Source organism: Calonectris borealis, chromosome 2, assembly GCF_964195595.1.
Source record: "Calonectris borealis chromosome 2, bCalBor7.hap1.2, whole genome shotgun sequence".
Lineage (NCBI taxonomy): Eukaryota > Metazoa > Chordata > Aves > Procellariiformes > Procellariidae > Calonectris > Calonectris borealis.
This window is the reverse complement of record NC_134313.1, coordinates 169,457,237-169,529,325: the sequence shown is the minus strand read 5'-3', so window position 1 is coordinate 169,529,325 and position 72,089 is coordinate 169,457,237.

The window sequence follows — 72,089 nt, the reverse complement described above, 5'->3', positions numbered from 1 at the left end:
CTTGGTACTGAACACTTCCCACATTTGTCAGGGCACTATGACCCACCATGCTCCTTACTGTCCCACGCCGCTCTGTCAGCATCCCTACTGGTTTTGATTAACAAAGACAATGAGGACTTTGCTTCTCACAACAGGTTGGTAGTGGACATAAGTCATTACAGTTCTGCTGACAAAAAGGCTTTTGCCAGTTTCCACACTAACAAACAATTTTTCCTCACCGCAGAATCAAACAGCACGCATTGCTTGGGGCGCATGTCTTCCCCCTGCCCTTCTCCCCCGGCTGCTGTGTAATTGTTTGTTTTACAGCATTCACCAGATAGATAATCTGACTTCATTAACCTGTGCTTTTTTTTGTCTTTACCCTTCTTAACCTTTTTTCCCCCCGACCATAAAGCTCTGTCTCATCTCTTGGACTTAATGACACTTAATATGGTAAAACAGTTTCACTGTTTCACTGCACAGCTTTTGCCAACGGGTTGAACTGATTCTATTTTATGCTGTGGTCAGTTCATTTTGCCAGGGATTGAGCCATTTTCCGTGTCCACCAGGGACAGAACAAGAGGTCCTGGACTGAAACCGCAGCTAGGGAGATTTAGGTTGGATATTATGATAAACTTCCTAATAGGAAAGATAATAAAGTACTAAAAGTGATTGCTTGGGGATGAAATGGAGCCTCCAGCTTTGGAATTATTTAAGAAAAAGCTAAATACATCTTTTATGTACATCCAGATAGTCCACTTCTCTAGGAAAAAGAAACACAGAGCCATTCTACTTTTTAAAGCCTGAGATAAAGAATGCTGAACTTTGATTTTTTAAAAAAACAAACCACAAACCAAAAACAAACAAAAAACCCCTCCAAAACAAACAAAACCCCCCACCTTAGAGACCATCATCCAGCAATTTTTATACCAAAATTTACATTTCTTTTAAGCTGAGAATTACTCTTGGAAAGACATACGATTAATCTGAATACGGCACCAATAGACACTTGATCGTGAATTTGTGATCGTTGTATTAAAACTGACCATTTCTTTCAAGACACTTTTTATAGTGTAGGTATAGCCTAAGAGTGAGATATTTAAGCCTGAGCTCATCTTCTAGAGATCCCTCACAGCTGATGGAGAAAAGCAGCCCTCTCCTGAGTGTGGCTTATCTTACTCAGCTGCCTCTCTCAAATGAGATGGCTTATTCTCTGAACTTCCAATTTTTCTATATATACTATGAAAGGAAAGTTGGGAGAGCAGCTGAAAGTTGTCAGTGTTAATTGTTGAATATTGATGATTATCACTCTCTCTCCCTTGGTTTTTGGAATATATTTAGCAGCAAATTCAAGTTATTGAAAATTATTTTCTTGAGGCTGAGGACAATCCATACCTTTTTATTCATTGGTCTCAACAAAAAGTCTAAGTGAAGGACAAGTGGAGCATGTCCCGGGACCCAGTCTGTTTTTTATCTGAATGCAGCTGGATTGGATTAGGTACCTAAATTCAGGAGACGGTTTCTAGTTGTAAATCTGATACAGAAAGAGGCTTTTTCCACCAGTCTAAAATGTGTTTTTTCAGACCTTTGGAGGATTCAAATCAGCACTGGCCCTCAATGTTTCTGGTGATCTACCTTAGCTGGAAGCTCAGCGAGCCAGCTCCACTCATCCTCTTTTGGAGCACTTTACTCTCCCTGTAAGAGAAACCTGATGTTCAGACTCACGACATATACAGACTCACTGAACTTCAGAGGTTTTTGCATCATTAGGACCAAGAGGGAATTCAGTAGGTTCTTGCTCTGTGAGGTTTGGACCCTTGTGCCTTCTTTGTAGATCTTTCTGTATAAAAGTCATAGTGCGGCTATGCTCCAGATTCAGCCAAAACTCATTAAAACTAACAGGATAATCTCTGCTTAAACCTGAGCAAGTGCTCAAGTGCTCTGTGGGTTGGGACCTTGCAATACGCAATGTGATGCTGGGAGCTAAACTAGCAGTTACGTAATGGCAACAAATCACTGTATTATACCAACTGTAACAGGAATCACAGCTTACGATACCAAAGCTTTTCAAACATTTTCAGACACACCAGAAACTCCTGAAGGAATAAATCCTTTAAATACATCAGTAGTGTGGCTGAAGATTTGAGTGTTGCTGATCAGACAGCACAAAAGACATGCAGAAAACTTAAATTCTACAAGCTGTTTTTCACTCAAATCCTTTACAAAAATGTGTAAATACTTATATCTATGAAAAATACCCTGATGGAATCAGGAAAAAGGAAGTATTCTCCAGGACTCCTGCTTGGCTGATAGTTGTACTGTAGCTGGTTAACTAACCTAGATTATTCTTGTGGAGCTAGATTTTATTTTTGCTGAAGTCACTATGTCTGTACCAGTAAATTAAATAGAGCCAAGTCATGGATCTGGGCAGTGTCCCACAGCTGCCCACACCACTACATTGTTAGCATAGCCCCTGGCGTAACTTTGACCTGTGTCCAAGAGCAAATGCTCAGACAATGCTTGAGCACAGCTGGGGGATAGCACAAATAAGCTCATTCCCAAAGGGAAGATTGCATGTAGCTGCTTATTTTAGGGTGGGTGAGAGGGGGATAATTTATTTGTATCAGTCAGGGTCCAAGAACAGGCTCTGACTGACATTGTTTACTAGCATAGCCATGGAGTCTTATGAGTTGGCCCAAATGGGGTTAAGATCAAAACTTTTAACCTTTGTCAGAGCAGAATTAGACAACTTGATGTCACCATGGAGAATGACAGAAGAGCTAAGCACACATACATATGCACATGCATGTGCATACACCCCCTGACAAATGGAGAAACCTAAAAAGCCAGTGACAGGGCAAGGACACCCCTGAGATGGGTCCAATGGAGCCCCCCCATGGTGTGTAATAACATCTAAAGGTGCACAATGAAAATGGATGGGGCAGGTTGGTAGGAATAAACACAGGGTCTTGTAAAGGGCAAAGCGGTGGGGAAATTGGAGAAGGAACAAAGTATGCTAAATTTTCTCTCTGCTGCTTATATAATCCGAGTGTCTGCTCACCTTGCCTTCAGCATGCTGACAGTTACAGCTAGGATGTTATATTAATAAGAAAGAGAATAAAAGGAAAAGCGGTGAGGGTGAGAAATGTCAGGTGTGAAAAAGGAGTAAGATACTTTCTATCTGCTAGCAAGCGTAGCTGTGACTGAAAAAAGTAACATCTCTGCAAGCCTTTTGGAGATTAAAATAATTATATTTTATGATAAGATAATGAAGGATAACCCCCAATAAAATAGATTTTTTCTTAGGCAGAATTCCTGTCAAAGAGGAGATTACCATAGGCAATGCAGGGAACATTTCTGGAATGCAGATTCCAACACATAGACAAATTCCTTCCACAAGTGATCTTTAAATTGAAGATTTAGATCTTTCACTTTCTTCAGTCTTCAATCTCCAGTTTGTCAGGTGTAGATTAGTATGTGCCGAACTGCAATTTTAAGACTTAAAAAAACCATTTTAAATAAAGCTCTTTTAAACTACTCATCTTGTGCACATGAACCTATTTCCCAAGGGTGGCCCACCTGAACTGTTTTGGTACCCTGGCAGTGCAGAAACTTGTTTGGGAACATGTTGGATGTCATGTTTTAATACTTTGCCCTGAATAATGGCAAGAGAGATGCTGGATCTTTTCATATAAGACTATCTAGTCATTCGGGTACTTGGTCTAGGGTTAGATTTTCAGTCAGTGCAAATCAGCATCGCACCAGTGATGTCAGCAGAGCAGCATGAGGTTACATCAGGTAAGTATTTAACCACTTATACTTTATTCTCAGTTTCAAAGACAGAGCATCTTAAAGAGGAGACCCTCTGCGGCTGTCAGGGTTTAGCTACTCAGCTACAGAGAAAATAACGCTGTGCAAGTCTCCAAGATATCTGTACCTGATGCATAAGCAGATAATTCAAAGCACGTGCAGAGGAAACGTGGTCCTATCTGCACACATTTGTGTGCACCGGTCTGAAACATTGCTCCTGGTCTCCTTTTGGTATAGGGGTGAAGAAGAGATTTCCTTTACAAGGAAATGAAATAGGTGCAGAGGAAAAGAAATGTGATTTTTCAACTTATCCAACATTTCTGATGGGTTCCAAGGTCTTCTCCAAATTGCAAGGAAAACCGATTTGATTATGGGGGGATACAGAGCTGACAAACTCATGAAAAGTGAACTGTGTAAAACCAGGATCAATCCACCTGCATAGAGAACTCACAGGACAGAGAGTTAAAAACAATTTGGAAGATATTTTCAGTGGGTGTTAGAGATGTCTCAGCTGCACTAGGGCATCTAAGATATCTCTAGTTGCCTTTTTTGGCACTTTACTACCAGGCAACAAGAGTCTTAGCCTTTCAATAGTGTTGACCGATCTTTTGAAATAACTTTCTGATTCCTTCAGTTTCATCAAAACAAAACAAAATCGCTCATCACCTTATTAGATCATTGGAAATAAGTGGAACCCAATATAGAATATTTAATTCTGCAGTAAACTACATTCTTCATGCTTTTGGTGATCTCAATGCAGATAGGGCAATCCAGGTCAACCAAGCATCTGAAATCTGGATTTCTAGGCCCTCATCCACTTAAAGAATAATCCAAGAAATAGAACTGATACGGAAACATCAAGAGCTATTAAGGAACTGTGTAAAATCTGCTATATTCTAGTATGAAACTCTGGATAGAACTAGAGAAAGATCAAACATAGCAAACCATCAAAAAAGAATGAGATTTAATGCAACTGAATTATTTATTTTGATTTAAGGTTAGCTATCCCAGATGGAAACGTGAGAGTCCTCTGCAGAAGCAGGTTTCGGCACAGAGTATGCTGAGCTAAGCCACAACCGACTCCAAAAGAGCTTTTGCAATTAAGCCCATGCTACCCACCTAGGTGCAAGCCAAATCAGAATTAGTGATGACTTCCCAGGGGTTACTGCTGATGTACAGCCAGGTAAATCTGAGCTGTGTATGTGAATAGACCATCTGCTTACTCTTTGACATTCCAGCCTACACAACCCACTTACCAGCAGGACAGTTGGGAGGAGTTAGGCTGGCCTTCAGCATGCATCCAGGACATGAAGTGAATTGATTTCCCTGGGACCATAGCAAAATGGCTGAAGATTTTGGCCAAAACTCCACCTCGTGTTACATAAGCATCACCGGGGGATGGAGCCTGCATTGATCTGGAGGATTCAGACAGGTTTATACCAGGAATCTGGAGAACAAAGATCAGAGCAGTTCTTGGAAATGTTTTTTTTTTTTTCTATTCATTGACAATTTGCAAACAAATTTGTGACAGTAAGAGGACAGGGAAGATAGCCTTTGGCAAAGCAAAGCATTGTAGATTATCTGTGAACTCTTTTGAACTGGTAGATTATCTGTGAACTTTTTTGAACTTGGCTCTTTCATTAAATACCATTAAGTATCATGTCATTTGGAATTTAAAGAAAAACACATACACACAAAAAAAGAAATAATTTTCAGTTTCCAGAATTTTTGCTCAGAAAGCCCTTTCTACCCCCAGGAAACAATTAACTAAGTGAACATTAGTTTGGGAAATGCCAGTCTGCAATCTTCAGGATGCATATTCTGCCTTCTTAGCCTTCTGCTTCCCCACAAAACATTTTTTGGAGTGAAATATTGCTCAGCTGTAGTAATAATTCCCTACTCCTAATCTAAGCATCCAGAGAGACACCAATTTTCCAGCTCTCTTTCTGAAAGGAGGAGCTCTGTACAGAGTGGCTACGATGCAGCCTAATAAATTACAGGCTGGGAAATAACCAGGACTAATTTCTTTAGCTCATCCTGTCCCTCCGAAATACCAAGTGTCAATGGATGACGTCAGGTCTGTGTGCTAGTTTTCAGTTTGGCTCCCTGAGCTGCTGTGGCCCGGTAACACCTTGGCTCCTTCAGGATCTTTCACACCTTTGTGCACTTGACCTTTTCATTACAAGACTTGGCCCTAACTTTTTTTCCTTTTTTTCTTTTTTTTTTTTTTAGCATTGTGCTCATTGAATGAGAATAAATCCTAATGCCACTGAAAGGATTGGGTAAATAAAATTTGTATAAAAAAAGATACTTCTGACAAGCTGTTAGCGTTCTTGGGAGCTTTAGAGGTTCCTTCTGTGTTGGGAAGCAGATGCTTCAGAACATCTGCTGCACACAAATGCAACAAGGCTGTCAACACCCCAGCCTGCTATTGTCCTGCAGAAAAGAGGGTCAGATTGCAGGTAAACAAGAAAAGGGTGGTAGGAAAAGCAATTGTTCATCTGAAAGCTTCCAGCCTGGCTCAGGAATTGTGCTGAAGGTCATGATTGCTCTTCAATGCAGCAGGCTCGGTGGTGACAGGTAGTCACTTGTTACGAGGGATCAGAGGTAGCTGGCTCAGATGCCAGCCACATCCTTGCCTTGCGTGCCGCTGGCACTGCAATTTGGTGTGCCTTAGCCATGCTAGCCCAGCTGGCTGGTTACTTCCTTCAGACATTTGACTCAGCTAAATGTTCTTGCTAGGACCAGCCAAGAAAGAATGCCCTCAAACCGCACATGTATGCCAAGTGAGCATTTTTGGTTTGTCTTCTCTCCCCCCCCCCCTTCAAATTTGACAGCAATGGCTTCTCCAGCCATTTCAATTGTTTTCATTCATTTTCATTTCCTGGATGATCTTAGCTAGATATTCTTGTTTCAGAAAAATAGTAATAATACTCCCTTTCCCCCCCTTCTTCCCCAAACCACACACACTAGCACACAAAATTGACAGATGGTGTTTTGCTTCGGGTTTGCCTTTTTTTTTCAAACTCAAGCCAAAGCTTTGAAAGCAGTTTTACATTATTCCTAGTCATATTAGCATCAAGCAATAAGAGCTGAAATGAAGACCCTGTCGAGAGAAGCTTTGAGCATCGAGAGGAACATATTCCATTCACTTGCTTTGTGTAGCTCTAACAATGTCACCAAGGGTTGTGCTCATTTGTTCGATATGGAAACACCGTGTAAGCAGATCCTGTGATCTGAATTCTAACTTGCTGTGGGTAACATCCCATCTTGTTTTCAATCTACCAAATACTCCCATTGCTGCAGTGACTTTTTGTAACCTTTGGCAGAAATAGGGCTTTAGAGATGACAAAGTGCTCATAAACTGGGTGTCTGGGACCACCAGCTTCCACTATGAATGGAGACCCTTGGTGGACTGGTTAAAAAAGTCACTTTGGGAATGCTGATGTGGAGAGGGATACAGTTTGAAAACTTTCTTCCTGAGCTGAACAAAACAGCCAAGAACTGGTTGCACTTGATCCCTTGCTAATCAGTCCTATCTCATGCACTTGGCTGCATGCTCCAGAGTTAAAGTAGTCTTAAAATTGACTTCCTTCTGAAAGCTCATGAGTGCCATCAAAATGTCAGTCATAAAAACACTAAAGAATTGCACTGAAGTTTTTCTTTGCAATTATTCTTGCAATTGTCACATTTCTCCGCTCTGTAACAGCCTCCTTTTATTTTTCAGCAGAAGAAAATGCATGTGAAAGTGAACTTTCAAGCCTGAAGGCTTGAACACTGGTAGGATGTTCAAAACAGTTCCTAGGATGCATCTCGTGGCTAAAAACACATCGGGAGATGTTTATTTGTATACAAAGAGGAATAAAATGGTCCTGAATATTCCAAAACAGTGACTTTTCCACTTACAGCCACTTTTTCAAACTCAGGTAAAGAACTGATCCAAATTTTGTGGCCAAATAGAAAATTATTGATTGATCTCAACGGGTTCTGGGGTCCCTCTGGGGTCAAATTCTTGGTTCCTACAGAATAAGTGATTTCCCTGCAGTTACGCTTATTTACGTTAGACAGGAATCTGACCCCCCCCCCCCATTTCAGTGGAGTAATACTACCCTGCACAGGTTGAAAAATCTCATTTGTTGTCCTCTCTGCAAAATATTTTAATGAATATAATATAATCAGACAAATTTCCAGCTTTGACCAGATGAATAGTAGACTTGGCCAGCTAGTCAGGCTGATAGATGATTGCTGGGAGGTAGGGAAGAATGCCTTACCTTGGTAAGCGGTGGTGAAGGAAAAGAAGAGAAAAATTCCCAAGGGCTGAGCTACTTTATGTGACCTGTAAACGTGTTCTACTTTGAGAGCAATCAGGAGGCTCCTGTTTTCCCACTGAAGATCTGGAAAGCTTGTTTGCCCAGATACTGGTCATAGCATATCACTGCAAAGCCAGATTGGTGCAGCTACTGCCACATCTCCTGGGTGGGTGGAATTCATTCAAATCTTTGTAATGTAAATGTCTCCACATGAGCAAATTGCTGAGAGCATCTTCTATGGCAATTTAGTCAAGAAGGGATATAAAGGTTTAGGTCTGTATTTCTGCCTCCTGGTTTTTAGCTGCAGCAACAGCAGATGGCCTGATGACTGTGGTTTGAGGATCCACTGTGTGCTTTGGAAACAGCTGAACTTCAAGACATCTAGACACCATGATAGGACTCCAGATAGGAGCACAGCAGCCCCTAATTCAGCTAAAATGGTGGGAATAGCGGACACTGCTGAGGTGGCAACTGGAGATAATGATATGTTTTGGGGAAATAACCCACCGGAGTGTGCCTAGCTACATTCTTGAGACCTTTTTAGCCACTAGTGTGGTTCAGGGAAGGAGGAGTAGATGAGAGCATCTGTCCTAGGGACGTCTGGGCATCTCTTGCTGTGGCACACATTCAGTTGTTTTGATGTGGCACATAATGCTGAAATAATTTTATGTATCTTGGTGTCCAGAAATAATCTCCAATGGGGTTGTCACATGGCAAAGAAGCCTGTGGCTGCAAGGACATCAGTCCAGATGTGAAGAAGCTGTGTTGGTTCCAGCAGCTAACTTTAGCCTAACCTCATGAAAACAAAAATGCTCTTGAGAGGACAAGGTTTTTGTTGGCTCTGTCAAGCCTGAAGACATCCCAGCAGGCAGGTCAGGCTTAGCCATCATTATGGGAACCTTGGGTCTGATCCAGAGCCTACTAAGTCAAAGGGAATCTATCCATTGACTCCAGCAAGGCTTGGATCTGACCCACTGGGTACAGAAGCAAAGACCTTTGTCCATGTGGGAAAACATTGTTTTCTCCGATTCTCCAGCGTATAACAATTTTAGAGCTCCTGCTTTTTAATTTCTCTTTCCCCTCCACCTTCTTTTTTTCTTGTTTTTTTTTTTCTCTCTCTCCTTTGGCAGCAGCTGGTCTGGAAAAGTTAGAGGAGAAACATGATCAGGCTGTTTTCTTCAGTCGTGTGCCGCCCTCAGCATTGTCTCGAGTAACTGGGCTGCTGTTTGTTAACCATCATTACCTATTTCAAGTAGAATTGTTATCTGGAGCTCCAGGTTCATCAGGCAAACCGGTGCAGTGCAGCAGAGATACTGCTTTTTATTTGATTACTGTTTATTATTGCCCTTTTACAGGCAATGTGGGTGAAGTCCAGGCCCGAGTCACTGCAGGTGTTCCACAAAAGTCCATAGCTGGAGGTCAGCTGCAGATTATCACCTCCTGGGGTGAGGAACTAGTGCTTCAGAGCAATGTCACTGACTCCTTGTTCTTCCCATGCTTTCCTCGGCATCTGATGCAGAGAACTGCATTTGAAGCTTTTTGCTGGGGTCCTGATATTCTCTGATTGCCTGGACGGGAGATATCACAGTGTCATAGCTTATATCTGGGAATAGCTCTTAAGTTTCCTTTCTGAACACCACTGAACCTTAACATTTTGCCCCTATATTATCATGACCTGTATCTGGATGAAGGAATAGGGAAGCAGCCAAGAGGTCTCACCTTGAAATCCCTCACATACCTGAATGCCTCAGAGTCACTGCCTTTAACATCTTCGCAACGAACCCTCACCATGTTCCCTCTGCTCCTTACCAACCTGTAGGACAGGTGAAAGATGAGGATTATTGCTGCAAGTAGGGAAATGCAAAAATCAAGGGTTCTACTAAGTTATGTATATATAAGAATCCTGTGTCATTGGAGATGCCTTAGAGACAACTTCAACATGGGATGGAAGATGTGACTGAAGACTTGCAGGAGACCTGCATCGTCCCATGGTAGCACCTGGGGTCTACACAAGATACCCTATGGGTAGGCAGCTGCGTTACCTCAAAGCTGCACAGAGAGCCTCTGCCGATGCAGGAAATTGCATCTGAATCTTATAAGTTACAACCTTTCATCATTATCTTTATGCGATTACACTTAACGCTGCCAACTCAGACCTAGCCAAAGGTCCTCTGTTCAAATCTAGACATCCCGTTTCATTTATGATGACAAGTTCAGTTGCCTTATGGTAACTTATGGTCAACTGACACATGGTAACTGGTTGGTTAACTTTCTTTTGGACCCATTGGTGAAAAAAGAGGCACTTTCAGAGCTCACTGAAGGATTAATTACACTCTGTTGGGATTGTTCTGCTTTCAGGATGAAGCCAAACACTGAAATTACCTTTCTGCCTTTTTCCATTTGAAAGGAAACTTGAACAATTAGTTCTAGTGCAGATGCCTATTTTAGAACAGGTGAGTCCCAGCAAACACGTCAAGACCCCTCAGATTTGTAGTTTTCCTATTGCAGATTACATGACATAGATCTATAGTAAAGTAACCCCCTATCTGAGTGTATGTTAAGAGACCTTATATCACCACCCCCAGGGCTACTTGAAACATTGACTTCTGTCCCCAGGACATGAGAAATTATGGAAGTAGCCCTGCAGCCTGACTCACTTCCTTCTTTAAATGGGCTCCTCAGGAAACAACCCTGGAAATATCTCCATGGAATTTACAGTCCTTCATGCATCCAGGCTCTAGTCCTCCTACTGAGCCATGCTTGAGCTGAATAAAACATGTCCTCAGGCTTTTTTTTTTTCACACTTGATTGCTTGCAGAGCAGCTTTTAGCAGCTGCACATAGTCACCCCTGACCTCTGCTTCACTTGCTACATGAGGTCCTGGGTCTGAACAATGTAAAGCCTAATGAAATCAGTGCATGAAGCCTTTGGTTTGATAAGTGACATAGCTGAGTAACTGCAATGACACAACAAGGTCTTTTTACTGAGCCACCATGTAATAGATGGCTTGGTCATGTGGACGTTTCCCTGACATCCAGGCTTGCGGACATCCTAGAAATTTCAAGGGTTTTGGCCTACAGATGCTGCAAATCCACTGGATAGAGAATAATAGAGACTGTAGGACCCCGATTCCCATCCCTATCTTGCTACCTATTTTTTGCAGGTTTGCCACTGTATAATGTCTCTCCACTGACTGCTGTGCCTAAAACAACTTTGTCAGTGGTCTCCTGACTCAGTCAGAGGACCTGAAACCCCAACGCAAATCCCTCATATATTAGCAGAGATAAAACAGGGATTTGAACATTTTCTGCAAGTTGAGTGCTGAGCCCAATATGTAACAGGAGTCTCCAAGCCGTCTTTCTCCACCTATCTGGAATGGGCATTACCTATGGACGTGAAGGAGATGCTCGGTGGAGCAGAGAGGAGAAGCCAGGTTGAGCTAACCAACAAATCTTTTTTACCTCTCGACTAACTAATATTTATTATTTGATGGATTTTTCTCAGAAAAGCTACTTGGGAAATCAAATGTGTACACACAGGCAGCATTAATTAGCTGTCAACTGACAGTCTAATCAGTGTGCCTGATCACACATACTCATTAACTCTGCTGGGGACCTGCTCTGGGCTGGTGACATTCCCCCTTTTGCAGAGCACTATGGCAATGCCAGTGCTTTCGGCTTCAGTTCCTCCTGGATGCTTCTCACTCCTCTGGGTTACACTAGGCTCAAGCCTGAATCATGGAGCTGGCTATGAAAGACGATTATTTGCCTGATCTGTTTTAATGCAAAATCAATCCTACCTATTCCCTCAGATGCTGAAGCAGATTGCATCATGCTTCTGATTTAGAAACAGAATTTGGCTTGAAAATTTCCTGATATACTTGAAGGATCTGTGGGACAGAGTAGCCTCTGAGAAGGGAGAAGTCCAGCAGAATAATCACTGGAAAGAGCCTGGGATTTCTGAGTTTATTTGTTATAACTGGATTTCTGAGTTTAAATGTGATAACATGTCATGACAAAAGCAGGACAAGCAGTTGAGACTGGTTATGTTACAATGAGAACTGCAAGGAGAGAGATTTCACGTTAGCTGTGACTCCAGAGCAGACTTTTTGGATAAATTATGAAAGTCAGCATGGCCTGGAAACTAAGGCAACAAACTGGTACTCAGGAGGCTAGAGCGTGCATCTAGTTTATAAGAGTTTTAAGACCAGAAAAGTCTTAAATCTGATGTGGAAAGCATGGGCTAGAAATAAAAATTATTTCCCTTCTCCTGAATCCAATACCAGGTGTTTGCCTTCGGCACTTCTTCCAGAAAGTCATTCAGTCCTGAAAAAGGGGAGTTGCTTTTTCCCTTAACAGATCCTTCCAGTAGTAAATCACCATCATTTCTTAAAGGTGCTCCATTTCACAGCTGAATTAATTTAGCTTCCCATTCCAAACACGGGGATTTATTAGAACTTTTTCTGCTAGATTGAAGAGGCCTTTAAAACCCAGCGCACTTTTTTAGGGTACTGATGGATAAGCTTAGTAGGGTATGATTTTGAACAATAAATGTCAATTTTGCACTCTTTCTTGTGCTACAGTGGGATACCTCTCTCTCCCTTTCTCTATCTGCCTATGGAAAGGCACCTTGTGATGATGCAACATGTAGAATATATGAGATGTCTGCATGGATCTGCAATATAGGACACAGGTCCTACAGAAGACCTCAGGTCTTTTGGGCTGGCAGCTGCAGTCCAGGTAGGGTACCCTGGGTCATTTCAAATGGTACCAGGCATCTCTCTTTAAGTAACCAAACCCTTCTCTTAACTCACATGGAGACATGGACATGTTGGGTACTTTTTTTTTTTTTGGTTAATTGAATTTAATTCAAATGTCAGAATTCTGACCTTGTTTCTCCAGCCATCTGTCTATTCCTAGAAGAGACACCGGGCAGCAAACAAATATACTAAAATAATATTCCTAGCTACAACAAATAACCTAAGTTGTCATTGTTAAATGATGAGGGATTCTTGAAATGAAGAAAATAATATCTTCTTGATAAAATCAACAACTAGAACAACTTTGTCACAGGGTGCCCATGAGTGAAGGATTCTTTAATTTCATTTTTTAAAGACTGTAAATTTCTGCTTGTAAAGACTGTAAAATAAAAAAGTTATTAAAGACTGTAAATTTTCTGCTTAACTTTGTAATTTGTCATTACAAAGGAATTAAAAAAAGTTACATTTATTCTGGCCCAGTGAAGCATCATACCATGTCATAAAATCACAATTTGCTGATGTCCTGGAATCTCTAAAATTGCTTACAGTTCCCAGATAACATTCCCTGTAAAGGTAGGAGTTTTCGTTGTTTTGTTTTGTTTTGTTGTTTTGAGGTTCTAGATGGCAGTAAGCTTGCTTTTTAAAATGAAAAAATGTATTATTTTCTCAAATGAAAAAATGTATTATTTTCTCAAATTCAGAAGGAACCTTGAGTTTAGTAAGTACCCTTACATCACATTGGAAGTGTCAAGTAATTCTGGAGAAAATCACACAAGACTGAGACCGGATGTGTCCAAGTTGGAATCAGTTAGGGTTAATGATAGTTTGGGTTCATTAGCAGGCAGAAGAGTAACCCATGGGACAATTCTGCTTTTCAAGTACTGTTGTCATCATCAGGTGCTATATCATGGACATACGAAAAACCAGGGAGTACACATTATAAGCGTGAAAGATCTGTTGAGTATAAAAAACAATACATCCTCCCACATGCAGAAGTGTGGAAGTTAAGTAGATCAATTATTTTGTGTATCTCCTGAGAAAAGATCGAGAGACTTGGTTTGTGGTTAAAAAAGGCTTTCATTAGGTATGATATTACAAATGCTAAGTTCAATTATGTCCTGGAATCTCCTTCTCTGGTAGTGTTTAAAGGCAGGTCAGAGACACATTTGTTAGAAGTAATTATCCTGCCTCAGAGAACAGAGCTGGACGAGATGATTTTAGAAGGTCCCTTCCAGCCGTAAATTTCTGTGATTATTTTATTCCTGTCTTCCTGAGATTTGGTTTGGAGTCTGTTGTTAGAGAATGACTTAACCTACTATTTAAGGACCATATAAGTTGTATCTTGACCAACATCATGATATTATAGTTCTTGAACTTCCTTGGATGTACCAGAAAGTTATGTGCACTGTTGCCTGGATAGTCTAATCCTAGATGTCTTACTATTTATAGCTATCTCTTCTACACCTCCTCCCATTTCCTGTCAGCCGATTATTGGCCAAGTGGTTATCATTTAAGGCTAGAACAGGCTTTTACCCTCCTCTAAAACTACATTCCCACTCATTAGACATTAATCTGCAATTTTGGCTCACTTAGTCTATAAGATTAGCCAGGAAAAGTCACAATTCTCTTATGATCTCCCAGGTTTTTCTCCTGGATGAATTTTTATAGGAAATCATGGGAGAAGAAATATAAGATTATAATCATACCAGGGGATCTCAAAAAGATGTGTAGTATTGACTTAAGATTCTGCATTTAATGGTTAGCAGCAGAACTCAACAATAGTACATGTGTTTTTTTTCCTCCCTGCTTTCATCTGGAGTAAATTTATTGATTTGAACGTATAGATTTTTGCTCCTTTGAGTAGGGTAAGAGTCAGAGTTCTGAAATATGATACGCTTTGCAATATTGCTTTCAGGAGCTCATTGATGGTTTCAGCCCAAATGTCTGCATCACAAAAATGTCTAAATGAATATTTAGCAGGTCAACTGTCTCCTCTTTTGTCACCTAGGACTGAGAAGGAGAAGTTAAGCAAGCAAATAAGTAAAACCAAGGGAGAATTTCATTGGCTAAAGACTAGGCTAGTGGTTAGGTTGAGCCGGGTTTTTTTGGGAACTGCGATGGCCCGTATCTTGTGACCAAGTGAAGGTCCCACCTCTTCAGTCTAGAAGCCTGTATCAGAGCTGGTAATGTCATTTACCTCTGTGTATAATCATATCTAGCTCTAGATATGTCTGGCTATTACAGAAATATTTCTATGACACAACCTGTACCAGAAGCTCATTTTTGTGGTTGTCTTCTAATTTCAGCCTGTAGATATGAAATGCCAGGTTAGACCTACTTCTCTCTGTGGCAATGGTATCTCTCAGTTTACAAAACCCTCCTCCTAGTCTAGTGTTTGGTTTTTTCTTTGATAAATATACAGGGAGCAGTTACATCCTGCCTCAGTCTTCCTCTGCTGAACTAAACAGAAGGATTTTTTTCCATTCTCCTAAGAAATATAACCTTTTCCCCAGTTACTACATGTGTGAGGCTAACAGAATTAACTTAGATAATAGTTCCTAATCTATTTGCTTCAGATGATCTTTGTAGAAAACTTTGAGATTTATCTCACTCGGACAACCAGCCATATAGTTTTTAAAAAGTGATTATCTGTATAATTCTTTTCTCTGAGTGATTCATCTTTGTGCACAGATATATTTGCATGTAAGCATTTCCATATCCATGTATCATTGCAGAGGGCTTGGTATGGATATGGATATACAGTACAAGCTGATCTTTTCCATTTGCCTGCTGGAGGCCAGAGGGCTGATGTCACGCCAGGATGCACATTCCTTTCAAGCTGAGCTTTCTAGAAAACATGAAAAACCCTGCGAGGTAAAGCCAGCTACAGTTCTCAAGATAACTACATGGCACTTTTCGTTACAAAAGGATCTTGGCAGTTGTAGCATATCCATTACTTATTACTTGCAGGCACTATCTGTACCCCGACACTTCTAATTGCAACCTTTGCTTTCATGAACCCATATACCAGAGTTAATTCAGCAGGTGTCACGAGAAAACTACTTGTCTATCATGGTGAAGGGTGTGAAAAGTTTTTTCAAGGTCAAACCCAGAACTCGTGCAACATCTTGAAGTTTTCAGATGCAGGTTCCTCTTCTACTGAGTTAAAATCTTTAAATATGACTCAGGTAGGTTTTAGTTGCCGTAGTTTACACATACACTCCAGCCTCCCCTTCCTCAGCCATGCCTGATCTCAACTCAGTTCTGCTATTTGTAGCCTGAATGTTTTCTCGGTCCTTTCTATTTTCCTTGACTGGGGTGTCTAAAAGCTTAGTTCCTGCTTACATCCCATCAACAGCCAGAAACTAAAAGAGGTGCCTATGTTCCTGAGGATCTGGTGTAGTTGGTGGACTTGGAGCAACCTCAAGATAACCCATCAGTGATAACTCCAGCACAAAAGCTATTGCTACCTTCGGTAATCAGCTAATGGAGTGGTTTTCAAGAGTCTCCTGGACATCTGCAGTGAACTCTGATCTACCTCTTAGGAATCAGTGTAAGCAAATCCTGTTCTTAATGGATTTGGATTATCCGTTTAGGTTTCATTCTTCTCATGGAAAATGCTAGGAAGTTTTAAAATTGGAAAGACTGAAACCTGCTGGTGGTGTTTAGAGCTCCCACACAGAAAATGGGACTCTGAGGTACAAGCCCACCTGCCGGTCAAAGGGATTCAAGCCTCTCAATTTTTGTGGAATTTAACTTCCAGGCTCTAGACTCTCCTACACAGCAGTGCCTTCTTCCCTACATGCCAAACCTGGAAGGGACTGCAGGAAAGAACAGAGAGCTCACGAAGTCTGAAGGGGTACAAGTATGAGTAAGCAGGGTTTTGATGTAGTTGGTAGGACACTCGTTGGGGTAACATGTCTCCTGGGTGGAAGTGCTCGCTGTGATGACATGGTACACCATCCTGTGCTCCTAACACAAGTAAGCAGAAAGTCCTTCGCATTCCTGGAAATACAAGTTTTAGATGCCTTCTCTTAAGAGAGATCTTCAAGCTTTAGTTTCTATCTAAAGACACCTGTCAACATAACTCTGGCTCAAGCCTTTAGGACCCAGAGAGTGATGGGATTTAGGTAAGTCCTTTGCATATAATTTCCTTCTATCTCTACCCCTTTGGCACAGGGGTCTTTTAGACTGGCCATTTAATTCATCGAGCTTTGCACAAGAAACCCAGACACTCAGCTTGGAGCAGGTTCATAAACCCACACAGTAAAGCATCTCAGATATGGCACCAGAGGTTATGTGAACATTACGTTGGTATCTCAGATTGATTTGGGGCAAATTCCCCCATCCGAGTGGCGATGGTCACTTATACCCTTATTGCACGGAGGGGCAAACCAGCTTGAGGGCAAACCAAGTTGCAGCCTGGAAAGTCAGCTTCCTTCCCCAGACCAGAGTGGGGGGGTGAGTCAACAGACAGGCAGCGCGGATGACCAGAGATTTTGGGTTGCAATGTGGGCTGCGTCGTCGATCGAATGTGTTTCATCCCCCTCCAAAAAAGAATCTGGGGGAAACTTTACAAAAAGACACAACTTTTCCGTTGTTATTTAAAGAATCAAGAGTTGCTTGCCTCTCTCTTGTGAAATCGGCTGAGGGAGAGCCAATCTTGTACAGATGTGTGACTGTTTTGAATACTCACATACGGCCTTGAGAACTGCATCTTGCTCTGGTCTCCTGGGTCAGGAGAGGGCCAGATTGAAGGGTGGAGTGAGGCAGTTTGATGTCTTGGTTCTATAACTGGTAATTAAATAAAGCTTGTCCTCAGATATATTCCTGGAGCCACCCAGAATTTGATCTCTGCCTCTACACAAACAGCAAGTTCTGAGCGTGTTGGATGGGGACACAGACTACATGGTCCTCTTCCCCCCTTTCCCTCTGGCCTTCTGAGCAGTAACTTCTAATCCCTGTATTTCAAAATCCCCATTTATAAAGGCAGGATAATGACACCGAACTCCCTTGTAAAGTATTTTGGATTCTGCTGATGAAAAGCCAGGTATTAATAACAAGTGCTAACATTATTACTGCACAAAGGAGTTTTCCAAAAAAGTATCCAAAGATTTATGTCTACTTAGGCTTCATCAACTTTTTTAGCCAGCAAATAGTTTGGCTTCACTTACACTGTAATTCAGACCCTCTTGCCCTTTTAAGCTAGTCAGCTGTTTAAAACTTTTTCAAACCTCTACCATAAACCCATACCTGGAAAGCCTCCATGCCAGCATCTTTTTTAGAAGAATCATTGCCACTTCATCAGCTGCTATTGATCTCAACCTGGTGACGTCTTTGTTTTTCTCTTCCCTGAGGATGTTATTTATGCCATCCAGTTCATTAAATAAATTGAATAGCCAGTACTGGGAGACCATTGCCCTGTCAGTTCTGAGAATGTGTTCCTTGTTGCGTCTCTGTCCCAGAAACCACTGACCAGAGGGCAGAATCCCAGAACATGTGTATTAAATTATCTGCCTGCTTCGCATAATCCCAATAAGCATTGTTCTCCTTTGTTTAGCATACTTCATCCCTGCCAAAGCCCAACAGACCTAATTTAGATTTACTATTGCTACTATTATTATTATTATCATCATCATTATCATTATTATTATCATCGTTATTCTCTCGGATAAGTCTTACTGAACAATTTATGAAGTCAATTCTGTGCTGTGTGCATCAGGACATCCTCACACTACAGGGTGAGAGGACTGTGATCCATCTGTAGCTGATCTTTGTGGATCCTGGAGCCAAAACACCACTGAGCAACCAGGAAGGGTTCGAAGAGTAGCAACATCATTAAGGAGAACCTGGATGCTGGGAATGACTGAAAGAGCTGTGTATCTCAGTATCTCAGTCTGGATTTGGGGATACAAAAGACTCATTAGTGGCTGGATAGCAAGAGGTTTCTAGTTTAGTTGACCCAGTCTTGTAGATACACAGACACACAGAGTATTTGGTTACAAAGGTTATTTGCAAGCTGCAGTGGTCCCCAAAATAGTAAGAATATCCTTGTCACATTCCCAACCAGGATACCTAATAGTTGTACCTTAGAAGTTAGCAAATCTATCATCAATTAGCAGTTGTATATTGATATACATTGCAAAGTGTTTTAGATATAAAAGAAATCATGTCTGAAATGAAGCAGATTCTGGCTACAGGACTATGAAGCCACTGACGGTTGTTTTCTGAGAATAGGACAGTACTACACTCTTTTCTTGCCATCTGCAGGTAAGTTCAAGCCTGCTGGAGAAGTGAAGCTTGGAGGACCATCCAGTAGCCTCTGTGGTTCACCCAAATGGACTGGCCATCCAAATGTTGTTCCCTGTAGAAAAAAACAAAAGGGTTCCTTGGGGCAGGCAGTGCTTGTTTCATGATACTAGAAAGTGATGCTCATAATCTTATGCAAATCTGAACTTCTGAAAGGAGTAGCCCCAAAGTACTCCCCACCCGCTGCAACCTCAACTTTCAGCACCTCTTTTCAGCTAGCCTTACAACACTATTAGATCATGATCTGCAGGAGGAAGCAGATCCAGCTGAAAATTTGTCCCAGAAAAGAAAAAAAAAAAGGTCCCGATTCACCATGCAGGCACAAAATGACTCGTGCTGACAGGAACAAGATGGCCCCTTTCACGAGACAGGTCTTGAGACAGACTGAATTTCTGTTTAACTGTGACCTTCATTCTGACTTCTATTTGGGTCCCAGCAAGGTTTTGAGAGGACCCCCTTAGGGTCATGTAAGTGGTGGTTACCTTAGTTCAACAGCCAGTTCTCCCACCCTGGCAATCAAGTATTTCTCAAGTATATACAAGCCTGGGATTTTTTGGCTTTTGGGGTATTTTCATATTCACCCTCTTGTTTTACTTTAGGATTTTTTTAAGCAAGTATTGTCTGAAAATAAGCTGCAATGGTTCTGGCACTTTGATTCACAAGAATTAATTTGACAAGCTTAAGTTTTGTTTTTAATTTTTGCTTGTGTAATGATGATGGCTTGTTTTTCTGCTTGGCAAAGTCCATTTTGCTTGCAAGAGGCCATGTACCATCCACCGATGAGAAAAGCCCAAGTGCTGAAACCACAAGTCCAGTTGCTGCAGCAGCTGCTTACATGGAAATGAGTCCTGTGCCCAAGTGAGATCCTGTGTTGTATGGGCAGAAAATCAGAGTACTGTTAAAATAGAGCATGACTTAATTTAGAAAAGGGATGGATGCTGCAGTGCCTGTCAGCACAGGGTCTAGACTGAGCATCAGCTCTTCTCGTCCAGAGCTGCTGTCACACATGCTTACATGGCAACCTCATGTGGATGAGCTTGATGGGACTTCGGTATACAATGCTTCATCTTGGAAACAGGTGGAAAAAGGAGAAAAAATCATTCAGGATTCATCTCTAGACTAAATGTATGTACATATCAGCATCATCACATGAGCTTGGCGTCTAAGGTCCCATGACAAAAAGCAGAGAGTAGCACAGCTCTTCAGTGACTAAATAAACTGAGTTCCATCCCTCAAATTTAGAGATTGGAGAAAAAAACCCCAACATTGTGAGTGGAAGATGAGAGATCTCTGCACATGACAGCTGATCTGAAAGAGAACATCCAGATTTAGCAAATTGCTACACAATAAAATCCTCCCCAGTTCTTTTTGGTAATTCAAACCTAGAATGAGTAGCAGGATCCAAAAAACTCTTCTCTTTCCTCTTATTTTCTTTACCCTCTTACTTCCCAACTGCATCCAGGGCATCTAACTGAAATTCATCTTGATTCAGCTCTGTTTAGAAAGCACTGCTCCACCCCAAGCAGATTAGCATGAAGGCCATCCATTCCCTTGCAGAAAGGTACCTTCACCTTTGCAATGACAGTCACGACCTCTCTCCCGTGGTTGAGGCTAAGTGCTGTGGGACACACACCGGTTCGATCCTGACAAGTAAAGAAGGGCAAACTGTCTCACTTTCCTCCTCGTCAACCACTCAATAAAAATCTACCCACGACCGTACAAGCTGGAGCAGGGTGTGTGCACGGCTCTTTCCATGTATAATTAATCAGTGTTGGTTCTCACCTGAGCACCTGAAATTGCCCAAAAATGTGTGATCACGGCCCCCTGATGGTGCCAGAAGCAATGACCCCTTTAGTGCTTGTTCAGCAGAGCATGTGGTTCTCCATCAGGTTCATGCCACCCCCAAACAGGCAGTGTGGGACGTGACAATTTGCCCAGGTGCCTGGCTGTCTAGAAAAAAAAGTGAATATTGATGAAGGGACTTTCTTTCTGCATCAGGATTCAGCTCCACGTCAGATCATTGAGTTTCGTTTTTAAAACACTCGTGATTCCCGGATGAAACGATGGCATTGGACCCATTAACACCCTGGTGTTAAGCCATCAGGCAGGGTATATGGAAGGAACAGACTTGGCTGTGAACAAGCTGAGACTGGAAATTAGGTTTCCAGCCATTAGTGGTGTGAAGTTCTGAGGATTTATAGGGACAATGTGTCTACATGTTTTAACTGAATTAATTTGGTATTTGATATCTGTGAAATAAGTGTTTAAGCATCTGATTGGGTGAAGACTTTGAAGAGCAATATCATCGCTGCTTGTTAATTACCTTTGCTTATCACATAGATTATCATATTAAACGCATTCCCCTGAGCTTCCACTGGTTCCCTTCAGGAGACAGAAAAGGACTTGCATCCTCTTCATGGGTATCTTGGTTTGAAAGGAGAAGAACCTCTTTTTTTCTTCCCCTGAAGCATCCAAGAACTGCTACAGATAAACACAGGGTGCACTTAGTGATATTAACATCTTGCAGGTGCCTGATGAATGCTCCTTGCTTACACGTTCCTCATCATGCCAATAAGCAATCCGAATTCAAGCAGGCATTTTCTGCCCACATCAGATTGGCAGTAAAAATCAATTGGGTTTTTTTTGTTGTTTTTTTGTTTGTTTGTTTTTATTCCTTTGCCTTCCTTTTACCTGCCTCTGAGATGTAGTCTGGATCTTTGGAATACCTTTCATGTTCCAGAGGTTCTACACCTTGTAGAGAGCCATCATCAAGACCTGCAGCTTTCTAGGTCTCTTCCTGCATCAAATGGGACTTTATTTAAAAAAAAAAAAAAAAAGAAGAAAAAAGGATTTTATGAGAGGTCTAAGGTTTGTCCTATGACAATATGAGACATGCTGCGGCTGATGGTGTAGGAGTGTCTAGAAATTAACTATCTGTGATCTGCTTTAAACATCTACTCATATTTGCTGCAGCTCCCTATAAACACTCGTAAACACCTTTTAGAGACCCACTCCCCTGTGAATTAAAGGAGGTTGGGAGGGACATCCAACTGCATTTTGGATGTTGGTCTTCGACCCGTTATTTGTGAAGTAGGTCTCTGTTGTTTGTAAAGCAAGTCTGGTGGGAAGGTGGCCTCACATCTGCACAGAGCTGTGGGAATCCTGTGGCACTTCCGGATGGATTTAGGAGCTGGGCTGGAAAATAAGAGATCTAAATAAAGCTTGCAAGCTGCATTGCACCTGTTGTTCAATCTGTGAGGCCAAGTCCACTTCTCAGGCTCTATCAGATTTCTAGGAAATGATTAGGCTGCCTTGTCTTACAGCCCCTGATACTTAATGGAACAAGGAAATTAGTTTATGGCAATTAGACAACATCCACAACCTAATCTCCCTGAAATGGTCTATAAATGTTTTTTAGATAGGCAGAGCCTGTTCTTTACCAAGTAATTTCTTATCACACTGGATGAATATCTCTGAACAGGATCATACTTTTACCTCCCTTTCAAAATATACAATAAATAGGTTGTTCTCATTCATCTCGGAGAGGATCCTAAACTCTCAGCTCTTCAAAGAGGAAACCTGACAATTTTCAGGATTCATTTCTTCTTTGCTAACTTTTTTTTAGAAATGTAATTGCAACACATTTCAAGGTGGAAGAACATCTTTAAAAAGGGCAAGTACATTTTTCTACACATTTTTCTAAGCTCCGGACTGGTTTGTTTATTAGAGATTTACCTGTGTCTAAAACTCTGCACAGCAGTAGGGACTCCAACTTGATGTAGGTAATCAATGAACACTAAAAGCATAAGGGAGCAAAAAAAGATTAGGTTTCATTTTTAGTTTTAGTGTGCTTCCTTTTTTATGTCCCTTATGTTTAAAACCAAAAAAACCAATAATAAAAAAGAATAACTATGTTTGGACTACAAACTTTTATGGGGAAAAAAATATCCAATGCAATTCCCAGTTTTAACAGCATGGTTTACAATCATTTCATAAGCTGTTTGATGGTCATCATCTTTTCACAGGGACACAGCATCCTTTCTGTTGAAATAGGCAGCAAAAATGGTAGTTCCATTGTTCGGTGGTAATGGTGTGAATCCCTAGTGATGAAGCCATTCAAATACATGAATCATTTTGCATGAAAGTATTATTCTCATTTAGTGAATTCTCAAATAGAGATTTGGAAATTTCCATCCACTATTTGCTTGAGCCATTATTAGCACAAGAAATGGAGCTTTTGTCATTTTTTTGTGGGACAGAAACTGTGAGAAATTTCAATGAAAAATATCACACTGTTTTGTCTCAATAATTCAGTTGAAAAGAAACATTTTAACCTTCCTGAAATTGAAATACTCTAGTTTGACTTGTTGAAATGAAACTTTGTTTGGGGCTTTTTCATCATTAAACTGTGTTTCTCTGATGTGGTGTGTTAGAGCTAGCGTCTCCAAAGCGGTTTGAATCTTTTCCCTTTTGTAGGAGGAAGGCTTTATGGTCAGATTACATCTCTTGTCATGCACCAAGTAAAACTTTGTCAAAAGAATGCATGCCTTATAGTAAGCACATGGTGAGAAAAGTCTTCCAGGCAATTTGTTCCACAAGAGTGAATGAGATTTTGAACTACAATTCCCATAAAGCAATGCATTAATAGGACAATACTATTGAACTGCTTGAAATGAGGTACCTCACACCAGATCAGCGAAACAAAAACATTCTGATATGATTTACCTAATAGACATTGATAGTACCTTTACCATCTTCTTCAGGACATTTCAATTTCACAGGACTGCATTTTCTGTCCAGAAATCATTTAGCTAGAAAAAATGTAACCCTCCTTATCCACTTCAGCCTGTTTAGGGTTAAGCTCCTAGGAAAGACTATCAGCGTAGGAACTATATCTAACAGTCTATAGACGCTATGGTTCTATATATGTTAGTTTTATGCACGTACATACATATGTATATATTAAGTGCAGTACTATAGGAATTATATCTATACATTTGTATTGCATCTGGCATGAGGGGTTCACAATTCTGAATGGAAGCCATAAACATCTCAGTAAAACAATAATTAAATACTTAAAAAGTCAAATTCCTTCCTCTTTACAGCTAACAAGTTGCTCCTTATTCAATGAACTTGCTTTTGCACCGGGAACGGGGTTACTTAGGCAAGAAAAGGGATTGAAATTAGCCCCATATTCTGGGCCTTGGTCCCTTGAGTCTGAGGCTTGCAGCAGCTTTGAAAGCTTTGGAAGCAGATGCCTTTTGATGATGGGAAAAGATTCATGTCCTGATACACCGGGCAGCTACTGGAATACAGTGTCCACCTACGGCCGCGTGTGCAGGAGAGCAGCAGGGCTGGGAACGTTTGCCAGACACCATGTCCCAGTCTAACTCGAGCCACTGTCAATCTGCCACGAGCTCAGGGAGGGGGAAAATAGCATCACCACGCAAGTTCTTTTCAGGTCACTTCATGCAAAAAAAAAAGGGAGGCTGGGAAGGTGGACAAGGGGATCCTAGTTACAGCAGAGTGTCTGAAGTGTTTCTCCTCAAGGCCTGCCAGGAGCAGGAGAAAGTGCTGTGTTTTGTTCCTATGCACAGAAGTGAGAGCGTATTGAGGCTTGGATTCCCCTCTTAAAACGTATGAAAGTTCTTGAAGAAAAAAACATACGCACACACAGAGCTGGCTGGCCTTTTTTTTCTAGGTACTGGAAGTCAGACTGTCATCTGTGTCAGATTTCCTCTTGGCAGCGGAGCTGGCTGGCTCTCCCATCCAAAACTGCTAGCCAATGGCAACAGAATATTTATCATGACTCGACTTCTAAATTGAGTTTGCCTCTTCTTTCTGCTGCAGCCACAGCAGGCTTCGTCTGCTGGTTGTGAGCGGATTTGCAAACGACACCCAAAATGTTCCAGGACAGCAAATCTACACAAATAGGGCATACTTTCTTCTGTTTTTTCAACCCCAGAAATAATAATAATAATAATATCCTGGCTGATTTATAAATAGAAACTGGACAACCCTTCGGAATTGACTCCATATCCGCTTCGACTGGATGGATGCAGGGTTAATTTTTGCTGGAAGATAAAAATCTAGGAACATACCAGGAGTTGCAGCAAAGGAGAGGAAGAGGGGAGGAAGAGGGGGTCCTGGGTGGGGGGAGATATTTTTCTGCTCTGCCAGCTGCTGCTGCTGCCATGGCTGCTAGTGCCTGGAGAGAAGGAATGGAGATTTGCCAGCCAAAGAGAAGGGAGGAGAGGAGCAGGGGAGAATGGGAGGTGCCCTGAGGAAACGTTCAAGGTGATGGAGCCCAGAAGAAGGTGGGAAGAAGTAATTCCCAAATGTCTTCCTCCAAGGCTACGTGTGCATGGCATATTCCCCAATATCAGGATTTCTTCTCTTTCTAGGGGAGGGCATGAGAGATGCAAGTGTGGAGAAAGGGAAGGAGGATGTTTGCATCCAAAGGAAGGGGCAACATACTTGGTAAATAAGTTCTTGGGATGTGTGGGGAGCAGGATGATGTCTTACAGCGTGGGAGAGGTGTCATGCAAGGGGTGAGAGGAGAAGGAGAATTTTGCAAGTTCAAGCAGGGGACTGGGTAACAACATGCAGGGCCAGAGTGTCCTCCCTTCCTCTGCACCTCTGCAAGTCATCCAGGTAAAAACAGGGAGCAGAGGTGTTACTGAGATGGCTGCAGAGACAGGAGGCTCTTGGAGTCAGGTGCTGAGCTCCAGGACCTTCTCCGAGGCAGCTGAGAGGCAGGACGGACAAAGTGAAGAAAGAGAGGTACAAGGTGCTGCCCAAGGTCATAGGAAAAGTCAGTGAAACCGAGCGGTATGCAATCACACAGACATTTAAACGCGAGGCCATGGTATATAGTTCCCACGCATGACCCCCTCTCCTTCCCTTTCCCACTTAATTATGTGGTAAATAAAACATGTCAGGCCCTGCTTTCTGGCCCTGAGGGCCAAGTTACACATCATGACTCACATCCACACACAGAAACTCTTTCCCTCCCCTCCCTCCAGGTAAGAAAATGGCCACATCCAAACTGCCCTTTGGGAATTGTCCCTGGCTGGTGCTACCTCTTGAGCAAAGGGTCTTCACAAGTTCACAAAATCATGGCCGTGCCTATGTCCAGGCTATGCCTGTTTTATTTGCTAGTGGCTGTGTAAGCACTATGTCTTTCTTTCCGAGACAGAAGGAGACAGTTGCACATGTGGTCTCCCTAAGACAGTAACCCAATTATTTCAGCTCAAAGGTCTTCCAATGTTTCACAACAATGAATATCATTGTCCTTATTTTATGGGTGAAAGCCGTCAAGGGTAAAGGGATTAAGAGACTCACTCAAACTATATAAACTGTAATTGATGGAGCAATAACTAGGACTCACATCTCCAGCCTCTTAGACAAATCTTTATTTACTAAAATATATAAGCACTTTTGTAAACTCAGTGTTTCCCTCCCAGCGTCAATAAATATCCAGACTGAAATCACAAACAACTTTTTTTTTTTTTAAATTGCTTCTCTGCCCACATCCTTCATATAAGTAAGGATGGATGGTTATATATGATTGAGAAAATTCCATATAGCAAGCTGTACATTATCTCATGAGTAACAAGTTGCTGGCATGTTCTCTAAAGCTTTAGTATATGCAGTTCAAATGCAGAGCATTTAAAATAACGGACCTTGTTTTATGCTTGCAACAGATGAGGAAGAGGTGCACAACCCATTTCCTAGGGCTTAGCTGACACTTGGTAACCTGGTACACAATAGTGGCAAAATGGTTGATGATGGGGAAAACACGTCCAAAGCCAGCAAGGAGTAAATAAATCAGGGTCACCAAAATGATCTGCAGGAAGCCAATTTTTGGAATGTCTAAGATAGGGCAGAACTACAAATCCAAGATTTTTGGGGAGTTCATGTGAATTATGAGAGATGAGAGCAAGAATGCAACTCTAAAATAAGTAATGAAAGATGGGTTTCATTTGGAAGAATGTACATTGATTTTTATCTCTGTCTCGTTTGACTTCCCCCTGGATTATTCATGGTCTGTTTGACAGCTTTCTCTGAACATGTGTTGCAATGACAGGCCAACCGCGGAGATGCTCATGGGCACAAAACTACAGGAAATATCAAGAGAAGAGCATGTCCTCTCTGACAGCTCGTGATACTGTCGTTTATCTGGTTGTTAAAGTCGTAATGTTATTTAAGAGACTCCCTTGCAAAAAGCTGGATTGTTTGGACTTCAGCTGACCTGTGCCAGTTTAATCCAGCTGAGGAGGGTTTCTGTTCCCAGTGTACTTGTCAAATATTTTCTTCTGACTGCTTCTGAGCCTTCCCCTCACCATGTCTCAGCATTGAATAATTTTCTGTCTTTTCCTCCATACCTTAAGATACAGAAGGGTTATCAACCAGGGAACAGAAGCACAATGGGGCTGAAGAACTTCAGTGAAGTCACATCTTAAGTTAACAGCAGAGGCAGAAATGGGAAAAGGGCCCTCTGGGACCTAAACTGATGTTTCATTCATTGCCTACACTTTCATCGCCTACACTTTCATCGCATCATCCAGTTCAGAGTCATATTGAGAATACACATACCAAGAGAGCCTGGAGGTCTCGCTCCGAGATGAAGCTGTTCCTCTAAAGCTCTTCAAAGAAGATACCTTAAGCAAAAAAGGAAAACTGAGACAGCAAAGGAAAATTATTTCACTGAATCTACAAAGTGAGGTAGGAGAATATCAGTTCCTCACTGGCCTTCATTCCAGTGTAATGGCCTTTGGATCTTCAAATCCCCTTCCTGAATTTAGGCCTGTGGACACCAGCTCATCTCTCTGAACAGTTTAGCGAAGACCTTTCAGTTACACCTGTACATTCTCTTTTAAGCCTTAGTACCTCAAAAGCCCAAGACCACATAATGTCAGTGCTCAGGAGAACAAGCTGAACAGAACAGGAGGAGAAGACAAGCAGTCCAGGCTCCATGAATGTCGTGCAAAATTAAGCAGTGTGGATCTTTTTTATGGCCGTGGAGAGAAGAGCATTCAAAGTCATAATATTGCCTGCATGTCTAAAAAAATGGTTTAAATAGCCACTAAACTCCCAAGCTGTCTTGTTCTGCTGAGCTGGTAGGGCTGATCTCTCCATGCACCAAGGCAGAGGAGGTCTGAGCATGGCACGGTCACAGTCTCAGCAGGCATGTCAGCATGAGTGACACCAAGGAGTCAGAGCGAAGGCAGAAAGCCACAGAAGACGATGTCCTCCATCATCCCTCAACAGCCTCATTGTGCAGCCCACACCAGCAAGCTGTGCTGTTTGCTAGCAGCGAGGACCTGTTGGAGGACAGATTTCCCAAGCCTCACACACTGACTAAGACACACTATCCATTTCTTGTTGTTCTCCACAGGTTGGTCTTCAACTTGCGGTGGCCACCTACGTGGTGTGTTCCCTGCTGGGAACCTCACAAGACAACTCCTCTGTAATGATTTTTGGCTTGTCCTGCACACCTCCCTGTTGTTTGGCCTGACACAACACTCTCTGGTGTTGTAGAAGGGATGACACAAAAGGTGGTTGCTTTACTCTAAATCTGTGGGGAAAATGTCAGAGACAACTTTAAGCTGACGTGATGACATGTGCACCTTTTTATTAAGGTCTCCAAGAAGCTTGATCCTAACCAGCAAATATATACAATACCAACAACCGTCATTCTGCAACTACAAAACAACGAGGCCTGGAAAGTTCTCTGATGTTTCCAGCATGGATTAGTCATCCTTCTGGTAAGGCTTTGGCAGCTCTGATTGATGGTGAGGCCAACAGGTGGGGCTGACATACCAGGGACCTTACTTCATCCCGCTGCTCTGCCAATACCAGGACATATCCTTCCTGAGAACTGGGGGGTGCAAATCACACCAGCTTCCAGAGAACGGGGCTTGTTCAGCACATTCTTATGTTCAGGGTGTGAAAATACACGTACAACGCAGCCCTGCAGCCTGGCTGCTTTTCTGGTGACACGCAAAATGTTCCTTCCTATCCTTGCTTATTCATGGTTGCCCAGCTTTTTTTTCAGAGAATGGGTGATAATTTCCATTTTCTGGTTGAATTCCAAATTTTTCTTTCTCCTTAACTCTCCTGTCATTGCCGTTTCATATAATCTTTTCTTTCCCTAGAAACTGCTTTTAAGGATTTAATAGGAGCTGCAAGAGCACTATCACCTTAGTCTGCAGAAATAGTACATTTCAGTATGAAGTGACAAGGAGAGAAATTTTAAAAGTACCTGCAATGAAAGATGAGAACACTAAGAAGCCAAACTTTGTTTTTAGTAACAAGTGCCTAACTTGTGACCATATCACCATGTTCATGTGAATGGAGCATCAAACTTTTGCAAATCAGGAAACATCAGAAAAAATCTTTTCCCATTGTGATTCCATCTTCCACCACAAGGTCCCAATTTTGTTTGGGACCTCAGTCAAAGTTGTAGGTATGGACTTGCCCGACACTCACTGCTGCTGGCTGACCCTCCTAGCCTGCAGAAGGAATGTCTCAGCCAACATCATAAAACCCCCCACTGGGTTATGTACCACTACCCCAGCTTCTCCTTCGTCCTGCTGTCAGCCACGTAGTCCTCCTTTCTGCTTCCTTCCACTCTCTGCAGAGCTGATTTAACTCACTAAAATGGCACAATAATTACCTCCTTCTCCTCCACCCTTGTTTAATTTTTTGACATTTCGGTGTGTTAACCTGACTCGTGGAGGAATCTGATGAATGCAAAACTGGCTTAAGGTAAGAGGTGTGAATGTGTGGCCAGCAGCATGGGTGGGTAGTGGGATCAGGTGGGAGGAGTGAAGAGTACCTTACCCATCTGGAAATAGTGAGCTGGTATGTTGGCTCACTCAGTCTCAAGAAACTGTTCCCAAACCAGACCAGACCAATTGCTCTTTGTTTCTCTCCACAGCTGTAAAGGGAACGTTGGACTCTCAATATCTGAAATACCTCATTAATATTAACTGGCTGATTTTCACAAAATGACCCTTAAAAGAGGATGTGTTATTAAATGTTGTTGAATACATGGAGACTGCAACATGTACAGAAAATGTCCAGAACTTCCCAGGATTTAGGGCTGTAAAATGGCTACGATCTGTTATTTCAGAGCATTGAACTTTTGCAGCACTTATATTTGCTCAGAGCGCAGGTCTCAGATAAAAGCTACATTTTTCAGTTTCCCATCTAGTTTGGAGCCCAGTTCTTCTTGGTGTCACTGTTGTGGTTGTCAGGTTGAAGTACAATTCTGCGTAGTTTAAACTGAGAAGGTTGATGTATCCAAGTCCAAATCTGTTTACCTTGGAGTTTTTTAAATGTCATGCAGTCATTTCCATTGCTTGTGGCTTTCAAAGTTATTATTTTTAATAGTAATAGCACTGTAGCATATAAGTGTCCCACTTTATAACAGAGACTCATTATCTTAAATTCTTACAATAGTGTCATCCATCAGTTTTGGGAAATCAGAAAGTTATCTGTATAAAATAAAATAAAAATGAGTAGGCGTTTTGTTGATTTTATTGTTGCTATTTCCTTTTATTTTGGCTTCTGGATTTTGAATTTCAGGAAAGTCATATTGCTAAGCAATTCTCTGCAACAATTACACCTAAGTTAAGATCCAAGAAGACATTTAGTCTCCTAAATAAAGCAGGAGTTAGAAGCCCAGGTGTTTATTTGGTTCTTTTCACTTCATTGAACTGAAAACAGAGTCTGAATTTCTTGTCCAGGCACTTCAGACCAGAAGACAGGTGTTTAGATTTCATCATAAAAGGTAAGACTGAAAAATTTTGAATGTTCACTACAAAAGCAGTGCTGCACTTTGTAGGAATACTCTCAAAGGGTGAGAAAGGAAGTGCTGTTACTTAGATTTTCACAGATGGATCCTCGTAAGAACTTCTTCAAAAAAGGCCAAGCTCTTCAAGGTATTTCAGGGTCTCAGGGATCATCTTCACTTCTCTGGACAAGTTGGAAAAACAAGAGTGATAGACATAAACATAGTATTTCAAAAGAATTGAGATGATTTTTCCGTTCGGCTCCTGTTGAGAGCAATGCCTGCCTTCCTGTGTTGATTATGAACAACAGGAATTAGGCACTTGAAGGCCAAGATAGAAATAATTAGGTAGATACGTGTCATGTTAGCAACAGATGGATTTTTCCTCCTCTTCGGGAAAATTTTAAGCATTTTCTGTTGCATTCTTCCCCCTGCAAGGCAAGAGACCTCACTCTTTGAAAGGAATTACTTTCAAAAGATCAGGCTATTTTTTGCAAAAGATCAAATTATTTTTTGCAAAGCAGCCATGGTCTACAAGGACGTCTTTTGACCTGTCAATCAGGTGCTTCTAGAAGGAGACGGCACAAAGTTGGGCACTGTCCTTAATTGCAGGTTCAGGCTCCCTTCCCTCCTACATGCTTGCACTCACTCAGGGCTGGTCCTCTTTGGGTGTTCACATTTTTAGAAATTCGTACCATCATCAAGGCTCATGCAGAAAACCCAGTGACAGAAAATGTGACAGCTCAAACAAAAAGAAAAAAGGAAGCCACAGCTTTTATTTTTTTGTGTGTCTTTGATTGTTGTTCCCCATCTAATGAATTAAGCTGGTGAAAAGTGCTTATTATTAGTAGTAGTCAGAATCTGGGAGCTGCTCAGCTGACACTGAGGTTTCACTTGACAGAAATAGTGTTCCACTGAAATCCATCATCCATTACAGCTAATTTTCAGCATAATACACTAATAGACATAAGGCTGTTGCTCAGCATAAGTGAACAGAATGATAAAACTCATCCAAACAAAAGGGAAGACCCCTCTTGCAATATCACAGACAGGGTTGGTACAATATATTTGCCTAAACAAAGGTGTCCTGAGCTATTTGAAATGTTTTAGGACATCTGCGGGACTTCCAGCTGTCTCTCCGCATGGCATGGGTCTCTGCTTTCTCATCAGTGTGCGCAAACTGGCAGGTTAAAACTGTGTAGGACAAAGGATCCTTGGAAAGATTTCCCATCCGCATGGCAGATGGTGGAACTAATGGATGGGACATCATTAAAGTCAGGATTAATTTGCTTAAATATCAGTGTCTAGCGTCACTTGCTTCCCTGGGATGTTTCACCCGGCCTCCACCTTCCAGCCCCAAACGGTGTTGTGTCTACAGACCCGATGGGACATTCCCAAAACCCTGGTGCACCTCTGATATCACCAAACGCCTACGTGCATGAAACTGCGGGGCCTCAGCACCCGATGTCAAATGAGCTGAATCACTCCAGGCTCTGCTCGTGGTTTTGCCTAGACCTGTGCTGGCTGTGATTGGAGCTTAAACACCCCGGACACATGAAGACACCTGTACTTACATTTCTTAATCAAAAACTGAACCCTACATACAAAGGCTACCTTTTGTCATCTTTCTCAGAAATGCTCTTGAAGATATTTTGTGCAACACATTTTCTGCATTGTCACTTTTGCAGTCAGATCTCCCACTTCTTGAAAATACACCCAGAAGCTCCTCTGGTATTTCAGATTCATTAGCACTCCAATTAAGTTACTTTGATTTGCTACAGATAAATTTCAGCATAGAGCTAATTTTGATGTAACACAGCAAATCCAGAAAGGAAAGTTACTTCTATTTCTATTCCAGGCACTGCCTGCGTTTTCCTGCTTAGCAGAGCACGGCCAGGACTCATAGCAGTTAGCAAAATTACAAAAATTGCACAGATACCACCACCACAGCGCAATGCAATATAAAGAAGCAGCAGAAACTTACTGACACCTGCTAGCTGTTTTATGCTTTTAATATCATCTTGCTCTGCCAAATTAATGCTTTCTGCTTATCATCAGGCTGTTTTCGCAGAACCAAAACATATTGTAAAGTTTTCCAAATGTGCTGTTGTGAACCTGAGTGGAGCCCCTGAACTTTTTAAAGCTTACCAATCTCTTTGGGTTTAGAAAGGAGCAGAGATTTAGATCCATGAAAAGAACATGAAAAGGTGATTGAATTCTCTGCTGAAAAAAAACCCCAGAAAGTACAAGAAATCCCAGTTTACTAACACTGCCAGATTTTCCAGAAGTTTCTTAGATTTAAATATCAGTTTAAGTTGTGTTATAAAGCCCTGCCAATATACTACGAATATGTTTTTACCTTTAAAATGCCATTAACTTGGAAATTGGTTGCTGATTTTTGCAGGTGTTTCACTGCTGATAAATGTGCATGTGTATAAAGAGATGTATGAATGTGTTTAAATGCTGTATCCCATCTGTATCATGGGGAATGGGACATTATCCATCCTGTAAGTAAGCCTTAGCCTCACACAGCCTCACAGAATATTCTGTTCATACAGATCCAAATTTTCCGCATCTTCTGCCATTGGTGGTTGAAGATTTTTCATCATGTGGAGATGCAAGTGTCAAGTTTTATAAACCCATGTTGGATTCCTGCTGATTTTGACAAGATCCAACCGCCTTGCGGAGGAAAGATGCTTGTGCGGAAAACCTTCTCCGCTCACTCCATCACCTACTGCTAATGACACATGATGGCAGTTTTGATCAGGCTGTCACAGGACACAAAAAAAAGTAGCGATCTTATAGAAAAATAATTTCATTATACAAATAACAAAGGTATGTATGAATACATCTTCTCCCTATCCCACCCAACTTTTGCTAATCATTTAAAATTAAGAACGCAGCAAAAATATTAATGTGGAAGTGGAAGAATGAGTAGGCTTTGAATGGCAAACATGAAATTATCTGGGATAGTACTGGGATACCCAGAACTCTGAAACTTGCTAGCCAATATAAATGAAATAACTGAAAAGAGTGGAATATTGTTCTGTGAATAGGTGGTGAGAAGTTCACCACTGACCTCAACAAATGTGGGGTAAGGCCAGGTGACTGGACAACACGAGGCAATGCTACTTCCTATATTAATAGAAAACATTTTTTTAGGAAGTGAAAAAAAAAAAAAAACAACAGAAATCCTTGAAAATACAGACAGATGTATGTGATTTTCCATCTTTCTTTCCTTTTTTTTTTTTTTTTCTTCTCGTGAAGGAATATTTGTTATGTAAAAAGTGCTGTTCTGTATCGCTCAGTGTGTGGAAAGCTCAATGTGGAAATGATGAAGGAGAATTTTGGCTGCCTGGCCTTCCATGTGTGAAAAGACTTAAGAGGTTTGGATGTCATCTTGTTTTTCCTTTGCTGAGTGAGGAATCTGATCCAATGTCTTAGTGAGGCTTTTTCCGTTTTAGATTGGCTATGGAAAAAAAAAAGTCTTTTGAAGCATTTGAAATTGTTTTGCTTATGATTGTCCCATCAGTGAAGGGGATTTTGCACCCCTAAATAGGACTGGCAGACCAACCCAGTAGCCTTCCTGCTGGCATATGTGAATGTATCAGGCTCTTAAAATGTGGGTTATGAGCACAAAAATAACAGTCTGCTATGTCTGTTATTCAGTGAAGTGGATCCTTAGAGTGGCAGAAGCTTGTGTTTCAATGCTGAGGGTGTCAGGCTTAGCTGGTACAGGTAGGTCAGATCTTCATTTGATAAGTTTCTGGAATATCCTACTATGCAGAAGCTGCAAGTCTTTCTCTGATGCTGACTGCAAAACCTTTCTCCACCCTTAGTTTATCGTGTTCCCTGTCATACCATCCTCTTTATACTACCTTGCTGCCATCGTTAGCAATAAGGTAAGGTGTTCTTCCATCAAGTCATCAAGCCACCCCTGTATTCCTGTCCTCACATCGCTTGTAGGATTATTAACCAGCATTGGGAACTAACATCACCCCCCATCTTTCTAAATACCATTGATGAAATTGCAGCTGAAGAGGGAGGTGTTTCTGAGTTACAACTTGTTTATTTTATGGAAGATTTTGTGAGGACAAATATGAAGTTGAGGGCTATGCCATGACTCTATCTTGCCCTGTCAACTCCCATCATTCTCAGTACTGTGGAATAAAACTGGAGTTTAAAACCAGAAACGTGCAATAGCCATTTATTTTTTCGACATTTTTGTCCCTTATAAAATGCAAGACAGACCCAGGTTTGTTGGTTTAACAAGTATGAAGGCACATTCTGGGCTTTCTGTAACTTTGAAGTACATTTAGGCCCTAGTGTGGAAGTTGTAGTGTTTGTAGCATGTAGCATACAGGAGTCTCTCTGAATATGGCCAATCGACATCAGGTTATTCCATTCTTAGTGCTACGTATTAGAATATGAAGTCTCAATGGTAATGTTACATGGCAAAGTATCTTAGTATCAATGCTGCATGGACTCTGTGTTTTTTTCATATCTGGAGGGCATGGTGTCCATGCTGACAAGTAGAGAAGAGATCTTTTATCCTGCAGGAAAGTCTTAGTCATACAGCTCTTACCTTTACCTCCAAAAATGTCGTCTTCTTTCAGCCACTGGCTTCCTGGAGTTCTGTGTCATCAACAGACTTGCTGAGGGTACACTCTGCCCCATCATTCAGATGATTAATGAAGATGTTAAACAGGACTGGACCTTGCATTGACCCCTGGGGTACACCATTAGTTACTGTCCTCCTACTAGACTTCAAGCTACTGATGACCACCTTCTGGGACTGGCCATTCAGCCAGTTTTCAACTTACCTCATTGTCTGCTTATCCAGCCCATACATCAACAGTTTTTCTATGAGGATCTTATGGAAGACAGTGTCAAAGGTCTTACTGAAGTTTAGGTAGACAATATCCACAGCTCTCCCCTTGTCTACAAGGCTAGTAATTTCAGTGTAGAAGTTTATCGGGTTGATCGAACATGACTTTCCCTTGGTGAAGCCATGCTGACTACTCCTGATGGTGTTTTTGTCCTTAATGTGCCTGAAATGGTTTTCAGAATTAGCAGCTCCATCACCTTCCCAGGGGTCGAGGTGAGGGTGACTGGCCTGTAGTTCCCTGGGTTCTCCTTCTTGCCCTTCTGGAAGATAAGAATGGTATTTGCTTTCCTCCAGCCTTTAGGCACTTCTCCCAGTCACCAAGATTTATCAAAGATTATTGAGAGCAGCCTTGCAATGACATCTGCCGGCTTCCTCAGCACTCATGGATGCATTCCATCAAGGCCCATGGACTTATATATGTCCGATTTGCTCAAGTATTCCTTGACCTGATCCTCTTCCGCTAAATAGAATCATAGAATCATAGAATCATTAAGGTTGGAAAAGACCTCTAAGATCATCGAGTCCAACCATTAACCCAACACCACCATACCCACTAAACCATGTCCCTAAAGTACATCTTTCTAGTTCCAGCCTTCCCCCTTGGTCTATAGGACCTGGGATTTCTCAAGGCTGGTCTTGCTAGTAAAGGCTGAGGCAAAAAAGGCATTCAATACCTCAGCCTTCTCCATGTCCTGTGTAACTATGTCCCCCCTCTCATTGAGCAATGGACCCACATTTTCCCTAGTCTTCCTTTTGTTACCTATGTACTTATAAAAGCCCTTCCTGATGCCTTTGGCATCCCTGGCCAGATTCAGTTCCATTTGGGCTTTAGCTTTCCTAACTGCATCCCTGGATGCTCAGACAATGTTTCTGTATTCCTCCCAGGTTACCCATCCTTGCTTCCAGTCTCTGTATGCTTCCTTCTTGTGTTTGAGTTTGGCTAGGAGCTCTTTGTTCATCCGCGCAGGCATTTTTACCTGACTTTTTATTTATTGGGATGGAACACTCTTGTGGGTAACATCACCTTGTGGTTTGCCTGTCCCCACTGCTCCCTCTGCTAAGGGTGTCACGATGCTTCAACCTGCTTCTGCCACGCGGTTTGTGGCAAAATGAGGTTTCAGGAGCCAAGGCGGAAAAGGCAGATTGACTGCCCTAAAATAGGAACAAGCAGCAGTCATCACATTCATAACCACATGGTTTGGAGGAGAATCAAGTCCCTACTGTTACAAACAGGGAAATGCCAGATTTCCTCGGCACCTTGCCTCAGACTTCTCACTGTAATGTCCCGTTATTCACGGAGCTTTTGGAGGGAACCAAAACCTGAAAAATATTGCATCATGTCCTGGGCAAGTGACACATGCTCCTTGTGGTGGGACGTAGGGAGCACATCAGATGGCCCTGTCCTATCCAACGCACAAGGCAATTTTGGTTTAAGAGAGATAATACTTACGTGTTTTCTTCACGTTTTCTTACACGTTTTCTTCACGTGTTTTGCAGCAGGGTCTCTGTGCAGAGTACTCTGTACACCGTTCATCTATTTCATCTGCTTGTTCACACAAAACACAGGATGAACACTACCTGTCACACACTATTTTAACTTTTTCTGGCTTCCTAAGAAAATGCACCCAATTGTGCTGTCTGGTTGTGTCTGTCTATCTGTTTGCATGTCTCTTCATCTTGCCTCTATATCCTTGCCCTCAACAACCTTTTTTAAAAACAATAGTGTCAACTGAATTTGATAGATGCAGTCTCAAAGATACAGATTCCCTGGAGATTTTGCAGCAAAAGCTCCCCAAACAGAGGAAAGAAATCTTATTAATAACTCTCCTAGTGTAAGGAAGAATAACTTTACCCTTTATAGGCATCAGAGGATCTGCACAGGAAAGAGCCACTGTAAACCAGACTGCCTTAGTTTCACTGCTGCTTGAAGTACAGCGTTTCCAAATTACAACAGGGCCCCATTGTTAATCCCAATCCTGGATGTCATCAACACACTCTCCCTGGGCTAATTTTTCAACACATTCTACCACCTCCTCATACATAATTTTCCTCTTAAAGACCTTATAAGAGCAGCAATTTAAGATCCAGCCCACTCCTTCTCCCTCTGATGAGGCTCTTTGGGCAAACTCTTCACAATTTAATGTTACAGTAGAGCCACTGAGAAACTTGAACTTCTGGAAATAACTTTGGCAGCCAATTGGCAGTTAATGACAATTTGACTTCATACCGTAGAAACATATCCAAGAAAACAAGCACAATCCTATGGACATTTGTTTTTGCTACTATTGCCAGTTAAATCAAAACATTTTGTTGAGTTTTTTCAGCTTTACCTGCTTCTATCTGAATAATGTCTCATTGCTTTTTTTTCCCCTTTTTCTCTTTTTTTTTTTTTTTAAATTGCAGTACTTTTTTTAAAGCACGTGTGAGTTAGTTTGAAGAGTTATTATTACTGTGTTTCTTCTTCAGGTCAAAACACTGAGAAAACAATGCTTAACTTTGATAAGGAATAAATATTGCCAAGTAAAGCTTTCATAGGTTTACTTTATACCATGAATGGGAATCTTTTATTGCAATTCTCAAAAGACAGCATGGCCTAACCTTACACAGATTTACACATTTCTCTTTGTAGCTCTGGTTACATTTGGGAACAGTGTAATGAAATGGGCATGGTACTTTCTTGGTAAGGAAATGCAGTTTCTAGTTCTTGTACTACTTTATAAATAAAATTAGGTATAGTCTCTTTGATCAGCCATTTCTTCTGGAGAAAGCCTCCCTGTTACTAGATCTGTGAAGGACCTCTCTCAATAAGAGCATAAACTTGGCATTTTGCAGTGGCTCTTGTGATGTGAATAACAGCACATTCTTTGGGTCTGTGTTCCACTGAGATCAGGAGAGACGGAGTTAGTGCCAAAGGCTAGAAAGGAGAAGGTCACCAGAAGGACATCTTTTCTACTGCCATAGGGCTGTCTTACCCACACATCCCACATCCTTATCATCTACATGGCTTGACTCTATAGAGCTCTCTGCCCAATTTAGAAAGGATTTCCACATTCATTCCCATGCTCATGAAAAGTATATCCCAGAGTAGTGGGAGGGGAAAGATCAATCCTGGTTTCTCCACTGGCCACCACCTCCTGAGACATCCTCTGATTTTTGGCAGATGGCATTGTATGTCTATCAGATTGAGTGAAACTTTGCCTTCAGTCTGGTTTTACTGCCATCAGGGACAGGGCAGTTTGAGGGAAGAAAACAGGACAATCCATATATATGGGAAGTATGGATTTATGATGAAAGCTATGGGCATCTTGGCCACCTCATGAATGTTGACTAGTTCAATATGTGCTGTTAGATCATATGATATTGTGTGGTACCCCATCTCTCACTTCCTAGACATCCCACACACAGTTAAGGGTGCAATATGGTGCAGATGACCATAATATTCTCTTCAACTTCTGATGTCTGCAGAGGTGTGTGTGTGGGTAATTTATTTAATATAAATTTAGCTGTTTGAAATGTAGAGATCTATGTCTGAACTCATCTTCCCAGGCTCCCTTCTTATGTGATAGCAAAGGTAATTTTAGCTCAATTCACCTGAACTACTAAACTTCAGTATGAGAGATTGCATCCTAGATCTCACTGACTTCACTGGCTGGATCATCACTGATGTCCATTTGATGGCTGAATGACCAACTGAGATGGAGATGTCAGAGGAATCGGTGCTCCATTTCTGCAATATGTGAATAACTGCCATACCTTCTGAACAGCTGGAGCGATAGGTAGAAAATCTCAATCAAATCCTTTAGATACGGTATTGTCTGATTTGTTCTTCCTTTTCCCCCTTCTCTTTCTCTTTTTTCCCCTTTAGCATTGAATTTATTCCTCTAAAATAACTGCTGATGCCATTTAATTAATTGTCGTCATCCATTTTGATCATATGTAAATGAGATCTTTATTCCTTTCTGTAGTAATCACAATTATTTGTTCCATAATAGAGTCTAAGTAATGACAATTGCTCTTTTTCCTTTGCCCATCTACTCTAATCATTAATTAATGTCTTTTGCTTTTTCAATAATAGCATTATGTTTTTAGAATGGTTACTAATCTTCTTGATATGTTCAGCCTGGGAAACCTACTGTGAACAAACTTGGTAATGATTAAAGATTAATTAGCTACAAAATGAGAAGAAACCTCAAAAGACATCCAGAATTTGAATGAACATTCAGACATTTTAGTTACTCATTGCCTTCCTTGTTTATGAACTTTGTTGAGAGAGGGAAGTACGCAGAGATGGATGGCTTTCAAGCAGGACTAAAAAAGCACCAAAGATTTCACGGAAGAGCCTGAAAACCTGACTTAGACTTTCCATGCTGATAGATCAAAGGCTTCTGGATAAGCATCTGGATTCTTGGGTTTTTCCGTCTGAGTCAAACTCTCCTTCCAGTCCTTTTGAGATTCTCCTGTGACTCGTAACAATGTCTGCGTAAAACTCAGCTTCATTTCCTCCTCTCTTGCTTTCCTCCCCCACTAAATAAATACAAAGAAAGAGGCCTACGGCACCTATTTTCAGCTTGGATCAGTGCCGGGGAACTCATCACAACTGGAGCTTGGCGAAGGAGCTCCTAGCTGGCGGACCAAGCATTTGGCAACTAACACGGCAAGTGAATGGCTATGGCTGGCAGCTTTCCTTGGATGGCTGAACCAGTCAGCAGTATAATGTGAACACGGGAAGCAGAAGGTGAGCTCACATTGGACTGTTATTCCCTTGGAGGAGAGTCGATGATCTCGATGATATGTCAGCCTAACAGTCTTTAGAGATGCGGACATTAGCTTAGAGGGGAAAAATGACTTTAGGAATCAGGACAGTATGAGCAATATGTATCAGATGACAAGAAAAATAATACAGAAATCTGAAACATGTTAAGGGCATTAGCTTATTAATGGCACAGTTACTACAGCACTAAGCAAGCACCCTTCCTGACCTCCGGCTCTGATGGCTGCATCCCAAAGTGATGAGAAGACAGCCTGGATTCAGTCAGCAAAATAACTGATTCTGTGCTGGGAAACAAAGCAGTCCCACGTTTTGCTTACGTTTGAGACCCTGACAAGAGAAAGGGCATGTACTCATGCCAGCAGACGTACCCGGTACCATGGCACGTCATGCCAAAATAACAGGCTCTGTACAAGGAGAAGCATTTGTATTCCTGATAAACAAAAGCTTACACATCCACTTGGAGACAATACTAGCAGCCTACAGAAGAACTGCCAAGAATAGCATCCCACCATAGACAGTCAAGATTCTTCTCCTAGAATGACATCTAATCTATTACTCTTAATAATAATGTGGCAACTTCTACGAGGTTTTGCTGTTACTAATTTTAAATGCGTCTGTCCATCTTTTCATGACATTTAAAATACTATGAACTCTTTGGTGATCTGTGGCGTCTTCTGAGATGCTTGGGTGTTGCCTAAATATAGGCAAAAAATCCTTGCTGCGAATAAAATTAGATGCGCTGACAAATCTTCAACCAATACTTGAACATATACCTCTTCCTCTCACCGTTGTCATTCCTGCATATCTTTTTCCTTGCAAAAGGGAAGCAAAAAGTACTAAAGAGTACAGAGAGCATGGAAAAACGCTGCTCCTTTAATTCTGGCCAAGGTAGTAGCTGAAGGAACATTTGGAAATGGACATTTGGGTGTTAAGCTTACACCAACCTTGTAAATTTGTTAAGAGAATGAAAGTGCCTTGACTTAGCTGCAAACCTAACTAGGTAATAATTTATTAAGGTTTCCTTAGGTGCGGTACTTCTTTGAGCTTTCTGTGCTGCTACATTATCTCTTTGATACAAGCTATTACAGTGCCTTGTGTTGCACAATGAGCTACCTGAGGCCCTTAGTAGAAGATGATTTAATTACCTGGAAGTCACTGAGTTTTCTAAATCATAAAGTAGCATCAGAAGCATGTTTTTTCTCCAGCCAATATTGTATATCTAGTAACGTTCTTTGGGAACAAAATTAAGTATTGTTATTCGTCCTGCTGTTGTCTCTTCAGACTAGGATTTTCAGCTTGTCTGCAAACAAGGCAGTGCAAGAGCTGATCTGTGCCTCCGCAGGAACTCTCCAGAACAAAGCTAGAGTGCAAAATTGGGAATAGGACTGCCATCAGATAAACACACTGTAGCAGAGGCCCCAGTGGTCTTTCCTGTTTGGATGGCTTCCTTCCACCACCTCAGCAGAGGAACAGCTTTCATGGGATGCTGAGGGAAGAACGAGTGAGGTTTTCTAGAGGTCTGGTGGAGCATGACACTCTTCCCTTAGCCAGAACATCCCCTGGAACCTGGGCTATAGGTCATCCTTCAGGTCCAGGCCCCTCGTTAGGACTTTAGAATAGTGGTCTCCAGATGCCTTGAACAGTTTCCTGACCTCAGCAGCCTTTTATAAGGAACATATTCCTTCTGCATTAAGCAATTTGGCCTGCTTTGCCCCTAAGCACCTGGTCCCAAATTATGTTCCAAACTGCAAACTCTGGTTAACAGGACTTAGGGGAATGACTGTTCCATGGGATTGACCAAGATGCACCACGGCATACACTTGCTAGGAAGTAGAGATGCTGAGAAGGGCTGGAATAAGGGGAAGATACTTCATTTAACACCTCCACCTTTATATCCCACTCCCTCTGATGTGCTACACCAGGTCTCTAGGAACACGCACCTTCAAGGGCACAGAGCAGCTCTAACTGATGCAAACCCACAGCGACAATATTGAAATTGAACCTTCCGCGAGAGTCAACAGACTGACTCACCGTTTCCTCAGACATCTCAGAGGTCTTAATTTTCTAGCTGTACCTACAAAATGCTCTCCTGAACACACAATCTGTTCCTCATTTCTTTCGACAGCATGATTCTAATTACCTTCTCAGCCACTAATTTGAGGCTATCATTAGTGCAACAGCCTCCAAGTTTGCTTTGAGGCAGGGAAGCTGATGAGTAATTACACACTTCAGCTCATCTTTAGAGGGGAAAAAAAATGATTGCTTGAGGAAAGCGGCTGTGTGATGGTTTGGTTTGTTAAGCACACGCTTCAGCTATCCTGGTGAGAAAACAGTGCTGGGGGACCAATCATCTCAGCTGCATCCCAGCAAACCAGCAACATGGGTATTTCACTCCAATCAGCTGTGGTCTGAGACTTTAGTTTTGTTTATTAATTATGAGTTTTATGTACGTTTCCAAGATTAGCAGTCTAGGAACAGCAATGGATAATGCAGGGCCAGAGAAATAGCCCTCTGGTCTATTATCCTCTTCTGAAATGGCTGATATCAGCTACTTTAGAGGATGATGCTAGAAATCCTTTAGTTTAACAGCGTCCTGCAGTTTAGTGAATAGCCCGTTTTGGAGAAAAGCACTTTCCTATTCCCACTCCTTTGACAGGGGAAAGCTCATATGTCTTGAGGAATGGAGGTTTACCAGGCCTTCAAAGCCAGTTTGTTTTTAATTTACTATTTTAACTCTGGACATCTGTCCTCTGTCAACTCAGTCATCTTCTGTACTGTAGTAGCAACCTACAGCTTAACATTAAACTACATTGTCCCAGTGAAATCCAGAGGTTAACTATTCACTGTTTTTTTTTTTTTCCATGACTTGTCATTTTTCTCCCTATTCTGCACTTGTTTTCCTTAACTACTTTTCTTTTCCATTCCCTGCACCCCTCAACTTGTGTATCTCTTGGCTTAAACAAAAGAGAAAACAAATACATTAGTTCAGTGAGAGAGGAATTTTTTGTGATGTTTGTCTCCTAATGATCAGCATGTCATGATGCTAAATCTAAGTAGTAGCAGTGATATTTAAAATAAAATTTAGCTCACGGATCAAGACGTAAGTTCAGTGTCTATGCATGTGCTAGATGTCCCAACTTCCACTGCAATAAATGCAGTCAACATAGACAACTGAATGCGGACAGCAATGCAGTTCTTCCTAAAGAAGACAATCATAGGGGTATTCTGTTGACCATATCTAGGCATCTAGTGTCCATATGAGATGCCCTAGGGAATCTAATTTGCCTTCCAACTGGCACTGCAGGAAGGTGTGGGTCTCTCTTAGCTCATGTACAAAATTTGGCAGCCCTGTGTGCATACCTCGCACATCCTGAGGTGTTTCAAATACTACCGGATTTCTAAGTTTAGGAAAGTGAATCTCACTCACACTGTCGCATCTGTTGAATCACCCTCTAAACTCCGTTAACTCATCTTTCCACTGATGATAACGTGAACTTGCCCTCCTAACTCCCATGCAGACACCTCCAATTAGGTATCTTCCTCTGCAAGCTCTCTGCAACTCCTTAAGCCAAAAGACAAACATTCCCTCTATCCTGAAGTGGCGGTTCCCAAGTAAGCCACATATAACATTGCAAAATAGGAATGGACAAACTCAACAGCTAGAAGTTTCCCCTTTTTTTGGTAAAGAAATCTGGACACCCGTTGATGAAAAGACCGAGATGGGTATAGGGTCTGATCTCTGCTCTGAAAAAGGCTTTATCTGTATGGGGCCTGTCACCTTTGCCATATATGTAGAAGAGGTGTAACTATTTGATGTTGCTACCATAAACGGCTATTCTGTAGTGGTTTCAGGACTGTCTTCGGGCCAAGAAGTTTTGGGATCCCAAATCTGTCTGCATTCCTGCAAGCAGATATGACCTTAGTTCTGCTTCTTCCATCGGGTATTGTCCAGCCAAATCATTTTGCTCTTTGGAATAAGGGTTGTCTCTAACATTTTATTTGTAAAGCACCCAGCACATCGGGCTCTGATCTTGGCTGGGGAGTTTACTTGTGGTTTCATTGAAGTCATCACTATTATTTCATAAACTAAAATATCTGTAGAGGAAAACAGGAATTATGATACACCATTTCTAGCTCTTATTCTCATGGCTCTGTGTCCAGGGCTAGAGTCTGTAAATATATAAACAAGTATCTGTGTTCTTCCACATATTCCATTTATTCCTTTTCAATATGAGCACTAATAAAACAAAGGAAATTTGGAAGAGAGGCAATTAGACTCCTATTAACAGAAATAGAACAGGATTTTTTGAATTATCCTTTTTGCAGTGGAAAAGGAGAAGTAAGGAGGGATGATTCAATTACAGACCCCAAATGGCAACATTGTATTTAAAAAAAAGAAGGGGACACACAACCATGACTAAGACTATTTGTTGAAGTCTGTGGCTCTATGCCTTCTTCCTTAATTGGTTATTGAGTGTTAGACGTTGGAGACACGCAAACACTGAACCTGCTGCATGAGATTTTAATGGCTGTATTTTATTTGTTTGTATTAAATTAAAAATTAACTATCAGCTCCACTCTTCATTATGCAGGATTAGTACAGTATTTGGATAATAACAAGGATGTCATAGATTAAACAGTGTTTGGGCATAATCGCTTCCAAATAATCTTCCTGGGAACATGCAAAAAAGAAAAAAAAAAACAAGTGCAGGAAAAGCCAAGACAAAAAGAACACAGATTAACTATCCCTTATGCATGTTCCTACTCTCCTGATGATTATTTAATTATTCCACAAATTTTAGATGCAAACTGCAGGAGCAGGCCAGAGAGAGGAGTCTAGGAATCAGAATATTCCTGCTGACAGTCCTAATCTTTGGATACTGTCCTGCTCCTCCTTCCTTGCTCTCCTTCCAGACCTAGGAAAATCATGAGTGCCTTTACAGTCGGAGGCACAGCTTCAGCAAGGTGATGTGTGAGTGTAGCTGTGAAATCTCTCAGGCAAAGAAGGACACCTAGAAAATGTTAAGTAGCAGCAGAGGGGATTAAGTACTCGCTATTGACCTGAATCCTGGACATTTTCTTAATGCATTTCTTGATGGTTTCCCAGGAGAATGAGGTAGGTGTCTGCAAACACTACCTCTCCCTGCAAATCTGCACTTTTCCTCCCTCTTTCTCAGTTAAACCCACAGGCTGGTTTTGGTCAGCACCCAACTGGGAGGCTAACTGAGCCATGTATTCACACCTTATTAGACAATGAATATGAGCAGTGATGACCCTCAAAGCCTTCAGAAACCAGGCTCTGTCTCTGATCCATACAGCTCTAAAGAGATCTGAGAAATGATCTTAATCATTTAGTTCAGAACTAAAACTGCAAGATTGTCTTTTCTTTCTCCCAACTGAGCAGGTAGAAATGCTGCTTTATTTTTCACTCTGGTGTTTTGTGCTCATTTTTAGAATGGAAGATGTTGTTCTGGGTAAGTTTAATGAAGCAAAATACCTGATCACCTGCAATTCCCTCTGATGAAAATGAGAAATTCAGCACATCCCCTGAGAGCTACTATCCAGACCTATTTCTTACACTATTTTCTGTAACAATTCTCCAAAACAAAAATGACCACTGCAGGTTGGATTTATTATCAAAACAGAAGAGCAAAAGATGAGCAAAAGGTTTCTCCATCATTTACTGCTGCCATGAAAACCCATATAAGGACCAGAGAATTTTAGTACCCACCTTTTTGTAATGGAAATGTGGGCCCCCCATAGTGTGTCCATTATCCAGTACATAAGATACTGTCACCTTTAAAAAAAAAAACAAAAAAATTCCCAAACCCCCAAAAACTCAAAATCGAAGCCCAACAACTGTATATCAAGGCTGTTATCAAATCTTGCAGTTGTTAGCTTCCTTTGTCACCCCCTGGTAAATTTATACCAGAATTTATACCAGAAGAGAACCTCTGTTTTTCAGCATGCTGGATCCAGTGGAGAACTACATAGTTCAAAAGAGGGGGAAAAAAAAGGAAAAAGAGCCTTCAGTTCTGTTTCAGGTCAGTTGTAGTCAGCAATCATTGCCAGCTGAAGACTTTTTCCATGGCACAAGTGGACAGTGACCACAGATGTGTTTCTATTCCTCAGGTGATCTCCATATAAAATTGACCATGAAGCTAGGTCAGGCCAACTTGTAGGCCAGCTCACTGAGGACCATTCAGCAGCTGAAGCTGACCTCTTCTTGAAATTAAACCTTGGCACTGCTCACCCCCTTTGTATGTGAAGCTTTCCCTTCTGGGCTTTCCAAAAATGTGCTCTCCATACATAATTTATTCTGTGCTTGTGCAGTGGGGAAGACGGGCTAATGCGTTAGCAATAATGCTAGCATGTGGGAGATCTGCATACCTCTTCCCAGTTTCTTCTCAGACACATCATGTGACTCTGCCAACTCACTTTGGGTGGGATTCATCTCACCCAACTTTATACGTCTGCAATGCAGACGTCTACAGCTTCACTAGTCGCACTTGGCTGCTTCCACGGTCGATGGAGACAAATCACATTTTTAAAGTATGGTTCATCCGACTTGTTTTTGCCATCTACTTTAGGATGATGCCTCCATTTAGCCAGATAAATTCTACTGCTGAGTCTCAGCTCTCTCTTTAAAATAGGGGCAATATTGTGGCTCTGCTCTTCAGCTGAGTGTTAAGGGATGCTATGAAAGCTTGGATATTGTGTAAGGTGCCATATATAAGTAGGACCACATTCCAAAATCTATTGCTTTAGTTCCTAAACTTGCAATGATATGCACTGTAGTAACAAGTTATGTGCACCCTGAGATAATTGTCCTATTGAACTCTGGCAGTTATGAAGTTCCTAGACAGAGGCACTGAGATAATTGTCCCATTGAACTCTGGCAGTTACGAAGTTACTAGACAGAGGCACTGAACTTTGGAAAAATCAGACTACTGGTAGCCAGCTGGCAGGTCTTGAGCTTCACCGGTAGCATAAGAAGTTCGAATCCGGTACTAGCTAGAGCCCAGCTGGCACAGGGTACACAAGTCCCTGGTTATGGGGGAAATAAGCCAGCAAAGGCTATCGTCACTGGGACATCCTGAAACCTAGTTTCACACCTCACCCTGCTCCACCCCACAAAATACTGGTGGAGACCTGGAGAAGCGTAGTCATCTCCCACCCGTGAACAACTAGGAGCGGTTCCCCTCACTTCTATTCCCCAGGGTGTGTGGCACAGGCTGAGCAGTTCTTGGCAAATATAGTCTTTAAGTTTATACTGTAAGATTGGCTTTGTACCCAGACCAGCCAGGAGCAGGGGAAGGTCATAAAGGACACCTACACCCCTTCCACCCTGATCCATTCTGAGCACTTCTGGAAAGCCCTGAAGATAGTCCAACACGTACATTTTCGAAAAGAAGTTGCCAAGCCAAACAAAACACTCGTACCCACATAAATGAATTCCACATGCTTTTCAGAGTGTTACTTTAGGATGGATCCACAGATGGTGTAAATCAGAAGAATATTGCTGATTTTGAAAGAAAAGCATCAGCTGACCTCTGTGAAGGAAATGCCAGATCTACTTGTTGCAGCATAGTTGGCAAAACACATTTTGCACCAAAAATTTTTTTCTTTCTTTTTTTTTTTTCCTAAGAGAGAAGAGAAAAAAAGTTCTATATAAATAACTATACTGTGCTGCTCTGTCTAAAAGGTCAGGGAACATTTTACAAGCTGGACTCCTAGCCAGAATTTGTGACCTGTGTTTTTCAAATGCATCTGCAGATGGGAGCCCTTTATGCAGTAGTTAAAAAATGTGGGAAAATAATAAAATGAGGAATGTCTCAGCTTGAAAAAAAAAAAAAAAGAAAAGCAATCCAAAACCTCTAGTTTGTATTCCTGTTTTTTAATTAATTAAGTACAGGGGAAGCATTCTTTAATTTGTGTGTGCTTGGAAGGCATAGGGAAGGTTCTAAAGCTACCGGAAGGATTTGAGCATTTAATTAAAAGCAGTTGAAAAGAATAAAATTTAAAGTAAGGCTAAAAAAAAAAAGGTAGGTTCAAATACTATCACTGTTACTACATTTTACACCAATCTGTTTCTGCTTGGGATGCAGGATGACCTGTAAACTCTCTTGTGGCCATGACCCAGTTCAGAGTGAAGTTAAGAGAAAGACACCCTGAGAACTTGATGGATCTCTGGGTTGAGCATTATATGAAGAACTTCTCCTCTGGAGTCTGACTTGATTCTTTATGGAGATGGGAGAAATGCACAGGTTTGGATGGGTCAGGTCATTCAGTGTGAGATTGCAGAGGATAGCTTGCATCACCTGAGACTGATTTTGGAGCAGCTGTCTTCCCAGGAACTCCATCTAAATAATTTGATTCATATCAGGGAGACCAAGAGCAGAAACTGGTGCACTATGTACATAAGACCAATCAAAAACATCTAATGGGAACAAGATTTATCTTTCTCACTAAATTTCTGATATTTCTGGTTTCTGGCAGAGGCAGAAGTAATACAGGAATGGTGTCCTTTGTCTGACCACAGCTGGGTTTTACAGATACCACCATAAAAGAGGAAAGCTACCTGAAAAATTTTAAAATTCCCACTTTCTGCAAATGTCATATCTCTTCCTGATAAAAATAAATAATCTGCCTTTTAAATGTATTTTGTAACCAAAGGGTAAGGTCTCCTTTAGCTGTGCTTGTAGCAGTTTCGCCTTTAATTACCAGGGATAGACACTTGAACCTTCCACACAGACCTTCAGCATTTGAACTGTAGCACTAATTGTGCCGTAGGAAAACACCCATTTTCTTAGCCAAGATTCCCTTTATCTTTAGATCTTCATTTCCTCTACCAGTGGTCTGGAGCAGATGTACAGACAGTCTCTGTATGTACGGAGTTTGCGTAGTGTGACTATTTATGTGGCCAAGGGCTTCCGACAATCAAGGGCTTGGAGACTTCTACAGATGCAGGTCATGTCCATCCTGTCTAACAGCCACCAAACACTATTTCTCCCATGAATATTTCCAATACCTTTTTTAGGACCATATTGTATTTTATTCCCCTATATCCTATGCTAATAAGATTGACCACTGAATTATTCTTTATATAAAAAGAACTCTGTTTCACTTGTTTTTAAACATAATGTTTGATAATTTCACAGATGTGATGTCTCCTCACCCTATATTTTTAATGAAAGGAGAAAGCAATATCTGTCCTAGCCAGCTTCTCAGTACAATTTATGATCTTTTAAATCTCTATTATATCCCATTTCAGTTATATTTCCCCAGATTAAAGCCCTGTTGCAGTTTACTCTTTGGATGAACACTGTCCCACCTATCTCGTCACCTTTTTCTTCCTGAATGCTTCATATAATTAGAGGACATTTAGAAGTCTTCCAGAAAAAGGAAGGAGTCACTGATACTTTGGAAATGTACTCGTCTACCCCAGCTAAGAAAAGCCCCTCTTTTCTTCATTGGAATACACCTAAAATGAAAGCCAAAAATGTGTTATCACATGTAAAAATGACAGTGTTGTTCGTGCTTTAGAGGGATGGTGCTAATCTGAATGTTTTCTCCTTGTGACTGTACCCTCTTCCTCCCTCCATTATTTTCCATGACTACAACTGATCTATGTCACTCCAATATTTTTTGCTTGGGGACTTCAATTTTTTTTTTTCCTACTAGCAGCTGGGTACCAGGCCTACCTAAGCCATAACAAATGCTTCCAATAGCCGTGATTTCTGAATAGGACGGGCTTAACCGATCTGTCTGATCCAGTGATATCCAGCCCACAGGTCAGTGAAATGTTTTTGGGTGAGTTTTTATTGACTGGAATGAAATACATGATTTTATTTTATTTTGAGGAGGCAGGATGCTTGCTTCACAGTTTGTATTTTTAGAATTGGGCAGGAAATGGCTTTCTGGTTCAGTCCTGCAAAAAATTTTTGACATTTGAAAAAATAATTCTTTGCTGTGAAGTGGGATGAAACAAAAACTGTGTGAGTATTTTAATGGAAAGAAAACGGAACTCAGAATAAAATGCTGAGACTTCCCTGGTTGCCATGGTGACTGGAGTACTCAGCCAGAAGGTTTCTTAATTTTGCAGAGTGTAAGCTTTTCCTTAGTTATAGATCCAAACACATTTTGCAGTGGAGTTGCAATCCCTGACATAGAGAGTTTAAGTTTATTGACAATGTGCTTGCTTTTTATGGCCTCTTAGAAGTAGCCTCTATACCACAACAGCTTCATAGAAAAGCCTCCAAGCTAAGTCTAGTTCTTGCTAAGCTACTTTCCTCAGTCTGAGAAAGTATGGGATCTGCTTTCAGTCTCTTCTACTGAAGCATTCTATGTTATTGAAAGGACAAAATTATTTGAGAGGATTTATAAATGATTCTCCTACAGACTTGAGGAATGTTCTTGCCATCAACTTACAATCATCTCTCTAGGGCTTTGATCTCATCATGCAACCTAGAAGTAAGGTATTATTAGCAATGAAAGTTTAAAAGTCTTAAATAATTAAATTCTTTTCAACAAAATCCCCTTCCAAAGAAAACCAAACAAACAAAAAAGAAAAATCCTTTGTCCAAAAGTTCCCTTGATCTGGAAATGTTCTTACTGAAGACAGAGCTTCTAATGAAATGAAGTTATGCAATGAGCCATACAGTCATATCTTTCTTGATATTATTATTGTTCTATTGTCCTAAATCCAGAGGCAAGAGCCCTGAAACTAATGTGTGTAGAAAGCAAAGTCAATGTTGAAGGACTACTTAGTATTCTTTAAGACTCACTGGAGCAATTTCATGTCCTGTGTTTGCTTCTGGGCACAAATCAAAATTTAATGAGGTGCAAGGCTGAGAAAAAGGAGTAAATTGAGGTGACATGTACAATACTGGGATTTTTTACTGCTGTTTGGAAAATTAGTTGGGTAGTAAAACTTTGAACTATTTTATGAATGTGTTATGGCAAGATAGCATCCTTAGAGCAACAATCAATCTGCAAGCACGTCAAAATACAATTTTCAAAAAGGAGTCCTTTTCCTTTCCAGGCTAACTGCAGAGAGCCAAGATTTCCACTCAGGCCAGCAACAAAACATGCAGTTGACTACTCACTTTGGCCTGAAGTTCATGGTGCTGTTGAGCTGTTCAGTATCTAAGGAGGAAATAGGGTGGGAGCTGTCTTAAAAATGGCAGGGTAGTCTATGAAAGTAAAAAATGCCCTAAAGACTTGAAAACCCTGGATTTCATTCATGGTTTCCTTTGATTGAGTCACTTCTTTTTTTCAACTTCCCTATCTTTGAAATACTATGTTTACCTGTTCCCTGTAAAATTTCCCATTCTTATTAAAAATGCTGATTAAGAGCTTAAATACAGCTTGACCTCAGTTTCATCAGGTTGATGTTTTGGACGCTCTTAAAGTTAATCAAAACCTGGGAGATCATGTTCTGGTTTCTTTCTTCCTGAATCTTGGAAGGACATAATCTCTAAGCTCTCAAATTAGTGGTCCTACTTTCCTGAGTATGCATTTGAGATCAAAGGCCCTTTGCAGTTGATACCATAATAATGGTCAGAGAAACCTAGTCTCCATCGCAGTATGTACTCTCTAAATAAACAAGAGAGACCAGAGAGTGGCAGCAATAAAAGAAGCCAAAACACTTGGCCAGAATTGTAGAGGAAATCTGCAGTAAGACCCAAGTCTTCTCCACCTCTATATTCTTGGGCATCTTTATATTCTTCTCTTTTTAAGAGAGCCATAAATAATTTTTTTGTAAAATCTCTGTTGTCTACAAGTGCGTACAAGAAACAATTCATCTGCATACAAGGGTTTGAGATGATCCCTTGGTCAGCCTTTCAACTCATACCCTTGACCAAAAATGTTCTGTTCCCCAAAAGGTTAACCTTAGTTTTTCTCTTGAGGTGAAGTCTCTTGCAGCAGGTAGGAACTATTTTGCTCATTATGTTATTCTGAAGTTCAAGGAGTCAGCATTTTGGCTGAACACCACAATTTCTCAGGAAAATTCTCTGCAGGAGATCCAAAGGGTACATTGCTTATTGATATACTTCCATAAACTTTGATGGATCGACACCAACATATAGCTCTCCCCTTCAGCATTATATGTTGCCATGGAAATTGCCCCCATGACAAAATTCACCCCATGACATCATTATACAGCACACTGTTTTACCAGTCGCTTGAGACTGCTGAATGACTTGATTAAACCTTACAGAACATCTCACCAACAGAACAGCTCGAAGCAGTTGTATCCTTTCTGCCTGTTATAAACAAAACACAAGTAGTGCTGGTGCTTTGCAGGCAGTGGATATGCTTGTCATTGCAGTCATTTACATTTAGATGCACAGGTAATTGCAGCCCGGGATGCAGTTATCAGAGAGGTGGCATAGGCATGCTCGTGGTCTCTTTACTGCTGGGGAATGGTCAGACAAATAAGGTATTTCATTTGTGTGAGTTAGCGGGGAGATTTTGGCCTGTGATCAGTCTTCATTTGTAGCCATAAAGCATCCAGGGAAAGGGAGCTATTAAAGAGCATCGCTGGCAGCTATGTGTTTGCTAATGAGGGAATCTTTATGGAGCTCCCCGCTGAGTGAAAGAGAAAAGACTGGGTTTTATTTCTTTGTGTAGCCTGTGTTTGGCAGCTAGAGATGAAATTATGACAGTGAGGCAGAAAGATTAGGCTTCGTCAGCAAATTGGACACTGCAGACCATAGAGAGCCAGGAATTTGATGGGAGAGGGAGGGAAAGTGGGGAAACAGGGGTTCTAGGGAGAGGTGAGCCTTTCTCCAAAGATTATCAGCAAATCCACATTTCACTTCTTTAGTCTGTCATGGAGATTTCAGCCTGAAGACCTAAAAACAGTGAGGAAGAAGTTACAATAACCAAAATAAGTGTTACTTAGGAAAAGGCTAGGAGCTGGATAGAAGTAATTTAGATGTAGCTGGATTATTTTATTTTAACTCATAGTCAGTTGGCTGAGGGAAAGAAAAGCATTTTGGCTGGAGCTTTCAATTTTGACATTTTTTGAAATGGCACTTTTTGACATTTCTGTTTAAAATAGATTTTTTATAGAGATTTTATTTTTGAAAGCTAAAAGGAAAATAAACTGTGTCTTGTAAACACCTATTATCAGTTTGGCCCAAATCAGCTTTTTGACCTTCTGCTTTTATTTTGCCAAAATCTCTGTGTAAGACTTTCTTTTGTTCCAACTCAGAACACAGTTCCCTGTTAATGTTTTGGTTCATGATTCAAGCCAAAAAATAAACCATTATTTATCTATGTCTAATTTCAAAAAACATTTTATAAAGATGACATAAATGAGTAATGGGGTAGAATTAGGATAAGAAAAAAAATAAAGTAGAATTTCAGTACTAGACCTGTAAAGTTGAAGTTGATTGTTGTTAATCTCACAAGAGGAGGTACTACTACCTGAAAGGAGGTTGTAACGAGGTGGGGGTCGGTCTCCTCTCCCAAGTAACAAGCGATAGGAAGAGAGGAAATGACCTCAAGTTGCACCAAGGGAGGTTTAGATTGGACATTAGGAGAAATTTCTTTACTGAAAGAGTGGTCAGGCCTTGGAACAGGCTGCCCAGGGAAGTGGTGGAGTCACCATCCCTGGAGGTATTTAAAAGACGTGTAGATGTGGTGCTTAGGGACATGGTGTAGTGGGCATGGTGTGTTGGGTTGATGGTTGGACTCGATGGTCTTAAAGGTCTTTTCCAATCTAAATGATTCGATGATTCTGTGACTATGAAAGGAGTCCTATGAAAGGACTAATAAAAGAGTCTGTGAGAAACATCACTGATATGAACATAATACAGTGAACAATCTAAGCCCATCAGTCATCTTTGGTTTCTGCAGATAATATCAGATAAGTTGTGTCACTCTGAGTGTCAGGGAGGTATTATTCAGTGATTTATGGCATAGGTGCAATGATAAGAAACATCAGTATTGAAGGGCATGATCCAACAATCCTTTATATTTAATAGGTTTACTCATTCATTTGGCCTCAAATGTTATGATCAAATGAGAGCTTCATAGAAAAGCTTATTCTATCTTCTCCATATTCAGGTAGGAATGTCTTTTGGGAGCTGCTATTTATGTATTGTTTCTTCTTTGGTTTCCATGGAAAGGTTTCCGTGCTGAGTATTCAGCCTGACAGACACGAGGAGTTCAGCGCAACTGTTCTTTCACTGCAGTGACATTCAGAAATGGTAATAGTTTCAAGAAAGCATCCATGCACCGATGCAGGGTGGCAGCCAGCCTCTTCTGCACAGGAAACTCAGCTATTTCTAACTGCCACATCAGGTCATACATGTTGCACAAAACAGAATGCCAACGGGTTTGTGTCACTCTATAGACTTTAAATACCTAAAATATCTCCACAGTGATAGCACAGAGATGCCAAACTATGCCTTACAGCCAGATACAGCTTTGTCGAGAACAGACGGCAAAGTATACCATACCTGAATTTAATCTACCATAAAGGATTATCAAGCAGTTTACAGAAAACTTGCCTTTGGTTTTTTTGGACAATTTTGTCCGGGATACAGACAAATTCGCTCTGGTTGAAAACTTAGGTCTCTTTATATATTACTGTAACTGTATATTTGGTGCAATAAAAAGATCAATTCATCAAAGAAGGTGATGGCCTGGTCTCTCTAAATCCATTACATGTAGCTTGGGGATTCTGTTTCAGACTCAACTTAGTTTGGTGTCTGGACTGAACATAACCATCACTCATGTGGTATGAAGCTGGCTTAAGGATTAATAATTTGTTCAGATCCTTGCCATTGAATATTTTCAGCGGAAGGCGATCTCTGGAAGTTGTTGGGTCTAACTCCCCACTCAGAGAAGAATCAGTTTAAATCAGGTTGCTGGACTTAGAATCATAAAATCATTAAGGTTGGAAAAGACTTCTAAGATCATCGAGTCCAACCGTCAACCCAACACCACCATGCCCACTAAACCATGTCTCTAAGCACCACATCTACACATCTTTTAAATACCTCTAGGGATGGTGACTCCACCACTTCCCTGGGCAGCCTGTTCCAAGGCCTGACCACTCTTTCAGTAAGGAAATTTTTCCTAATGTCCAATCTAAACCTCCCCTGGTGCAACTTGAAACCATTTCCTCTTGTCCTATTGCTTGTTACTTGAGAGAAGAGACCGACCGCCACCTCACTACAACCTCCTTTCAGGTAGTTGTGGAGAGCGATGAGGTCTCCCCTCAGCCTCCTCTTCTCCAGGCTAAACAACCCCAGTTCCCTCAGCCACTCCTCATCAGACTTGTGCTCCAGACCCTTCACCAGCTTCGTTGCCCTTCTCTGGACACGCTCCAGCACCTCAATGTCCTTCTTGTCGTGAGGGGCCCAAAACTGAACACAGGATTCGAGGTGCGGCCTCAGCAGTGCCGAGTACAGGGGCACGATCACCTCCCTGCTCCTGCTGGCCACACTATTTCTGATACAGGCCAGGATGCCGTTGGCCTTCTTGGCCACCTGGGCACACTGCCGACTAGACTTCGTCTAGTTGAGTTTTTAATATGCCCAGGGATGGAGATTCCCTAATCTCTCTTGGCCTGTCATCCACTATCTGACTAGCCTTATAATGAATTTTTTATTTCCCAATATCTAAAGGCATTTCCCTTCTTTCAGCTGGTGTCTGTTGCCTTTACTCCTATCACTGTGCACCCCCAAAAAGAGTCCTTCTACATCTTCCCCTTACTTCTATTAGGCAGCTGACGACAGCAATCAGATCTCTCTTTAGGCTTCTCTACTTAAGACTGAAAACCTCTTGCTGCCATGAGAGTCTTAGGGAGCAAATATTGGGTGCTTGCAGTAGAGCTACCCTTCTGATTTCTTCCCAAAGGATTGTAGTTTGCACACTCCAAGCCATCCTACTAAATGAACCAATGGATAATAAATGAGGTGACTGGGGGTTTCCGTACCAAACTGCATTTCTACTGCAAAACAAAACACTGTTTTAGTTTCCTTCTATCACCTCTACCTTAGTTTTGGAAACAGAATGGTGGTTGAGCACCAAACTATGAGTGCTGTCATGATCAGACTCAGTTTTGGTTCTTCTGAAAGAGTATTTCATTGCTGAAGCCCAGCCACTAAAAATGCTCTGACTGCTCAAAAGGCACTGACAAGCTTCTACAATGTCTGGGCCCCTGGTGATGAGGATGTGGAACTACCTCGTGTTGAGGAAACTGTGATGAATGTACACAGATTTTTACACTTTTGGTTTTTTTTAACAAATCCTTGGCTCAAGTTAGTACAGCCCTCTAATTCTGCTACTCTGGCTGCAGCAGAAAGGTCTCCTACGATTAATAAGAATAACTGAAGGGCATGTTTTCTTCTTACCCCCAGCACACTCCCGATCTCCAAACAGGAGTTGGGTACATGCAAGTGGCAATAGGATATACCAGGGAGATTCTCTGTGGGACACAGAATTGCTTTCCAACACTTTGTGTTTTCTGAGCGACACTGAAGCGGGATTCTTCGGCTTAATTTTAGACATCTGCATGTCATCAGATGAATGACATGCAACGAGACCACAACATGGAAGGAAATATGGTCTTCTCAGTATCTTTGCAAATGTTCGCAATGTTTTATCAATTCATAGATGTTAGTGCCAAAAGGGATTATTAGACCATTCAGTTGGCCTTATTGTATTACACAAGACCTATAATTTCACTCAGTTTCCCTCATGATGAGCCACAGACTGATTTTGCAATGCACAACAAAACACAATGTTAAGCCCTGGTCCCAAGCAGAGCTCTCCAGTCCCAGATGTGTCCTGATGCTCTCATGAAAGCAAAGTATGGTAGCCAGAAATGAAGTTTTTGCTGTTTTTTTAAACTAATCATTTTGTGGTTGCAAAATGAAGCATGTTATCCTAAACCATTTTTGAAGAGAAAAAGGTATATTTTGAGAAAAAGATTTTTTGAGTGGTTTGCTGGTTTACTTTTTGTTTTATTTTGTTCAAAGCCACTAGTGCTTTTGGATTTCAGTTGCCAAAATCCATTGGCTATAAACTGAAAATATAAACTGTTGGCTGCTAAAAGCCAGAGATTTTTTTTAAAATCCTGTGTTTTTTTCTGCATTTTTGCATTCTTTTTTTAATGAAAGCCAGAAACTTATTTCGGGGGGACAGCAGGGAGAACTTTTCTATCCATTCCATTTATTATTTCTATGAACACAAGCTTTTGCTTTCTAATGACAGAAGGTGTATCTTGCAATGTCTCTAGCACTGCTAGGAAAGGGTTTTTAATTAGTGCAGAAGGATTTATTAAGGGTAGAGTACTCAGTAGTCTTGAGATGGAGATAGGAGGATGAAGGAGTGATGTTTTCACACTGAAAGAGAGGAAAAATTAACTTGCATCATTTTTCGTTATTTATTTTAAGTATCACCATCTGGCTTGTAAATCTTCCTCTTGGCTGTTAGGGAATGTAGCCTTCCTTTCTAAAGTTATGCTTTTCTGGAGATTTAAAAGCGGTGGGAGGAGAAATATAGCTAAGAATGTAATTTGAATCCAAATACAGATGTCTATTGAATCTAAACACACTCTCAGCTCTCCAGAGGAATTGTCTGGAGGTTTTAGCAGACCTTTTACTCTAATGAAACTTGTGAATCATTCGAGCTGAGGGTCTGGATTAACATTAGGGTTAGCATAACAGTGGTGGCCTAGATGCAGCTTGACATCAATAGGTGACTTTGCTTTGACTAGCGTGAAGCAAGAGACCCAGAACACATTCCTTGTAAATGGCTTCCAGCACAAATCTGATTCATTCATAAATTAACAGACATCTTTTCCACTGGCCTGGGATCAGAAAATGAAGCTTTTTATTCACACTTCCTGCTTCTTATTTGATCTCCATTCTTAAAGACTATCCCCTTGAAGTTCAGTTGGCAGAAGATGTGATGAAATGAAGGATGGAGGACAGCATCCAGCTGATCATCCCATCAGTGCTCGGTTTGGGGGAAGCAGCAGTGACATACGAGGGAGGTAGAGGTGCCAGTTTTCCTGGAATCTCTGTGCTGAAGGGCACTGTATTTTGAGAGTAAATGTTGCCTTTGCTTATAACAAGTGAAACCTTATGTACTTCACTAATAGGAGGGATTTTAGGCTTCTGCTCAAAAAAACAAAGTTTTTAAAATAACTTAAAAAAATAGAAGAAATTTCAGGATAACTCCAGAGATTTATGACTGAAGCACAGGAAATAATAAGGCACAACTTCATAAAAGCAGCAAGCGCCTAACCAAATTCAGGCACTGACACAGTGAGCAGGTAGCTGGGCACTTAGAAGAAGAAGTAGAAGTATGGACACACAAGCAAGAAATGGTTTCTCTTTAAAAAGTAAAGAAATCTAGTCATGCTAGCCCAATAAGAAACTGTTCATGTTCTCTTTTTCCTACACAAGCCATGCTTTCTGCTACCTATTTGCTGATCTCTCTTCTTCATTCTCTCCACTCACCAAAATACACTTGGGCTGAATTTAGTCCTATTTTGAAAATCAGATTGTATTTACTGGCGAAGAGTTTAAAAAGGGGGTTACTTGACTAGTTTGGCTTAGGCAGGTGCAGAGCCCCTGCAGTATCATGTGGTGGAAAAACAACCCCCTTTCCACATAGACCCCGTCCCTAGCTGTTAAGGCAACCTTGAGCTATTACGTTAATAAAAGTCTCAATCTCTTATTCTTTGCAACAAGGGATAGGGGGGGAGCTACTGTTTTGAGTTAGTTGTGCTTTTCATTGACTTTGCATGAGTATAATGGATAGATTAAGTTCAGATACACGTGGACTCAATTTTTTTTTTTTTTTTTGTTATAATAGAATAATAAGATTAAAGTGATTACAGTAGATATAAAATATCTGGTCTGTACCAAAGCATGTGAGACAATGTCTCATGAAGTCGTTCTTGCTATATAAATTAAAATCAGCCTCTCTGTGAGCAGCTGCATAGCCCAATCATTAACTGAAATGCTGAAAACAAAGAACAGAGGGTAATGAATCATGCATAATATTACATGGCATTGCGGGAAAGCAGTTTAGTGGAATATCCACATGGATCAGTGTTAGTTAACATCCTCATTCATGATCTGGCAGAGAAATGAACACAAGCATGAATGAAATTCACAGATCTTACTCAAGTGGGAAGTGCCAACAGTATCCATGAGGACAGAGGATTTGTGGAAAGAATCCAAAAGAGGTAAGGAGTATGGGCAGTCAACAGCGATCCAAAATGATAATCAGTGAAAAAGTGTGCTGGGAATTGCCCATGCCAAAAAAGATGTAAGGGAGATCAAATTAAATGAAGCTGAGGTGCTGGAGCTTGTCCAGAGAAGGACAACGAAGCTGGTGAAGGGTCTGGACAACAAGTCTGATGAGGAGTGGCTGAGGGAACTGGGGGTGTTCAGCCTGGAGAAGAGGAGGCTGAGGGGAGACCTCATCGCTCTCCACAACTACCTGAAAGGAGGTTGTAGCGAGGTGGGGGTCGGTCTCTTCTCCCAAGGAACAAGCGATAGGACGAGAGGAAATGGCCTCAAGTTGCACCAGGGGAGGTTTAGATTGGACATTAGGAAAAATTTCTTCACCGAAAGGGTTGTCAAACCTTGGAACAGCCTGGCCAGGGAAGTGGTGGGGTCACCATCCCTGGAGGTATTTAAAAGACATGTAGATGTGATGCTTAGGAACATTGTTTAGTGGTGGGTTTGGCAGTGCTAGATTAAAGGTTGGACTCGGTGATCTTAAAGGTCTATTCCAAAATCTATATTTATGATTCTATTCTATGAAGCTGCAAAATGTGAAAATGCCTGTGTAGACGGACAGTGGAAAAGAGAAGCAACAGCACGTCTATGGATCTATTTCTGCATCAAAGGTGAAAAGAATCACTAGAATTTAAATAAATATGGGAGACACAAAGGTGGCTTTAGTGTCTATTCAGCCCTTGAACAACCGTGTGTAGAAGGGATTCCCAGCATTTGCTATCCCAAAAAATCAGTAAAACACTGAGAAGTGTTTCATAAATGTATGAAAAGTAAAAACATCGTAAACTACACCTTTGGAGGGAGAAAAAAAAGAGAGGTGCTGCCTGATGAGAAGAGTCTGAAAGATCTTTAATAGCCATTGCATAGGGTAAGTACGGATCTGAATGTCACAGGGGTCACGCTCTCCTCGTCTGCGGGCAGAAGCTCTCCTGCGAGTGCTAGCAGACACGTCTGTTCAATGACACACAGACTCCTGAATTTATTGCTCCTGTGAAGCTGCCATCAAAGTAAGAGGAAGGTAAGAAAGAGGAAGCAGCACACTGGGAGGTTTAACAGAGAAACAGATCCTTTTGTGAAGGAGAATAATTACAATTTCCATGAAATCCCCTTGGGACTTGGTGATGGCTCCTCAGTGGAAGCTACTCAGTAGCTGGCAAGGAAACAAAAAAATTAGATGAGGTTTTGTCAACCAAAGGACCACTTTCTACCCTCCAGTTTCCTGGCAACTCACCGTGTGTTAATATCTTGTAGAGATGTGCCAAAAAAGGTGCACTGTTCAGCTCTTAGTCCCTCAGACTTATCAACTAATGAATTACAGTTGGCAATCAATGAGTTTGACACATATACAGAGGGTAATAGGAATAGACCAAGGAGAAGGGAAAGGGCTGGAAAGAAAAGACTGAAGAAGTTGGATAAAAGGGGTGGACTGAGAAAGGAAGTGAGGCATTGTTCATTTCGGTGTTTTCTTAGACTAACTTTTAAAAGCAGTGTTGTCATTAATGAGTTTAGACAAGCACAATAAAAAGTCAATCTTGCTGGACAACTGTTAAGGCTGGCTTTCAATACTGTAATGCCGGAAAATTAAAACAAAAACATATTTATCCCTTGGTATGGTGCAGTCTGTGGAGACTAGTTCTTCATGCTTTGATCCTTTGGCTCCGAAAAAATAAATGAGCACAGCAACGTATTAACAATAAAAAGTGACAGAGACAGACAGAAAGTTTCCCGTCTGTGACAGATCTGCAAAAGAATAACTGCATTGAGATGTGTGGCATAAGTCTGGCTTTAAAATTCAAGATTTTCAATGCTTGAAGTAAGATCAGAGCCAGGCTTGGCTTCTGTAGAGGTTTTGATCTGGGGCAGGGGGGCAAGGCATTTCCAACGGAATGAGTGATTTGGGGGGAAATCAGTTTCTGGAACCCAGTCTTAAATAGCTCTTAGTAATGCAGAGCTTTAGCTTTTTCAAAATCAGATTTCTTTAATATAATTCAAGCAGAACTAAAGCAGAGTCACCCCAAATCACTGCCACTAATGCCAGCTCTCCACGCTCAGAAATCACGAATATGGGTCTCTCTTCATGAGACACGGTTCAGCTTCAGGACTCTCTCTACAACAACTTCATCTGGGAAAGAGGGGCATTACACTGACTTTTATGGCATTAGGAAAGAGATGTGCATTCTCAAAATCCCTCCTGAATACACACGTAAAAATTACCTTTTCCCTGGCTGCTTGGATAGTCTTCCTCGGGGTAAGCAGCCACTTTGTCTCACTTCATCTCGCATCTCCACCTCAGCTCTCTGCCTGCCCTTCTGCTTCTCAGAACTTCAGCACTTAGTCTTTCTCCTACAGCCCTGCACCAGGGCAGATAAGTTTCTTCTTATCAACTTCATAGAAGATACAGGTTGAATCAAAACTGTGGCAGTTTCCTGGTCCCTGTAACTTCTTGCATCTGGGTCTGAAAACAAGCATGTTCACCAAAAAATGTTATCAAACTCTTATTTGGCTGAAATTTTCCAACTTTACTGTTTTTCAATGCAAAATTAAATTTTTACTTAAATTTTCTGTTTGTAGAAAAATGCAGTTTCCTAGTGTATGTGTGTGTGTGTATTTCTGTGTACATGGATTTTAGCATTCATTATTTTGCCGAGAGTTTATATAGGGAAATAGATAGATATAGGTAGAGTTCTATTAATGGTCGTAGTATTGTTGTCGATGCTTGTGGGAAGAGAAAGTAGAACAAATTTTTTCACACAGTGTAATCTACATTTCTTTCCACTAGATAAAGGCTGCCTTAGCCATACTAAGCCGTGCTTAATGTAGCCACTCTATTCCCTTGGCAGACTCACATCGAGTTTACCTCAGATCCCAAGTCTCTTGCTCCAAATTCTCTCATTATGAAAATTACAGGGTACATCTTGGTCTTGTTTGCCCAACCTGAATGGCTGTTATTCCCTCCCTCAAACACCCAGTTATGAAAATCCCCTCCTCCCCTAACACATACACTCGCACGCTCACACACACATATTACTCGACAAGACTCTATTTTAAATGTTAATAAATGTCTATGGCTGATTTTGTTTGCTTTTCTGGTTAACCATCTTTACTACTCCACCTCATCATCTCTTTTTCCAGGAAGAATGTTCCATGTTGACCCCACAATTAAATTCCAGACAGCCCGTGAATTCAGCACTAGGGGAGTTCTTTGGAGATTTCAGCTATTATGAAAGATAGACGAAAAAATAACAACCCTTGGTTGCTTCCAAGGTGCACAAACTATATTTGACCACCCAAACACAAGGCAATGTTCCTTCCAGTTATAGGAGAAAAAAATACAAAAATAAAAAGCCCAGCTCAGACACTGTGGGAGCCTCTTTTTTTGGAAAGGCAAAGGCTTTTAGTACAAACCAAAACCAGAGGAGTTCAACCCAAACTATGAATGCAAGAAAAGGGGCATATGTGGTTTGCTACTTTTAATAAGCTCCCACCTGATCCCAAGAGGCTTTTTTATATTTTAACTACATATGGGACATAGGATCTCTATCACAGAACAGTAATTTGCAAATTAGGACATCTACTTTGAGGAAATTAAAACTGGATTTAGCTGAAGCATAATCATGCCACTGTCCTTTCTCAAGGTCTTATTTATTCTCTCTTGGACTCACCTCCACAGTCTGCTGCTAAGCCAAAGTATCATTTTGAAACTCCAGATGGGGTAGGACAGCAAAGCTGACATTACCTTCCACCTAAACGTCCTTTCCTTTAGAGCTACTGTACCCAGAATTACCTGAAAGCATGGGGAAAAGGGACTTCCACTTTGTCAGGAGACCAAAGCTGGGACAGTCCCGCCATGAGAAGAAGCCCCGCCAGGATGGAGAGTTGTGGGGAAAGGAGACAGGAGAAGGTAAGAGCAGCTGCTTTTGAGACAAGCTGCCCCAGCTATCTGAGCAGATTCCCCACTTTGACTTAGCACAGACACAGTCCTAGCCTTGCAAATCCTAACCACAGCACCTCTGGCTCATGAGACATCATTAGGGAAAAAGGGGGCTGATAGCGCATCTGTAATGTTCCAGTCAGCTGACAGGCTGTCGTGCTTTGGTCTTGAATTTTTTGATCATCTAGTCCAACACCCCTGCTCAGAGTAGGGTCATCTACAGCAGTGTGCCCAGTCATGTCCAGCTGGGTTTTGAATTTCTCTACAGATGGACACTCCATAACTTCTCTGGGCAACCACTTCCACCGTTAGTCTACCTCACACTAAAGAAGTTTTTTCTTCTGTTGAAGCAGAATTTTCAGTATTTCATTTTTTGTTCACATTGCCTCTTGCCCTGTGACTGAGCACCACTGAGAAGAGTCTATCTCAATCTTCTTTACTCCTTCCATCACGTATTTCTATAAATGGGCAATGACCCCCCGAGTCTTCTCTTCTCCAGGCTGAACAATCAAGCTCTCAGCCTTTCCACATAGAGGATATGTTCAAGTCCCTTAAACAAACTTCATGGATTAACTCCATGAAGTCCATGTCTCTCTTGTACTGAGGAGCCCAACACTGGACCATCTGGTGAGATGTGTCTACCAGTGCTGAGCAGAGAGGAAGGATCGACACCCTTGACTGGCTGGCAACGCTCTGCCTCATGCAGCCCATGATACTGTTGGCCTTCTCTGCCGCAATGGTACATTGCTGGCTCATAGAGTCATAGAATCGTAGAACAGTTTGGGTTCAAAGGGACCGTAAAGATCATCTAGTTCCAAATGCCCTGACATGGACAGGGACACCTTCCACTAGATTAGGTTGCTCAAAGCCTCTTCCAACCTGACCTTGAATGTTTCCAGGGATGGGGCATCCACAGCTTCTCTGGGCAACCTGTGCCAGTGCCTCACCACCCTCACAGTAAAGAATTTCTTCCTAATATGTAATCTAAATCTACCCTCTTTCAGTTTAAAACCATTCCCCCTCGTCCTATCACTACACTGCCTGATAAAGAGTCCGTCCCCATCTTTCTTATAAGCTCCCTTTAAGTACTGGAAGAGCACTATAAGGTCTCCCCAGAGCCTTCTCTCCTCTAAGCTAAACAACCACAACTCTCTCAGCCTTTCTTCATAGCAGAGCTGTTCCATCCCTCTGATCATTTTTGTGGCCTCCTCTGGACCTGCTCCAACAGGTCCATGTCTGTCCTGTGCTGAGGACCCCAGAGCTGGATGCAGTACAACGGGGGGGGGGTCTCACCAGAGCGGAGCAGAGGGGCAGAATCCCCTCCCTCGACCTGCTGGCCACGCTTCTTCTGATGCAGCCCAGGATACGGTTGGCCTTCTGGGCTGCGAGCGCACGTTGCCAGCTCATGTCCAGCTTTTCGTCCACCAATATCCCCAAGTCCTTCTGGGCAGGGCTGCTCTCAATCCCTTCCTCCCCCAGCCTGGATTGATACTGGGGGTTGCCCCGACCCAGGTGCAGGACCCTGCACTTGGCCTTGTTGAACCTCATGAGGTTCACATGGGCCCACTTCTCGAGCTTGTCCAGGTCCCTCTGGGTGGCATCCCGTCCCCCAGGCGTGTCAACTGCACCACTCAGCTTGGTGCCATCTGCAAATTTGCTGAGGGTGCACTAGATCCCACTATGTCATTGATGAAGATATTAAACAGTACTGGTCCCAATACAGATCCCTGAGGGGAAAAAATATGGAACACTTCATGAATTTGCATGTCATCATACATATCACTTGATACGTATTCTTTTGGGCATAACTGGAAGAGATTAGTATTTGGAAGATGAACATGCTCAGAGATGAAAGTGATGGACATATTTATCAAAGAGGTAGGTAGGTAGGTAGAACGAAAGGTAGAAAGAAAGACAGAAAGAAAGATAGATGAAAAAGAAGATACGAAGTTTTGTTCTAGTCTGACTGTGTATCCTACAAAAACAGTGTTGAAGATTGTCATAATTTCCACACCACCACCTGATCGGAACAAGGAAGACCAGCATCATAGAGAAGACTAAAACCAAACTGATTTTTAAAAGCAGAAAAATTTTAGCTCCACTTCATTTAAAACTTCAAAAGAGGACATTGCAAGTTTAGGCTAAAAACTTGGCAGGGATTCAGCTTGTGCCGTATGTTATCCAAATGTATTCAACCCTCCTCAACCCTGAGTGTGCAAGACAGCTGGAAGGCAAGCCGTCACAGCATGGAAGGAATGAGGATCTCGTGGTTAAGCCATTAGACGAGGCCCCAGGAGATCTGTTCTCATTCTTCAGTTTGTCCACAGACTCCCCACATGAATGCAGGCAAGTGGTTTAATCTCTCTGGGCCTCCCTTCACTTCTGTGATGAAAACATACCAATGATTCAAATAGCTTAAAGCCAAAAGGAGCTGACATGAGTGGCCACTGAGTCCAGTTCTGCACGACGCAAACGCTAACTCTTTTATTAAACCCAGCCTCTTTCTTGCCTTGCCTATTAAGAACAGAGTCTTCTCCATGGCAGGGCTTTCTTTTACTGCTCATACATAAAAGCCCAGAGTCATCCATTTGGCTCTGGTCACTAGAATGAGATGCCTAAATTAAGACCTTACACAGTCAAGACTCTTTCCAGTTATTGGAGAAAGGCATCCAGGGAGTAAGTCAGATCTCTAATGGGCTGAACCATCTTCAGGAGCTATCTGTTATTCTCCAAAGGATAGAGACAGTGTCTGTGGGGATTGCACTCCAAACACACATATCTTGGTTGAATGTGGAATACACCTGGGATGACGCGTCCAGCATACTGCGACTTTGATGTTTCTGTAGTCCAAACTTTGATGTGCACAGGTATTATATGTGTAATCCATGGAGACAGATAAAATTTGCAAAATTTGGATGAAGTTACAGTATGTCATGAAGTCAATAGACATCTTTGGATCTGGGATTTTTTTCCACCACTAAGGAAGGTAGAAGAATACATGATAAATTCAGAGTCTGATTTATCAAATTAATAAATTGTTTTTATCAAGTTTTAAGTGATTTATCTTCTTGACTGTGAATAGGTGAGGGCTGTGCTGAGCCCATAGCCTGTTGGGCTCTCTCTGTAAATCTCTAACTAGAACGTACCAGTAAGGTCTTTGTCATTATGATGCTCTTGGGCCATGCTTTAGTGCTGCGTATCACCCCTCACACAGTTAAGCCCTGGCCCATGGCTGGAGCTGGTAGGCACAATGACTGTTTCAGATAGACTACATGGACACCTGGAAGGGAAGAGCAATTGAGACCTCCAACTGCAGAGCTATGAGAACTTGTTGCACCATTGGGGGAGGGCAGCAAGGACTTACTCAGACCATCTGTTTCCAAAATAACACAGTCTATTCACAAATTCTATCGCAAATACATTGAACCTGTATACTGCAGAAGATTTCTGAACAGGGCCCTATGGAAAAACAACTAATAATGTTGACTATTATGGGAGCTTTTAAAGTCCTATGTTCAGCAAAAGTAGAAGAAAAAGGACACTTTCCTTTAGCTTCTCTTTCACCTCCAGACTCTTTAAGGCCTCACCTACACTGAAGAAAATGTTTGCCAAGGCTGTGGCATTTGGTACCAGTGGCTTTTTTACCTGGTTCTAGCTCTAAGAACCGCCACATCTTAATATAAAGAGGCAGACTTCTCAAACAGGACCTGTAGCAGTTTTGCAGTTGGCAAAGAGTGGACACAAAGTGGAGCCCATTGGGACCAGAAGGTAACATGTCAACACTGATGTCCCCCATCACTGTAATTGCTCTCTGCAAATGACCCCAGGGCTGATTCCAGGATGTTTCTCTCTGACAAGTTGTCAGGCCTCCAGCTTTCTTTAAACATATATAAGCAGGCTGAAGTTTGCTCTCTCATCCTTTGGGTGACAAAGCAGGCATCCTAAGTCTTCATGGTGTTCAAGGAGAGGAAGAGGTAATGTTGTTAGGTGGAAAAGGCACCAATTGCTCCCCTGTCCAAGGCAAAAGACAGTTTTCAGTATTCCCTTGCTGATGGCAGGTTAAAACCCTCTAGGTCTCCCCTAACCACAGAAATAAGTCAGGCAAGAATAGAGTGGAAACAGTGAGTTTATTGCTCTGCTCCAAGCTGCACTGGTCAGGCACAGATTTCCTGCTGCACAGGGCCTGCTGAACAACCCTGTTCCCATGATTTGCTCCACGCTATATTCCCTTTTTCCCTCTTTTCTCCTCTGAAGTTTTCCCCTTTATAATCTCCAAGTCTTCCTATATGAACAGCACTCCTCTGCATCCTCCCCATTGCCTCTGACTTTGTTAATTTTATACCTTTATTTAGTATTTATGATATTATTCTCTGTTAAACTCCCTCTTTTTCATCAATTCTGTTAAACTGGTATTCCTCCCCCCTCTTTTTTTTCCTTCTATCTATAGTGTCCTGCATATGTCAGGGCGAGCCATCTGCATATATATGACTGCTTTTTTGTTATCTGTAACATCCCGAAATTTCCTCACGTTGTTACCTTGTTAGCTGCCCCATTGGTCAAGATTTGACCTCTGCATACCCTAACTGCATGCACTTAACACAAGAATGAGCCAACCAGTTGCAACTTCATCTTGCTTCCTCACACACAGAGGTCAAAACTGATACTCCTCATGACCACATGGTCCAGAAGGAGCTTGCCAGCTCGAGCTGTCCTCTGTTAGGTGGATCTTGCACAGTTGGAGGGTGGTACGGTGGGGGAGAAGTCACAGAGCAGTGGTGCAAATGAGTAGTCACCTAGGAAGACCCTGCTCTCAGAGGACTCAGCCAGGGCATCTTTCCCCCAGGTTCATTCTTCTGCCAAAACAGAGGTATGAAAAGTCCCATTAAGTATATTTATGTGTCTTTTCTTTTTTCATACCACTGACATGCTGGACACAGCGTCCCTGTCACATGGAGCTTTGCGATATAGGAGTGAAGATGCTTGTGAGGTCTGGTAAAGAGTAGTGGCATTGGTTGTCACACAGGCATTGCTACAGAAAGTCAAAGAAACCGTAGAAAAATGTACAAGGTTCTGGTTACGTATCCTGAAAGAAAAAGGTGAGTACTCCAAAGCAGCATTGCTGGGGCAGGTTCAGGGAAACCTTTCTTTTCGTTGGCTTTCGCGAGGTGACAGACTGGGACAGGGAAGGGTTGAGTCACTCGAAGTGCGGGAAGCCGTTGTTGGCTGGATGAAAGAAAACAGAGGGCTGCCATCAGCGGAAACAGGAGGTGTACAGTGGTGGTTAGGAGCATAGATGTATGGTTGCCATGGCAATCAGTCCTCTTTTATTAAATATTTGCCTGCATATGAATAGTCCTAACGTAGATAAGGCTTCATGACCCTTTTAATGTAAACAACTCATTTCAGTCTCTTAATGCTGATGCTGACACTGAATTGTCTGCGCAGAAAGATCCTGGGGTTTAGCTTCTTTATTCAAATAGAAAAAGTGAACATGATCCAGCAGTTTCCACAAATAAGGTAAGGGAAAATATTTTGCTTTGCCCAAGCTAAAAAAAAAAAACCTAAAAAAAGGAAAAATTGGAATTTGGAGTCATGTCTCTTTCTAAAATAAAATTCACACACATTTGGCAGAAATATAAGCCTTTGAAAATCACCCTTTGCATGAGAGATTTACAACTATCGTGTAACTCCTCCACTTCTACTGAGCACACTATCCTTACCAGACACTTCTGTGGTCCACCATCTGTGAGATCCATCTTCACAAGACATGTTTGCAGCCTCATGGTGACCCTTCGGGAGACTTGGTGCATGCTATAGGCTGGAGGTTAAACAAATACATCTGAACCTTCTTTCTTTCATTCATCCTAGCTATGCTGCTATGCATTGAGCATGGCTTCAGAGGACTTTCTCTCCATTTCATTCCTTTGAGATCACAAGGATGCCCAGCATTGGGAAGAATGGGAAGAAAGCCTTTCTCTCTTGCATTCTCAGTGACTGCTGGCCGGTGCCTAGGTGAGCTGGAGGAGAGGAGCACTAAACCTCAGAGATGAGGATGAAAGTCAAGGGGAGCGCAAGTGTCAAAGGAAAGCTGTGGAGGCAGGCAAAACAGTGGGATCAAAAGCCAGATCAGCATCAAGACCAGATCAGATCAAGACCAGAGCTTTGATATGGGAAGTTACCATGAGGAGTATTCATCCAAGCAAATGTACAAATTAGACATCCATGTGTGGCCTCCCTTTAAGGTGTATGGATACTCAAGAGGGGAATTCACCTCCTCATCCCCCCTTGTAGTTATGCAGGTTTTCCTTTTCTTTTGGAGATACCTTATACCACTCAAAGCAGCAGGAAAGAAAGCGGCTTAATCTCTGCTGGTTTGACTAGTGCCGACCTGCACATCTCCGTTGAGAATGTCTACATCTACACATTCCCACTAGGCTAATTCCCATGAACATTCAAATCATGTCTTTTTTTTATTTCTACAGTTTTCTGTAGAGTACTAACCTGGTTCGACATAACCTCACAGACTCCTTCCAGCAGAGTCTTCTGACTGAGAGATGGCTGAATAAATTGTCTGGTGCTTGGGGCTCCAGTCACACTGGTCTGGTTGTAGGGTCTTTGATGAGGTTCAGTAAAGATTCACTGAACAGAGGGTGAGATTCATCTCCTCCTACAGCAGACATCTAAAGCAGGGCTGATGCAAGATACCCAAAAATGTCTGTTTCTCAACATTGATTGTAAAGAGGGGGATAATGCAGTCAGCTGGAGACATCTACATTATCAACAGCAAAAGCTAGGTGAGATGTCACTTGCTTTTGACAAGACCTTGTGCAGTTTGCTTACCACCTGATCATACGCACATTCACACTTCATTCCTTTTCCCTGAGACAAACTTTTGAAATGCCAGAAATGTAACCTTTTCTGACATTGCCCTTTAAAAACTCCCAACGTATCAACTTGAAGCAACACCAAGAACTTGCTGGTGGTGTTTTCTCTGTAGACTTGCTTCCCTGTGTTAAGCCCAAGACAGGGTCAACCGGTTAATAATATTAACAAGGGTGAGATCTGGAGTGGCTGTTTAACACGAAAGATGTAAATGTCACGCAAGCAGGGCGAGACCCTAGGACTCAGGTCAATGCTCCCATTGCCTGAGCCGGTGAACCAGCACGATTTTGCCCTTTTTCTCAGTGTTTCCATCGGGTTCACATTCCTGGTCGGGCCAGGGGGCAGCTCTGGCAGGGTCAAGGGAACAAGACAGTCCCTAGCACTGTGCCTTGCCAGGTGGGCTGTAGTGAATGTGTTTAGCAATTGCTGGAGGCAGTTCAGGCAGAAATCAACACATTCCCTCTTCCTTTTGAAAAGCTCTTTGCAGACATGAACTTGCATGGCAATTTTTTTTTTCCCTTGAAGCAACCTATCTTTTAACCAGTACTAATTTGGCCTAAGCTCTTTTTAATTACTATATAAAGGCTCCCAAAGCCCTGTGGCATGAAATTATTAGAGACCAGCTGTGACTAATTACATTTTTCAACTTCACAGGACACAGCTCCAATAAGACTGTTTATTGTTACTCTCTTTGTTTTTTAAAGCCAAGTTGAATTTCAATCTGGCCTTGGAAGAGGTCAACTTCTCACTTTTCCCATGTAAGAAAAGTGAATCCCATACTTTTCTTTCCAAATAAAAGCTTAGTTTCAGTCTTAGTTTCAGTCATACTGCATTCCCCTAGACTCCTTGTTACAGAATGATATGGAGACTTTCTAGTATTTCCCTAGTAAAATATCTTTTTGTGTTAATGGATTGACCTGGGCTCCAAAGCCCACAGCATTTGACTACCTGAACAAACCTTTCCAGGATGGTGTACTCAGCTAAGGCAGTTTTGCACTGTTTTTTCCCACCTATCCCCAACTGGAAACTGATAATACTATTCACAACCTGGTAAGTGTTGGGAATTGAGCTGAAAAATCACATTGTTGGCTTCCACTGCTCTCCATTTCATATGATTATGTCTCATTGCTCTTTGTTGCAGTGTCAGCTGGTTCTAACAGAGCAAGAGTTATTTTCACCGGTCTATCATGGCTCAGCTGTGAGTTTAGGTCTCCATGTGACAGATGTATCTGGTTGTCCTGTTCTGAAGACTATTCACTCATGTTACTTGTCAATGGGGTACTTGAGGGGAAGATATGGTAAAAAGAGTATCACTCATTCAAAACAATGCTAATTAGCCACTATAGCTAGCATGTTAGCAGTCCAGC